Genomic DNA, 59,264 nt, shown 5'->3' with positions numbered 1-59,264 from the left:
GAAACACATAACAGAAATATTTCAAAAATTTATCTCACGCTGTTACTTGTTATAAATTTCTGTTTTTTTAACTACTAACGAGACCAAATTTATAACACAATATGTTACAAAAATTGTGTTATGTTATAATCTTGTTATTTCATTCTGATCGGGTTAGGGCTTTATTTCCTCCATCTGTCATATATAAAACTGTCAACCAATTTGAACATTTGAATTAGCTCTCCCAAAGTATTTATAAAGGTGTTATAAATTATAATATTATTAAAGGTGTTCGCGATGATACACGCGATCGCGAAGTCTCCACGCCCGCACATATCTGAACCGTAAAATAAATATCACATTCAGAATCATGGCCCGCTGCAATTGGCCTTGTGTTTTACTGGGCGACTTTGCCTGTCTCGTCTGCAATTTTGGTGTGTGATTCTGACGGGGAGCCCTTCCGAGAACCTAACTTTACAGCTCAAGCAGGACAACTCTCGAAAAAAAGACTAAGCCTTTGTCTTTTATCTTAACTATGCTTCCATGGCTTGTTATTTTTCTAATATAAATTATGCAATCTCAATTCCCAAAAGCGAAAAATCGATTCAACCAATTTGCGCATTAAGGGCACAAAACCTAACTTAAATTATCTATTGATTTCTTGTGCTTCGAATTCATCTCGTCAGTAACTAGATGGTGCTAGTTGGTGTCTAGTTAGACGATGTATCTAATCTAAACTTCTAATCACAATTCGGAAGAATATTTAATTTCGCGGCTATTGACATTTGGATCACCAAAATCAGTCAAATAAAGTCGGAGTTATTCAATTTTTCCCAAATTAGGAATTCTTTTTCAAGGCTCTTAAGGGGTTTAGGTGGCATTGCTACTATGGGGGGGAAGGGGAGGAGTTGCTTCTCTAATCTTCCGGTCATCACATCGCATGCTTTGGTATTGTTAGTATGAATAACAAACATGAAGATGTGACACAAGGCGCCAACAGCGCACTAAAATCCTGTCAATCCTATTTTTCATTGGATTGTCTGCTCTAAATATATCACCAGGGGACCATTCATAAATGATGTTGGATATTGACAATAGAGAAGAGCGTCACGTAACGAGATAAAAACTAAAAATTAATTTTAGACGTATCAGAGGATTAGGGATAAAAAAAACGAACAACATTGCTTATGAATGGCCCCACACAAAGAATATTCCATAACGAATATCACGTAACATCGCTGACAGAGCATTGGGATCAAGGCCAAGTCCCCCCTGGGTCGTGCAAAACTGAGAAGCAACATCAATTTAGGCACAGATAGCAGACGTCCATTTATTTTCATTTTGTTTTGTTTTGTCTTTTCATTTGTTTCTCCTGCTATAATGTCTAAATCGATCGAGCGTGACGGCCAAGGAAACGGAAAGCCAGTGGCCCAAACAGACCAGGAACAGGAGGGAGGACTACGAACAAGGGAAACCGACAACAGAGGAGAAATCGTTTATTTATTTATTATAGCTACGATACTAATCACAATTGTTTTGCTTTTCTTGTTTCGTTTCAGCAAACCAAAATCTATACGGATTAGCACATACGAACAGTTAGGCTTTGTAGGTTCTCATCTTGAGAAATGACAATGACACTGTACGAGATGGCGCTGGGCCTGTGGCCTTCGACTGGCATGGTTCATTCTCATTGATTCGGAAGTCTTCTTGGCTGGTTGGTAGATATGTGCTCCTACTTGCAAGTTGATCAATTCACTTGGGTGGGGGACATGTGGATCCTACTAGTTGTCGACTCTTTTGATCGTGAGTATGAGGCTAGTTCAGGAAAGGAGTGCAGGACTGGCACCTAGGAGATAGTTAATTATTCAGGACTTGTTCTTATGATTACTAAACTCGACCAAGCACACCGGCTCTCAGAAATGATAAGCAACCCTTTCGGGTCGGTGTGGTCTATTCGAGTCGAACCAGGCGGACATTCGGTTCGAGCAAACTTTATGGTCAATAGTGGATAAATATTTCTTACGCCTTTATTGGCAGAGATTCTTTTTGCGAAATCCTAAAATACCTACACTGGTATAGCTACTCAGGATAATAATAATAGAAAATTAAGGGTTTGCCTGGTCCATAATGTAATGAATATGTATATTGACTAGGACAGGGATAATCGAGTTATGTTATAAGATAGAGAAGAAACAGCACAGTTGAAGGAAAAGTATTCGCGAGTAAGGACAAATACTGCTAGTATGTTTACCGTTTCAATTAATAGTCGATTGATCTGCTTCGGACCTAGGAGACAAAAAGGAGATTAGGAAGAGACAGAAGCGAATTCAATGCAAAATTTGCCAATATGACGTTGACCCCAAGGCGATGGTAGGATTATTTTCCATAGGGTGACAGACTAGATGACACGACGTTACACGCTCTGAACTTGCGCCAAATAGTTTGTATGTATGTATGAAATTCGCGGACATCACGGCTGACTGCGATCTCTAATTTACTTAACAGTCGATTGATCCGCTTCTGACCTAGGGGACCCATGAGGAGATCAGGAAGAAAATAGAAGCGGAATCAATGCGAAGTTTTAATTGCATCACTGACGACTTAGCACGCGTTGTTAGGAGCAGAATACATTGGACCAGACAAAACAGAGAACTTGACGTTACGTTAAGCTGCAGTCCCATCTTCCCGATAAAAAAAAACTGATCACAATTATTTTGCTTTTCTTGTCTCGTTTCAGCAAACCAAAATCTCTTTACTATCTCTTCATTTTCTGTCTCCAACTATCCTCTATGTAATGTATCTGAAACTTGTGGGACTGGTTATTAGCCGGCGCCTGCTTGTGGAAGAAACTGGTGTGCTATACGGACTAGCACATACGAACAGTTAGGCTTTGTAGGTCCTCATCTTGACAGAGTCTAGATGGGCGGATGAACGTCTGCCAGGGTGTGGGCTGAGAAATGACAAATGACAATTAGGAATTCTTTTTCAAGGCTCTTAAGGGGTTTAGGTGGCATTGCTACTATGATCAGTATTGAACCACAGTGGTTATTTCGAAAGTGCATTTTTCGCCTTAAGAGGGCATGCGTGAGAATGGCTTATTGGGGAAAATTTAATAACTCCTGCTTTTTAGACCGAATTTGGCGATTAAAAAGTCATTAGAAAAATGTTGAGCCATTTGCATATATTTCGTGAAAAAATAACATTGATCACTTTTCGAAGTAATCATTACATATTTTTAGACGCAACACATTTTTTTCAAGTCTCTGACGGCGCCGGTGGTTGAGTGGTAAGCGTGACCGCCACTCATTCCAGTTGGCCTGGGTTCAATTCCAGCCGAGGTCGCTGAGATTTTTCTGAGGTGAAAAAATCTGTGGTTACGTCTCCCTTCGGAAGGGAACTAAAGCCGTTGGTCCCCGGTCCATGAAATTGGGGGATCGATATCTAGTTCAGGTAGTGGAATCACCTTTCTGGCGTCGGTAAAGAAGAAGTATATCCAACTTCTATACTCTACTAACAAAAATATCCTCCTCCCGTGATACTAGTGGAGTGTGCAGTAGTATATACGGCCTCTAGCAAAAGCAAGTATCGGACTAACCATTCCTTCCCTTTCCTTCCGCGATCTACGTTCGGGCCTGGCCGTCGCCGGTATTGATCAGAAATACTTTAGGATTACCAGGAGTTGCACATTGAAAGATGTTTCGCTAATCCCAAGCATAATTATCTACTGATTCCCTGTGCAACTTCAGCTAGTCCCGATCGATAACGGAGTAGCAGCCAGGGGTGGTCGCACAAGCTCAAGCAACACATTTTTTTCAAGTTTCATATTTTTAAACCATGTACTGATGTATGGAGAACAAGATTGGATGGTTTTACCTAAAATTGTCCGCTTACAGCTATATTTTCAAAAATAATTTCAAGTTGAAGCCCGTGTTCGTATTCCGGGGTGACTTTGATAACCTGCATGTTCACCCACATTAAGTTGTTGATGGCAATGTTTTTCATTCAAATGTTTGTTTAAACTAATTCTGGAAACATACTCATTATTAAATAGATATTAATTGGTATTATAAAAAGTATTTCAATGTACTGTACAATTCGAATAACCAAAATTCTTATAAATTGTGTCGAACTAGAATAAAATATTCTGAAAGCCTTTAAAACTGCTAAAAAAATTTTATTTCAGTGCTTTATGAATGTAAAAAAAGTTTCATCTATTTTAACACGTTGGAATATTGAACAATAAAAAATATGCGAATTTTAGCTTAAACTAATTTTAAATAATTGCCAACTAGTTTCACAAAAAAATTATTTAAAATAAACAAACTCTTGAAACTAAATTGGCCACATCCCAATCTAAAGGAAAATAAAAACTCGCTTGTAATTTATTACTCTTGCTCAAATCTGAGATTTATTTGTTTTATAAAAAATAGACACTTTACGAAGCTTCGTAAAAATAAGTGAGAGTCAAATTTCGGTGTTTCGTAGTTTTTGGACCCAAAAACCGAACAATATGCTCAAAAAGTATATCAAATCAGTATTTTATAAGTTTAGAGTAAAAATCATTTCAAATTAAAATGATTCGGTAGACTATTCTGGTTTAATAAGCGATCTACGAAAAAAGTTTCAAGTGATCAAAGTCACCCCGATGATTAAAGTCACCCCGGTTTACGGTATACAAGGTATTGCTTGAACAGATTGAAATGATGCATGGGAGTTGTATCATTTTCAATTTGAATTTGTGCTTATAAATAGTACATGAAAAGACGAAATAATCGTTATTGATAGATGCTGAACATGTTGAGAATATGGTTTGTGTTTTGTTTCGATGGTTTTGTTAGAGGGAACATTACTGAAAAAAGTCTCATTTGATCAAACTTACCCCGGTGATCAAAGATACCCCGTTTTATGGTAATGTTTTTTATGCTGAAAACCGACGGTAGATTTTTGCTGGAAATGGAGATTTTGGGGGGTAAGTTTAACTGTTTAAACCTAGTTTTGTATTGTATTTGATTAAACTTACAACTCATCCTGGGTCACTTGAAAAGATCATTATCTTTTGTGGTACCGTGCTATATTTCTTTACAGCAGTGGTTTTCAACCCTTTTTCGCTACATGTACCCGTTCCAAATATTTATTCCCATCATGTTCCTGACCGACGAGAATGTTAGGACGCTTAACAAATTCAAATTCATCCAGTATATTCCACAATTGTCTAATTCACCCTCGGTTGAAAACCACTACTAAAGGGTTGGACCGCTGTGCAAAACTTGGTTTTTATAGGTTTGAAAAATATTTTGAATTCTGTAGACATGCCTGAAGGATGGATTAGTAGTTTGAAGATTTTTTTTTCGATGAAAGAACTAGTATCCAGAGTTTCAACGTGTTTCCCTCAAAATAATATTTTTCTAAACGGTGTACATGAGTTCTTGAGCGTAATCAACTAATCTACTTGAATACACCGATTCTAAATACAAGTGTGACGTGGACTTTTTTAAACTTAATTTTTCTTTTAAATTTATCCTATCGTCCCGTGACACGAATTTCATGCCATTATTATTAATAAAAATTAAACGAAACATAATATTGTAAAAATATTATGTCACACGTAAGGCACTCTTTCTTAGAGTAGGTATACCAAATTTCAAGTGGATCTGTTGATAAGATCTCGATGAATCGTGTAGGAACTTTTGTCCTTATTCCAAAAGGTGTAAAGGATTTTTAAAACCAATAAATATAGCATAGAAATATAAAACGATTTTTTATTTCGCCTTTATCCAACCACATTATACTAATGAAATAAAAATCTTTTTGTAACCGTTCTGTTGAGCTTGAATTTGGATTATGTCTTTGAGAACAAGAAGTCTTTTTTCGTATCAACTACGAGCACCACCCTAGTTGTGATATACTTTCTGCACCAAAAGCAAGGTACAAGAATTGCCGCATGTCAAACGTAAATCGTCCTCCCTTTGCAGGCTTGAAGACAGAAATGAACAATCGATCCTTGAATTGTAGTTTGTTATTGTCATATTTGCGTTTTTCATGTTGCACATTTGCGAGTGTTTCGTAATGTAAGAAACAGGATGTGGATTGACGTTAGTCATAGTTATTCCATGAAGAATGTTGACGCACTTGTAAAAAATTCTTCGATGTAATGCTTCGATCTGCGTTGAATATGCAACCCATAAACCCCATACTTTGGAACTAGGAAAAATCAATTTTAAGAATTACCACTAAGCTTAGTGTTCACATATTTATTATGTAGGTACTACCTACCTGTTGGGTCGAGCAAAGACCGAATGAATAGCCTAGTGGTATAGATGTTAAGGTGCTGGTATCAAAGATCTGTCGTCGCATATTCGAGTCCTAACCTGCAAGTACTCGATTGTCCTGTATGCTAAGAATCGGTTGCATAGTCAGTACCGAGTCTGTCTCGAAATAGAAAATCTCTTTGTTGTTCTCTGTTGATCGTTTACTTTGCTGGTCTATTTTAAGAATTCGCACTGTATACCAAGTCAGTACGCAGTTTTGAAAAATCATGTTTTGAGATAAATGCGATTAAACTTTTTTGGACTCTTTTGATTATTCGTGGTTTTTCGAAATTCAAAATGGCCGATCCAATATGGCGGTCCCCCACTAAAAATAAGGGGTATTCAGCCAAAATTAAAAAAAGATGTTGTGATGTATTAACACGAATTTGAGGTAATATGTATCAAAATCAAAATATGGCGGATTAAAATGTGACTTTAATAACGTGGACCAAAATTTGTTGTTTTTCATCTTTTTCTGTGGTTGTTAGATAAATCTCGATTAGTCGGCATTGTCAGGTCCGTATAACAGCCCTTCCTCCACCTAGGATTGTTCCTGGAGGAAAGCTGAAGATAGTGACGATGTTGCAGATCACATAACTGATGTCCTGGTCCAATTCAATGTGCTCGTAACTTACAGTTTTCAACTTCTTCGTGGACGCGCTCACATATTCGGTATCAGTTTCCGCGGTAAACTGGTTTCCCTTAAATCCCTTCGATAAAGATCGACTACTGCGCATTTTACTGCCTCTTTTTCAACAAATTCGGTATGTTTACGAAAAACAAAACACGCACACACGTGGTATTTTTATTTTTTTTATTTCGATTATAGAGGTTTTAACCTTAAGGTCATTCGCCTCTTCGGGTTAGAAAAATCTCTTATGGTTATGGTTTCCCTTAAATCCCTTCGATAAAGATCGACTACTTTCTAACCCTATGTGCGGGGTCGGGACTCGAACCCAGGTGCGCTGCGTACAAGGCAATCGATTTACCAACTACGCTACGCAAACCCCCCCCCCCCCCCCCCAACCGCACACACGTGGTAGGCTTGCATGGAAAACACTGGAATACTAACTATATTTACGTATCATCACAGGTTTATTTACGGGACATTGTCCTGCCAAGTATCATGTGGAAAAAATGGCAAAAGTCAAGATGGCATTTGTCGATTCTGTAACTAGGAGCCTGAGAGTACGGAACATTTTCTCTGCCTTTGTGCAGTACTATTTCTTCGAAGGGAGCGATACTTCGGAAGGCATCTTATAACGCTTCACGAGGTATGGCATACCTGTCCCAATCGGATCCTCAGCTACAATAATAATGTACTACCCGGTTGAGACGACACATGTGGACAAACAAATAACTCGCTTCCAACTACATTGGATTCGGGCAATTTGTAATATGTAGAGCAAACAGGATCAGCCACAAAAGATAACCTAAATAGTAGTCGCAGTGGCAAAGTTTCCCCTAAAATTCGGGTCGGTTATTTAAACAGACTATTATATTACTATGTTGAACAATAGGTAGGCGCCGAAGGTTTATCCACAGACAACATGCTATATCTTTTGAAGTATTCAAGATAAATACTTGGCGTCTTCAGCTGGCTCGTAAAAGTAAGAGCTACAAATTTACTGGAGGCAACATCCCAATATAATCACGAAAAATAAAATAATGAAAATGTTTATTTATTTATTTTTCGTCTTTGATATTTACATCGCACAGACTACTCTTAATCTTATCTCTTAATTATCTTAAAATCCTAACTCTATTCTTACAAATTGATTTCGTGGTGTTAAAGTCAAATTCATAATATATACATACTATAGAATGCTCTAACACAGGAGCTGGGTTGTTAGTTGTACCCGGAGGCCGTTCGATGGAAAGGCACGGAAAGGAAGGGGTGATTACTCAGCGTGCGACTAGGAACACTGATGTACAATCCTTGCAACAACATCAAGACATCGAAAACTAGTAGTCGTTAGGTGACGATTCATCGAAAAGCCATTGTTTGAAGGCTGATGAGTCGGCATCGGCCCTCGTAACCAGGTAGGTGGTGCAGATCTCTTCATGGGAGCTGTCTTACAGAGTAATGAGTAATGAAGCTTTTCTGGACCCTTCCAATTCGCAGCGACAATATGTTGTAATGTGGGATCCAGGCAGAAGCTGCATATTCTAATATGCTTCTTATCAGCCGGGCCCGTGCGCAAGGAGAGGGTTTTAAGGGTTATAACCCCTCGCATGAAGGTTTAAAATTAATTTTAAAAATTTCTTATCTTTTTAACCACCAAAAAAATAAATTATATAATTTCATTTGAAATCGGTCAGTCATTGTCAAGTCATTGAAGAAACCATGGAGGGGATTGGAAAGGGTACATCCCTTCCAAGTTGGTCGGTATCTCCGGATTGGTTCACCTTTCAACAAGTTTCGATATACAGCAAAGGTCAGTCATCGATTTAGCTATGGGAGCTAAGTAGGAAAAACACCAACGAGCAACGCGAAGTCAGAGGAATTCGAGATTTCTCTGGAGAAATTTCACATCCGTAAATCTCTCCATCTAAGTGACTGACAGCTAAATGGCTAACGAAAATGGGTACTGGTATGGAGAGAAATACGCTGTTACGCTTGGTGAATCCAGAAACACCTTAGCCTTAGCGGTTGTCAACGATATATCGTCCCTGTTGTGCTATCTTTTTACAAACGCTATTTTGGGGTATACTGGCATATGCAACATTACTGAATGTTCTCTACAAAATGGCGTTTTCAGAATTTTGAAATTCTAGTTAGTTACTGAGGTAAGCGAGAAAAGTGATGATAATTTGTCAGTTTTTTGCTTCAAATCACTGTATCTTGCAATTGCGAGAAAAATTCAGTTTATGTTTTAAATTGGAAATGTTGCATATTTGGCAACACTGTAACCAAAAAATACTATTTTTCTTGTTTCCTTGATCATTTTTTTTTTAAATTCATCTCACCGAGTGTTTCTAGACAAAATAAAGCCGAATATATCAATAAAAGATAATAATTGATGCTTTATTTGCGTCGAAAATTTTCCATGTACAATTATGACACGTCAGACAAATTTCGTCAATAATACACACCTGCAACACGTGTTAGTGCGACTTTTGTTTACATTTTTAGTAAAAACTTTTAATATACTCAACCGATCTTTGTGATATTAAGAGATTAATACAGAATAGATAAAAGCATCTATTGAATTCTCTGAATTGTTTCAGCTAATTATAAGTTTCAAGATATTTAATATCAAACTTTTATAATCGTTTTTCTTGAAATACGCTGAATGGTGCTTTTCATAGCATAGCCAGCATAGCACAACAGTGCCGGTATGTTCTGGGAAGCGCATTGCTCAATTCATTGGTCATTCAGAGTGTATTCGTAACTAATCGATAAGCGTCGCCGAGTGAATGAGATTGCTTTGCATTTGTATATGCTCACCTCCATTCTATTCTCTCAACAGTATCGCAATAAGGATTCATCTATAAACGACGTAGCATTTTTGGGCGATTTTGAAACCCCCTCCCTCTTCGTAGCATTTCTTCAAAGTTTTAACCTCCGCCCCTAGATAATGTCATAGCTTGATAACAATCCCCCCTTTATTTCCCAATTTTTTTATTCGAATACATGCATTGCTGCTGGCATTTAGCACATATTGTAAAATACAAGAGAAGTGAAATAATTGAAAATTCATATTCAACTTATCAGAGCTCTAACATTGAATCTTATGCTGTGAACTATTTAAAGCAGTGATTCTCAACCAGGGGTCCGCGGATCCCTAGTCTTGTTTCCTAACAACCTGAAAATAACATATTGATAGCATACAAAATCAATGTTTATACGTGGGGGTCCGCAGCAACCCAGAGTGATTTCTAAAAGGTCCGTGGTACGAAAAAGGTTGAGAACCGCTGTTTTTTACAGATTTATTTCCTTGACAGCTCGAAAGTTATTTCCTCTCTAGTGATTAAATTTATCTTCGAAACTGGCCCAGTTGGAAAGTTGACAGATAGGTAGTTAATGGTTGTTGAAATTCAACAGTAGTAGAAATTAAGGACGCTGGATCTCTAGAGACTCGCAATCTCAATCGTTTGTTTTTCATTTATCTGTCAGTGTAGTTCGAGCACGAGACCTGTCAAAAACACTCAATCCGACAAAAAACTATTCAAATGCTTCTCGAACGACGGTCATTGACAGAACTCGTGCTGGATTGAAATGACCCTGCCCGATAAATGGTAAATAAACGATTAAGATAGTGATTCTTTGTAACGGAGATGCAGCGTCTTTAGTAAACAATAGTCGTAGTTTTACGCTTTTAAAATAAAGGGTCACAGTCTGATCTTATCACCTTATTCTTTATTCTTCCCCGTGAACGATGGAGATGGAGGCGGCCGGCAATGATGGTTATCATGTTGTTAAGGTTTTAATATTGGTCGGAATGGTATTAATTTCTACTTACCATTTCCTAAGCAACTCCTTTAGATAATCAGCAGTCAAACATGATGAAGTCAGTGTGCAATCCGCCAAAATCATCGTCTCAACGCAACGCAATAAAGGGTACAGTCTTGTGGAATGCCTAGTACAGAGCAATCGATTCAACTCTGCACAACAAGGCTTGAAGATTAATAATCAAGAGTCGATGCAATATTTTTTGCGTGACAGAATAATTACAAAAACTAGCTATATATAAACAAATTTAAATAAATGCGTGGTTTTCTATTATTCTCTACCTATTATTAACTAGGTACACAACTCAATTTACATTTTTCTAATTCAAAGAAAGCTACGTATCTTTTCTTGAGATCGTACCTCCTCATCGTCACATTCACATATCATCACAAAATACCAAATCTCCCCTACCCCCTTCAATGCTACGTCATTTATGGATGAAGCCTAACAGGCCTATGTCCAATTGTAGATCAGTACAATCCAGTAGAGTAAATTGTTTTGAATATTTTCAGGTCATCAGCGTATAATACTTTGTCGCAGTTCAAATGAACACAAAGATCATTCACAATTAGTATGAATATGAGCGGCCCTAGTGTACTGACTTGAGGGACACCATAAGTTAGTTGAAATAAATTAGAGTTTGAAGTGTTCAGCTCAACAGAACCGTAGCGGCCCGACAGGTGTGAATGTAGTGATCCAGTAATCCAGGTAGGGAATCCATTGACAAAATCGTGCTGAAATTCAGAGCAGATTGGTTGCGACGCACTATAAAGAATGTCGTGTACTTCGTCCAAGTGGTTCGAATACTATAACAATGCAATTTAGGATGGAAAATTCATGGTAATTTTCTGCGCTATGAGTATCTCTTGTTTTGTGAATGGGAATGATAAAAACAGTTTTCCAGGCCAATAGTTTTCCAGGCCATAAAGGAAGATCCAGGTCATAATTTTAAATGCGGGTCAACTTCCTTTACATCGTAGTGTCAACTTCCTTTACATCGTAGTGAACGTTGGATGGAGTTTTTTAAGAAATAAGAAATGTAATCCGACACTGTCCTTGTCCCGATATTGTCAGTCAATCACCATTTAGTTCTTGTTTCTGGCAAAGGCGCAATTCATCCAAAAAGATGGTGAATGTACCATTTGAGCCGAATAACTGCTATGGATCGTAACGGCGGCCAGAGGTATGACGATGCTTCAAATCTTCAGGTTTCGTTCTGTACATCAAATCGAGTTTTTGGACGAAAATTTCTAACGACGCCGGTGGTTGAGTGGTAGGCATGACCGTTACTTATTCCATTTGGTCTGGGTTCAATCCTAACCGAGGTCGTTGAGATTTTTCTAGATAGTGGAGTCACCTCTCTGGCGTCGGTAAAGAAGATGTAAAATCCAACTACTATACTTACTACTAGCAAACATCTCCTGCTCCGTGATTTTTGTGGAGTGTGCAGTAGTATATACGGCCTCTAGCAAAAGCAAGTATCGGACTAACATTCCTTCCCTTTCCTTCCGCGATCTACGTCCGGGCCTGGCCGGCACCGGTATTGATCAGTAAGACACTTTAGGATTATCAGGAGTTGCACATTGAAGGATATTTCGCTATTCCCAAGCATAATTATCTACTGATTCCCTTGTGCAACTTCAGTTAGTCCAGATCGATAACGGAGTAGCAGCCAGGAGTGGTCGCAAAAGCTCAAACTCAACTACCACTTGGACGAAGATCCCATCTATAATGCAGTGATATAACCATGTAATAATTGACCTTACATTATAAATTTTATTTTTAGAGTTGAATCAACAAATGTTTTTCTTCACACAATAACTGTTTATTTTCGTGTAATCTATGTCTTTTAAACGTTTTTTTATTCCACATCTAACCTGGTAATTATAATCTCCCAAATTCTTTTGGCACTTTATAAATTATATGTATTTTTAGCTATCCAAAAAACAATTGTACAGTCAGAGATATGTTCGATGTACGATTTTGTAAAATGTTGTAATCCATCAGAATTTCAAAAAAACAATAAAACTCTTGTATTCAATGCTAAATTAAAAAAAACACTATGTGTCTACGACACAAACTTTGGCATGTTCACACTTGATTGTGATTAATGATTATCACATTGAAGGCACTTCATATGATGGTATAGTTTTCGACAACCACGCCTTGTTGTTGAAATTCGAGATCAAGCGATTTCCGGTTCGGGTGCAACTTCGACCAAGTCTCACCGCAACAGCTCTTCATACGGCACCTGTTCGCTCCATTTTCTGATAGTTACGAACGCGAAAATACCACCCAGTAAGACTCCAACAGCGCCAAAGAATATGGCAATGTAAATTCCTAGTTCGGGTAGAACGAGAGCCATCTGAAATGATTGCCGTGACGATATCATTGTACAAATTGATGTCAAACGCAGTTACCTTAGCTTGATTGGCCAGTTCTTGTGTCAGAGTTGCTCGTTGCGTGAACCACAACATTGGTACCATTATCTTCGGCACTTTTTCGTACATTCTGGTTGAAAGAGTAAAGTAGTTATGTTATGGTTTGAAAATAAAATTGTTGATCTTACTTGAATCCTTTTACAGGTTGTAGAAGCATATTGATCTGTAATTGAGCGCGCACGTCTAGTGGGATTCCAGTGTGCGGTTCGATCGCAATGAAGAACTCATGCTTGGTCTTGTTGGGTGACATTCCATCGATTGAGTCTCGATAGCTCTGATCGGCAAGATAAAAGTGTGGATAGGAAACAAAAGTTGGCGAGCCGTATTTACAAGCAGATGCATTGAAAACCCCCGGTTTGACATCGGGACATTGATCTAATCGAGAATTGCACCAACAGGCAGCTTCTGGGTACTTGACCCCATTATCAAAAACCTTTTCGTCGCCAACATACTTGGCTCCTTCGACGTCATGGATGATTACTTCCTCTCCGTACTGAAGAGTCAAAGAACGGCACACATCGGAAGCGAAGATAGTTACGTTTGTTTTGTTACTGTGCATGACTGGCCAAAGCTCTCCGGTGGTCCCCTTAACTTCGCCGCATTTTCCACGATACATTCCTGTGTGATCCGCACCGTTCCAAAGGGTAAGAATGCCTGTGTTTTCTAGTGAATCAGCCCCGGTTTTCATGGTGAAGGTTCCATCGTACGTATCACTCAAATTCCGATCCACGAACCAACCGAATTTATCAAATGGAATCTTTACCGTTTGATTTAGTGTTTTCAACACATCGAGCAACGTATCGTCAAACCCGTCAAACAATAGTTCGCGAATAGTCTTGCTGTGCCACAATAGTGAACCATCCAGTTCCAAAATCACATCAGTTCCAAATTTAGTAACAGCTCCTGCATCACGCATAAAATAAGCTACATTCTGTAAAAGAAGATTCATTAGTGGGCTACTACCTGTATAGTAGGACAAGTTACTGACCAAAGAAATAACATTTAGGTTGGTCACCGTGTCGTTGAGGAAACCCTTGGAAAGATCCTGGTCAAAGTGCCAAGTGCGTCGTTGGTTAAACGTGACAGTATTGTTATTGTTCCACACTAATCCGACCCGTTCGTGAACCTCGTGGAACACATACGGTCCCATCTCTTCAAAGTGAGGTTTCACCTCAGGATAACGGTGTAGTTCATCGGGATTCGTCCAGTTGAACATGTAGATTTCCAGGAACATCGGAATGGGTGTCCTGATCCAGTTCTGGTAGTTCACTGAGCCGTTTTTGATGACTAATTTCTACAATGATGTGATTCTAATAAGATAACGATTATTGTAAAAATAGCTGAACTTACATCACGCAACATTCTGGAAGACAGCGTTGGCCACAGCGTTCCTAGGATAATGGCAAGTAGTATAAGGAAGGCCGAACAGCCGAAGGACACCATTTTCCTTTGAAAGTCTGAGCAAGATGAACACATTTTGGATTTTGGTGTTTATTCAAATGGTTTGTTGTTTTTTTCGGTTTTTCGATTATTTTTCTTTTCTGAGTGTCGATTGCGAAGCAAAATCCAGTTCAAAATACAGCAGGGTATATCAACGAAGACTGAACTGTGTTTGTGTTTAAAACCGGGTCAAGCGATATCACATTTCTGATTGTTGGTGTTCAGTGCATCAGCATCCGCCGGCATAATATTCTGCAATGAAAAGAAAAGGCGTGATTGTATATAAGGTAATGAGCCTGTTTTCGCCATGTTTCTGTTATCACTTTACCCATTTGTAGCCGTTAGAACAACGTCTGCCATCTTTGTTAAACGCATAAAATGGTAGGGCAACAATAGGGTCACTCGATTCGAGTTTTCGTTGCGCTCAAACACGAGCACTTCTCCGTTTTCAGGGCATTTGTGTTATCTTGGTTTTTAACAACGAAGCAAAGCTGTTGGAACTAATATGTATGCATTCCATCGATTGTAGGCCGAGTAATTAATGAATTAGTGAGGTACCCTCCATAATAGGGTGAAAATAGGCACTTTACCCTATGTCTATCATCAAAGCATAGGGCGCCGCAATGAATGAAGATCGGTACTAGGTTGGTTCGGAAATTTTATACTTTGTAGAAATTGAAAAAAACATTACTATATGCACTTCATATCAGCTGATGATTCGAACCAATGTCTTTTACCTCACACTACGCTGTAATGCGGATATGTATGAATTTCGAATTATTAAAACTTATTTTGTGAAAGAGCAGTATACTGTAGTCATAATTTGTCTATATCTAAAGGTTTGTCATTCCCGAACGATTTTCGAAGATGATAAAATAAATTTTGTATATGATGAATGGAAGTTTATTGAATTCATTGCCTGAAATACAATAACATCGATTCTGTTGAGATAAATAATGTGTACAGCTGACACGCAACTCCATTATGTTATCGAAGAGTAGATCCGTGGCGGATTATTTTGTCCATGTTAGCAAAACAGATGGTTTGCTAGCACGCGAACAGGCGTTCGATAAATGTACAATACTTGTTCAGAATAGTATGGGAATAACCACACTCTTAGAAAAAATGAAAATTACATTTGACTTAAACAATGTAGCGACGTATTTTTCTGTCTGATACTAGGATTTTACATGTTCTGATATGTAAAATTAAATTTTGTGACTCTTTTGATGTAAAATTTAGACTGAATGACCCAGGGAAAGCCGAACAACTCACATTTTTACATGTAATTAAATGTAAATTTATGTGAATTGGGACGCTCCTTTTATGTGTATCTGGCAAGACGTAAAGTTACATGATTTTTTTTTGCTGTACAGTTTCAAATGAAACACTGTTAAAAATAACTAGTAGGTATACGTTTTACTATAAAATCGTATTCAAATAGAATCCGACTGCGGGTTTAAAGATGATCTAGATGTGTAAAACACCACTATGGTAGAAAGCAGTACCATCCTTACGCATGGGCACACTGGGCCTGTGGCAGGGACCCTGGGGTTTTGGGGGCCCCGCGCTAAGGATGGATACAAATCCGTACTCTTCAGTGAGTCGCTAAAATTACAGAAATTTGAATTGAAGGTGGTTTATAGTTTAATGTTTTTACTGGTATTGTTTTTCAATATCCCAATGCATCGTACCAATGAATTGGTAGCAAAGCAGTTCGGAATCGCACATTGATTCGTATTCCATGTGATCAAACCATCAAAAATTATAAGACAACCAAGCAGAATGATCCTAGCAGCAGGAAACACATCACAGCAAGGTCAGGATAACATTGAACCAATTAAACTGATGCACAAATATTTCGGTTCAAATTTCAATCAATTTTGAACTAAACCAAGGAAGTTGCTGTGATATGTTTCCTGCCGCTAGGATCATTCTGCTTGGTTGTCCGATAATTTTTGATGGTTTGATCACATGGAATACGAATCAATGTGCGATTCCGAACTGCTTTGCTACCGATTCATTGGTACGATGCATTGGGATATTGAAAAAGCAATACCAGTATAAACATTAAACTATAAACCACTTTCAATTCAAATTTCTGTAATTTTTAGCGACTCACTGAAGGTTTTTTCACATTTGGAACCGTCAACGGACAAATCTACGAAAGTAGACCCCTTTAAATTCTACTCTTCCATTGTTCCTGGACCCTGTTAAACTGGTACCGAACCAATAATCTTGTTTCTTGGCCTAAAAGGTCAATTTTCAAACATTCTAGAACTTCGCCTTATCGTGCTAAAAAGGAGTAACACCATTATTTTGACAATAAAAATAATATTTTTTCCTGATGATAAGAAACCTTGTGATTCTGAAATAAAATAATTTAAATTCTTCAATGTTCTCAGTTTACGGTCAAACGAGGAACGCTATCAAAATATGTGCCACTTCCCTTACGAAGGATGGCTTGAATTAAATTTAGACACGCTGGGCTAAACAGCAGACAGGTCCATTAGTTAACCACCGGCACTGTCTATAAAATGTGAGGTGGTAGTTTGTTTTTATTGAAAATGTATCATTTAGTTAACTTTCTACATACGTCTTCCCAAGCTGGCAATTATAAAGACGTTTCCTGAATTATTTAACACAAAAAAATACTTCGATAAAAAAAATCGTGCCCAAAGGAAAAATATTGTCGTTATTTCTATTCCTACAGCAAGGATGGAACATGAACGAAGGCGATATGCGCACTTAGAATCAACACCATATCGATTGTTTTCAAAGGTGGCAATACTCGGCAAAGTAGAAAATTAATTGGAAGAGAATATGTGGCTTTTTCGAAAGTGGATGTCTATTGCTCACAATCAAGCAGTTTTAAACAAATCTAAACAGGACAATGTTACTGCGTACTATTTTAACTCTCGTAGCTTGGAAACTAAAAACTAGATACCTTAACATTCAAATTTATTGTTTGCATGCTTGGACCTAACGTCTATATCGCGCAATACGCTAATCAGAAGAATTCGAAACGTCAAACCCAATTCTTCATGTACGGTCCAATGATGTACTTGACTACTATGTCTTGGCAAATGTATTTTCAATTTCAGTTAACATAATACAACAAACAATATACGGCAATACAAACAAACAACGGTCAAAATGAACAACAAATATGTCTTTCTATTTTGTCAGCAATGTGGGAAATAGAATGTGTGATGTTTTAATTTACTTAATGCCCTAAAATGTCAGCCTTCGCCCACATATTAACGACGTTTGTCAACTGTAGTCTCGACGTTAAAATGTTAAGAACATGGGAAAACAATACTATTAAAAATAATCAGTAGGAAATTTCGCGCTCGCGCTTTTAAGACAACGTTACATGGTGGACGGTGGTGGTGGTGGTATCATTTCGAACGCTATTAACTCTACCTTAGGGTGTCCGGAATTTTGCTTTTTTTTGAAATTCTGCACATGATAGAGTCACTTACTAATAAATTTTCTGATCAGCTCAGACCATCTTGCGTGTATAATGACGTATCTTCTACACCAAAAAAAATTAGTGTTGTGATGTATTAGCTGCCAATGTAGCTCGGCGGGTGGGAATGTGGTAATCCGAATTCCAAAACAACGGAACACTATTTTAGTGTTGAGCGGATCAGCTAACAACCAAACTATGTAAATAAGACACACATGTACACATCCCTAAAATTCTTTGCTATCCGGAAGACGAACCTTAACTGTTTTGACTCCTTATCCCATATAGTTGAAGTAAGGTAATGTTCCGATTATATCACTACAGGTTTATATCAACACTCGTTTATACCATTCGCGACCATATCCTGGCTTTGTCTCGATTTTAGAGTGAAGACCCAATTTTATCAGCGCCGGATTTTGTCTATCAGTATAGCTTCACTAAATACGGATTGGAAATGTAATAATAAGCTCGAATTTCAAATTTTATCTCAGTACGATAAAGTTTGGAATTGAAGTTGCTTATTTTTATAAGAAAACATTTGTATAGGTAAAACCCTCCATGTTGTTCCATCCATGTTAAACACCATGAGCATGGAGGTACATATAGAAAATTGCATGAACATGTTTAACGCATAGTGATCTATGTATTCATATACTATCAAACATCAAACCCGCGGTTAAAAGAATGCTGTAGTTTGAAATATAGTGCTCAGCTGTAGTTTGAAATCTAGTGCTACGATTTGAATAAAATTTCGCACAAATATTTTTGAAAGTTTGTGGTTTCAGAATATGCAAAAAAAATTATTCGATTATTCGAGTCTCAACTTTGTATACAACCCCTTAATTGGATATTTGGGCGAAAAAGAATCAGTCTGAATAGTTAGTACATGTAATATGAAAGCGACCGAGGTATTGTCTAAGTAATTCGTCACTATAATCACTGAAAGGCGTAAAAATGAACCACTATTTCACAAGACCTCAAAAATGAAGAGGAAATTTCTAGTTTTTAAAAGAAAATTGTAGCTTATTTTATGTACGTTTTATTTATAACGACGCTTGTAAACCGGTAACCTCCCCCAAAGGATATATGAATATCTCACAGCTCATAGCTTTCGTAGAAATGAGTCACTTTTATATCATTGTTTGACGTCAAAATTGATAACCGAAGCCTGCATAGAAAATGATATGACATGATTGTGTGAAGCAAGTATGTCATTTAAAAATTATTTATTATTATGTTCGATTGAAAATGTTGTCAGAATTCATACGAGTCAATGCACCTCTATATTGATGCCTAAAAAATAATAAGCAATAAACAAATATTTTTGGCTCAAAGCCTGTGATCGACACAAACATTACATAAAAAGAAATGAGCGAAATGTCGCTAACCGTAACTGAGTCCGTGCATTTCGTAATGAAATCGCTTTATGTACTTTTCCAATTATAAGACCCGATGACCTTGGAAGGTTAACATACAGGTGGAGCTGACTAATTGCAGTGAAGCTTCATAAAAGCGAATAACACAAGGGGAAATCTGCGATGTTATACCGTAACACGAGGTATCTTTGATCGAAAAAGTTTCCAATGCGCTTTCGGACCTATTACAAATTTTGAAAACAATCATTTGTATTAAGATTGAACTGAGAAAGCTCGGAAAAAGAAAAAAATGCATTTGGAAAAATTTTCATGGAAATTAATCAGTAACATTCTACCAATGCTCCGAATACATTGATTTATTTTCACGAAGATTTTCCCAACGGTGTGAAACAAAACTGCTTTTTTGTTTTTTAAGATAGTCGCTTATTGAAGCGTTCTCAGTTGAATCTTAGAAATGTTACAATCACAGATAACAGACGTCCATATCGAGCGTTTAAGTTATGTAAACAAAGTTTCCACTGAGAAAGCTTCAAAAGAGGATATCTTTGAAAACATAAAACCTGTGTTATCCACCTCTGATTCCATGCGTATTTAATTGGCAATAGGACAATAGGTAAGAAGATTCAGTACGCTGAATGACGATATAGTTTATGAACGAAATCACAGCATAGTCCGGAACATGTTTGAATCTTTATTGTCAGCATACCACGTGCTTCATAAAATGGAAGAGTGAATGCTGCTCATTTTAACTTTTTTGGAAGGGAACTAGAACCTTTGGTCCCGGTTCATGTGTTGAAGGGCCGATATTTAAGGCCCAGATGGTCGAGTTACCTTTCTGGCGTAGAGGGTGCAACACCCAACTGCGTATTGTACCTTGGTTTGTGAATAGTGATTCACCATTTGAGACTTGGTTTGTGAATAGCGATCACCAGAGAACCGATGTGACTTTAATTCTGAAATATGTCAGAGCCTCGGAATTGTCGATAGTGGACTATATATATACAAAGAATATTTGATTGACTACAAGTGGTCTAGACTTGCAAATCGAAGTAATTTGTTGCTCATTTAAATAGATTTTCAAACTTTCGCTGAAAAATAAGTGACATTAACTTAGGAACTTCGTAAGCTCCCGGATGTCGGCCAATTTAATTTAATATAATTTGCATCATTTCTACATCATGCTAGTACCAGTTAATATGGAAATTTGTTATGTGACCGCACGAATCAACCCGTAACTCCGGAAGTGGAAATTCGATCAACAAAAAATCAACAGTGAACTCATGGGAGCGTTATATCGTTCATTTGAAGTTTGTGGAAATCGGTTTAGCCATTTCTGAGAAAACTCATTTGAAAATATTTGACACATAAACAAACAATAAACCAATTCCATAAAATCGGTACACCATTACTTCAATACAATTTGAAATCAAATAGAGGAAAACAAAGATGAAAAGAAATTTATGGATAACTAAAATGTGAAATTACTTATTAAATTGACAGCATAAGGATAAATAAAAATTACTACTACTACACAGACATTTGGCGATCTCGATGGACTGAATCGAATGGTATACGACACTGGGTCCTTCGGGCCTCGATTAGAAAATCGATTTTTGGAGTGATTATAGCCTTTATATGAGAAACGCAAAAACAATTTTTTCGCAACCGTTCACACAAACTTCATGATAATTAATCAATGTATTCGAGACATTGTTGAAATACTAACTGTTTAACTTTAACGGTCTATTCAAAGGTAATTGGGATATTACCACTAGGTGCGCTACTGAGTTTGATTGAATTGACAGTTACAGAGATTTCAAAATTGCCGGTATAGTTATACCTCTAGTTGGGGTATGGTAGAGTAAAGTGGGGCAAAAGTGCGCACCTAACAGTTTTCGTAAAATAACTATTGGTAGAAAAACACTAGAAAATCGGCATGATTACAAATTAATACTCTCATCACACATCTTCCAAACGTAATACTAGATATCTCTTGGTTTTGCTTGTAATCCGAGAAATAATTATTTTCTTATGAATACTCAAATGCGTACTTTTGCCCATGGTCGGGGGAAGAGTGCGCATAGCACGGGGCAAAAGTGCGTACTGATTAAATAGCTGATTTATTACCGCCCATCAATTAAACTAATCAATTTTAGGATATCCATCCCCTCTTACTCTTCCTTCATAAATAAAAAGTACCCCTCCCTCTGCCTCGCTTGATGTTGTTCAGTTTTCCATTATGTTGAAAAAACTTGGATGTTTTATCTTTTAGACAATGTCGTTCATGACCAAACTGTCACCCCTCGTGAAATCATTATTTGTCATAGTTGGGTGGATCACTACAAGAATTCTTGCGAATATGCTATTTATATTGGAAATACATCTTTATTTACATATTCATAGTTTTTTGTTGCTTTTTTAATTACTCTGAGCTTTCGAAACTCTATATTTTCCCTTGGACCCCTTGCTGATGTTTTTGTCATGTCATGTCAGTCGTAATTTGACCGGTGAGCTCGCAGTTATTAAATATGCTATTCTTAAAATCATGGAAGAATTTGTGCAATTTTTATATAAAAAGCTTCATTCCCGTCTTTTTATTGGGGCGGATATGCTATGCGCACTTTTACCCCACCGTCAGTTCTTTAACTTATTAAATTGTTACGAAAATTACTGAATTTGTTTCATCAAATCAAATATATCTCGCAACGAACCATATGTTGAAAATTTTTAGGGTACTGTAGTTTTATAGATCCTGATTTATTCAAACAGCCAATTTATGATTCCCAAAATTCAAAAAATTACGCCAAAGCAGCGAAAAATGGTCCTTCCCCTTGATTTCAAGCCACCTATTCAAACCTTTCATGCTTATATGTGCGATTAGTTGACTTAATGATATACTAAATCCATATAGAGTTGCCAGGTTCTAGCGCTTGTGTGCTTCTAAAAGTCCTATGCGCACTTTTGCCCCATGCGCACTTTTACCCCACCTTACTCTAGTATGACAGCACAAGTGTTTCGCTCGGTATTCGTTCAAATTCAATATTGACTTTGATGTTGGTATGTATCGTTATATAGTTTACTATATTGAGTTGTTTTAATTTTATGACCTTGATCACCAATCAATGTAACAAATTTTATTGGGCTGAACGCGATTGTCTAACTTTCAATTATCGAATCGATCTGAATAGATGCCGATGGTAAATAGGTTAGTTTAGGTTAAGGTTATCAGCAAACAACAATTGTTACGAAGGAACAACTTGACTATTAGAAAACCTTAAGCTCCACGAAACAAAGATGATTTTAGTAAAAAGTGCGTCAGTTAAAATGTAAATCAGAAATGTAAAGTACAAAAGAAACAATAAATTATTGGAGGTAAAAAAAATGAAACAAGAAAGATACATTATGCGGTAAAATCCGGCAAAATTGCTGAAGCAGTATTGCAAAACAAGATGACAGCTATCCGAATAACATTCAAACACATATGGTCCACAAATTTCAAACGATTTGAAAATATGATTTTTACTCATTTTAAGCATATCGAAATGCTGTATGGCCAAATACTTATGGAAAAATGTATCTCAATGAATAGGTGCACACGCGTCTCTTATTTTCTCCCTTTTCCTGTGCCACAAACAAATATATTCATACATATCACCTTAGTTTTAATTGTATTCGAAAGGATATAGAAAATGGATCTCTCCAGTGTTAGGTCGATAGATGCCAAAATGGTAAAAAAACTATTTACTGTCTTTTTTAATTCATATTATGGCACAATAACAGCATTAAATAATATTGGCCAGATTTGATCTCAGCTAGTCCTCTGTGCAACATGTTGAACAAAAATGGCAGACTGCTATAACCAACGGTTTCAAATGGGCACATTAACCTATATGGTTTGTAACTGAATAAAAAAAGTATTAAATAGAATGCTTATTTTTAATATCATCTTAGCAAATGGTTCTTTTATTCTCCTCGAATAACATGGTAAACTTTACTGTTTGATAATTAAAATGCACTAATTTTGCAAATAAAAGTGAACTTCTAGCTTAAGTTTGGTTAAGTTGCTTTACAAGAAATAATTTTCGCCGCATCATAACGCACATTAATCCGTCATAGAATAATGTAAAACGATATATCTCAATTCTCAGTTCAAAAGTTAGATATTATGGGAGATTTAAAAAATGGAGTAAAAAAACTTTCATTGGGAGCACATAAGTTATTTCTATGTGCAGCATGTAGCTTGCAAAGTTTATTTTTGAATGGATTGGAACCAGTAAGGCTTAATAAATAAAACAATCTAATCAAATTTAGTAGTATGAAATTATAGATGAAGGTAGTGTAGGGTAAATGATAAGTGTGATAATAATGCCAAACATTTTAACTTAAATGGGAAGGACTCAAAATTGTTTTAGTTTTGTTTTTTTCACATTAAAAAATGACATTTACGAATCAACTAATAAGCATGGGTAATACCTCTTAACGGCCTAATAAGCATTTGAATAGTTTTAAGTGCTATTTAAAAGTCGTTTTTGGCAAAATATACGAGTACTGCAATGCCATAATACTTTCTTACTGCTGTTGTGCCTTCAAAATGCTGGTTACTGACAAGAAGTTTTGAAATAGATTTTTGAATGCTGATTAACAAAAGTTATGTATACAAAATGCTAAGATACTGCAAGCAGCATCTGAAATGAAAAAAATAAGCGACTTTTGTTACCTGAGAATTTTGAATTCAATAAATTCCAAAAAGATTCTCCAAACGTGCTCAATGCTCCCCCGTTTTACGGTACTCGTCATAAAGAGCTTGTTTCGACTGCTTCGAAACCGGCACAGTCTCCCTCACTTACCCAATCTTTCTCAACACTTCATGAGTAGACAGTTTGATGAGAAAGGCACCGTCGGCTCTTTTTGATTATCAACTGCATGTGGCGAATGCGTTGCACCAACAACCAGCCGCAAATCAGTAGAGCTGTTCTTACCTGGCCAATATGTTGAATCCCGATCAGAAACACATAACAGAAATATTTCAAAACTATATCTCGGATTGTTACTTGTTATAAATTTCTGTTATTTTAACTACTAACGAGACCTAATTTATAACACAATATGTTACAAAAATTGTGTTCTGTTATAATCTTGTTATTTCATTCTGATCGGGATGGTGCACAAATTCCGTTCCATTGCCTTTATATGAAATCACAATCATGAATGCAATATAGCGCAATCAACGGATTTACAAAATGTATTAACTACTGCAACCTTGTTCCAACTGATATGTCTCGTTTATTTACACGGCTCACATGAAGTGGCACTGAGGTCTTGCTCACTGAACATCAAAGTGATTATTATTGATCAGGAAAAATCGCTTGTTTCTAACCGCGACGTTGTTCTGGTTGTAGTGAAGATATAATGTTATGACAGTTTAGGTTTGTAGATTCAATGAACCTTGCAGTTCGGGTGGATTTTAATACATGGCTTAATAATGCTAATTAATATAGTAAATTTGCAATCAATAATGCCCAAAGTTGATGTTGAATAGAATAGAAAATGAGAATTTCTATTAGGGTATGAATACGCCAGAAACGTCGATTGCATTTCTATCTTATCTAATGGGGTTTTTAACTTTGCAGATAACAGAACAATGATATAATTATTTTCATATTAGCAGCACAGGCGATGTGTTTTCGACAGAAATCACTTGAAATATTCATACAATTCGAAAGCAAAACAAATCAAGTTCAATATTTTGGTCAAGGTTCAGTCACTGTTCCTACCAATACATATTGTGCTGACCTTTGTTTCTAATGAAGGCTACCTCTGTAACTTCCTTTTTGCACTGATATTAATCTTCTGAACGATCTGATGCTTCGCTGCACAATTAAATTAAAATGGTTCTACTCGATTGTGTTTGTTTTTTCAACAGATACTTAGTGCTGAATTGCAAAAAAAATCAAAGCATTGCAATTAATGCTATTCCCACTTTATGTTCATGAATCTTTTCTCAACGATCAAAAACATTTGCGATAAAAATCACTGTTTACCTTTTCAATCCTTAAAATCTTGCATTTGGCAAATTTCACATTCGTACACAAGACTACCGAGCTTGATTTAGTCTGATGTATTGCACTCAACTCACTGATGTTCAATGGAAGCAAACATAAGACTGTTCTGATATCTGTCTACCCAGGATGAACATCAGCGATGAATGAATGCCATCACTATCGTGAATCGGCCTAATCTAGTACCTCATTCATGGCCCGCCAAACTGACATTGGACAGTGGCGGATTTCCGTGAAAACCTGGTCAAAAGTTAAATTGTTTTGATTAGCTTACAAATGTATATACCATTGTTTTAGGGGCCGGAGATAACGATTTTGATATCAGTTTTTTTCAAAATTTAAAATGGCGGTTACGATATGTTTCTCTAAATGTGAGTGTACAAAGATATAATTGTACAAGTAGACACTAGTGACGATTATAAGAATGTGATGTATAATGTTTTATTCGAAACTGTGCACAGTTTCGAATAAAACCAACAAATTTACATTTACTTGAGTGTAACAAATGTGCTACATAATCTGTAACTTAACTTTACATGTGATTTGAAATTGACGCGATTTTCATTTGAATAAAACATAATTTTACATACACTATTAAATGATATGCCATTGAAAAAATTATTTAGTAGTGGAAATGTCTCTGTCGCTTGGATAAGATTTAATCTTCTGCAGAAATATTGACTGGCATATGCTGTAGCTTTTCGTCATGAGTGATGTAACTATTATTTATGGTTATTCGAATGAAAAATTGTGTTAGATTAAGCTTTACGTCACTATTTATTGAATTAATTTACAAATTAGGTAATAATTAATATTCAATATGAATATGAATTTTTGCTGTGTGGTGTATAATATCATCATAGAAGCTGTAGACTTGCATGTATGTGTTAGAATTGTAGCTTTTAAGGGCCGTACACAAATGACGTAGCTTTTTTTCGACGATTTTCAACCGCTCCCTCCCCCTTGTAGCCTCGTAGCATTTTCTCACAAAATTCCAACCCCCCTTGTAAATAACGTAGCATTTACCAACCCCTCCACTGTCAATTTTATATGTCATGGAGCATAAACAGAAGTTCTTTCAGTTCACGATCCTGTAGCTGCCAATGATTCTAAGAAGCATACGTTCAACTAAATTACTATTTTTTTGGATGAATCCGAAAAAAAAAATTGAGTGTACTAGTTAGCAAGATTAGCTAACCAACAAATTAAATCCGCATACAAAATAATTTCTTTTTTTTTTTGCTAGCTCGGCATTCCACGAATTTAAAAACTTACCACATGAAAAGTAACTTGTGTGATTTTAAATTTATTTATCTTAGGAATGGAGAAACATTAAATCGTTTTATCTAATCAATGGGTTTTGATTAGATTTTAGGATTTTGATTAAACCTAATGCTACGTCGCCTAACTTCTGACCCTACCCTCGCCCTCGTCACACTTCGACACAAATTTGGTACGCCCCCCCCCCCCCCCCCCCCAGTACCCCTCAAAATACTACGTCATTTATGCATGGCCCTTACGAGAATAGATGTTTTGGGTCAGTTAAATTTATATGTTTGTAAGCGTTGTACAAAATGGTTTCAAACTCTACAAATCTCTCATCACATGCAAGTTTATTGTTCAAGTGCTGTCCGATGCATATCTTTCTCAAAGAGCGAAAAGTATTTTACTTCTAAATTGTAGAAAATAAGCCGACGAATCACATGGATTGAAATTTGTCGACAAGCTCGCTCGTAAATCTCTGTATAAAACTTATTGGTACTATAATACGACCGTAGCCATTGTGCAGAAAATAAGTGAAATTCACTAAGATCCGTATCCGGGCTTCAACGTGAAAAATAAACACTTTTTTGTGATTTTTTTTAGAAATTTGGGTTAATTTATTATAATTATAAATTAATATAATTTTTTTCATTTCGATAACATTCCGTAATTTTTCTATGTAAAAATATCGACAGGCGACTCGGTGACGAAGCTTTTTGTAGAACGTCTCTGGAAAACCACGATTTGCGGTGTTAGCTGCCATTCAAAAACTACTTACCCGATTTATTGCAAACTTTGCATACACATAATATGTGAAAAAATTCCTAACTCCTACGTTCAGTTTTCGAGATAATTTTTTGATGTTATTTTTTATAGTCACACAGTTTAGGATTTGTTGACAGGAAGATTACTTGAGCATTTAATTATTATACCCACGACATACAAATATCAACGCGATCAAACTTGTTAGCATACAAACGCTCGCAAACAAAAAATGATCTGGGTATTAACTCAACGTGTCTCAAACTCCCCAATATAAACGTACGTTCCCGTGGAATCAGTAGATCTCCACACCCCACACTCAATATTCTTCAATATCACAATCAGAATCACAAACTGCTGTGATTGGAGTTTGTGAACCTTTTGAACTAAAATCTGTATGAATCTGAAAATTCTTCTAAAGCTGTGTGTTGTATAATCTGTATTTTTTTTAGAGTTGTCCTACTGGAGCTGTAGAGCTAGGTTCTCGGAAGGGCTCCCCGTCAGAATCACACTACAATTGCAGACGAGACAGGCAATGGCGCCCACTAAAACACTGCTTTAGGCCAATTGCAGCGGGCCGTGATTCTGAATGTGACATTCGTTGTACGGTTCAGGGACTTCGCGATCGCGTGTATCATCGCGAAGGGCTCAAGCATTTGTACGTTAACGTGTTCGATCGCGTGTGTGTTTGTATGTCGCGTGTGCTAACATGTATTAACTTCGCGTGTATAAATTCTATTTTATAACCGTGTGCCTTTCGCATATTCGCGCGTGTTCTAGAATGATCGCGCGCGGACCATGATCTGATACCTAATTTTTCTTGTACTGTTCAGATTCTAGAAGAAAGTGGGTTCTTTCACTAGAGTTCCCAGTCATGTCGCCATGGAACGCGTTGTCTTTCGGATATGAGCTTTATTTTTTTATTAGTATAACTGAATGTATGGACCTAAGTTGCTAGAATGGAGGGTAAAGATTTCCGAATATGGCCGATTCATGATCGCGAGCGTTTGTGGGTTCGCGTCTGAGATCGAGTTTGTAACTTCGTAAGTACTAAAACGTTCACATATTCGTGTGTGTTCTTGGATGGCCACGTGGACCGTCATTCTGATATTTAGTTTTCTGTGCACGGATCACAGTCTGGCAGGGAGTGAGTTACCCCATATCACTAGAGTTCCCGGTCATGTCGCCATGGAACGTGTTGTCTAGTGGATATGGGAGTTATTTTTTCTAAATTTTTCAATTATTTTTTTTTTTTGTTTCTTTTTTTATTAATTGGTATGGACCTAGACTGTTGGTACCAAGGATAGAGACTTCCGGACCTGATTCATGATCGCGCGAGCACGGGAGTTTCTAGGTTGACGCTTGAGATCGCGTTTGTAAGTTTCTAAGTGATGTCTAATAGGTATGAGCCTATTTTCTTAATTGGTCTAGCTGAAGGCATGGACCTAGGCTTCCAGGATCGAGGATAAACTTTCGGACGTGACCGATTCGTGATCGCGATTTGTAGGCTCCCGCGTGAGACCGCGTTACAGCTGAAGTTATGATCATCGCATGACAAATATACATTACTACTTCAAACACTACTAATACTTGAACAGCCAACCACCACACGTAGCATATACTTTCTCAATTATCTATTTCTTTCTTGATTGATTGTTAGTTGTGAGCTGGTAAAGAGAGGAAAAGTATAGAACAGAAAAAAGGCTCACATCAGCCCTCCTGGCCTCCTCAATACACCACTATCGAGGCGTATTGTAATCAACATCTTGAAGCAGGCTTCTTATATAAATCAAATCCTGAGTAGTCATAATGATTGATGGATTATTAACATGAGAACTAGTTAACCTCTAACAGTAGAAGTTGATGCAAATAGAAACTAAAAGGAGCAAAGGACTTATATTTAGATAACTATTGAAACTTTTGTGGCTTGATGATATTTACAATACCGCCAATCTTATCAACCTGGGAGAAGGGTGTTGTAGAAGATCTGTATTTGCGTTTGAAATAATCACCATAGTCAAAACAGCATCGCTCGTCATTAACTTTAGAAAACATATGTGTAGTTTTACAGTTACGTGTGAAACTATATAATGACCATGATTATTTCTTTTTCACTTTGATATCTACATGAACTGGAAAGATTTAAACCTCTGTAGAGCCCGAAAAAAGTAGGCGTGTTTCGGGAAATTTTCTTGAGGCAATAAAGAGGTGAATCGAGATCTTGTTAAATGTGATTTATAACTTTTTTTTACATTTTAACGACATTCAATTAGCTATAGATTACTGGGTAGTGAAAGTTATGAAAATTAGAGCCATAGTACTTAAGTGAGAGCAAGGATGTGAAGTATACAGATCGGAAAACTAGAAGAGGCAAGGTCATTAGAACAGGCTTAATATCATAACTACGAATGTAAGTCTGTCTATGCCAAGACACATGCTGGTGAACTCGGGTGATTCGTAGTTATGTTGCCTAAGCTCGACCCTCATGAGCAGAAGACAAAAGTTAAGCCCATATGATTTATAACATAAGTAATGAATCACATAAAATATTTTTTGAGCTATTTCGTCATAAGATGGCGGCTGTGCAGCATTTGCCCCCATGCGCGTTTTTTGGAAGGGGTCATAGGCCAAAAACTATAGTTTTTCTGATTCCTTATGTCAATAGCAAGCGAAGTATGTAGGATTTTTTCGATGTCTTAATTTTACGAGAATTGGTGCACTTTTGAGTGAAAGAACGCTAAAAATGTCATAAACATCAAGACAAAATTGTTTAAAAAAAGTTAAGCAATAAAAATATTAATTCCTACGTACATCGCTGAAGAAATCAATTTATGAATATGTTTTGAAAATTTCAAAGCGATCAAAAATCATTTGGAGAATTGGAAATTTTAACATTTATGTATTGTTTTCATCTTCCATGTTTTGGGATATCATTTTTAACATCCAAAGACACATTTTAGACTAATAAATAAAAAATCGATTTTTTTTTATTTTACGGTGGTGTAAGTGCATTGATTTGAATTCGGTTATTATATGAAGAATAAAATTCATTTTTATTACAATAACCGATAAAATTCAGTTGAATGAGAGAGAATTACAATGCCTGAGCATATGGCCTAATGATCCAAATATATTCATTTTCCTTTGTACGGCGCATAAGGCACTTTTCCACTCTCTTGATACTTTCCCAAGCTATGATACGGCCTACGTTGTCACATTCGTTGGTGATCAGCGTTGGCCGGAGTGAAGTCATGCTAAATTTAAGCCTAATTCTACGTTCACACTACGAGTTAAAACCTGTTTTAAGGCTATCTTGATGACATTTTTTATTGCTAATTATTATAACGTGTTTTAACTCTGTAGTGTGAACATAATATTATACTATGTTTACACTACAGAGTTAAAACATTATAATAATTAGCAACAAAAAATGTCATCAAGATAGCCTTAAAACACGTTATAACTCGTTGTGTGAACGTCGCATATATACATTTATTTTTGTTAACCAATGTAAATGATGTTACAGGGAATTTATACCATTTACTTTGATAAACATTATTATGAAATGGTGTTATAAATGCTTAAAAGGACGGCACACTATGTATGGAGGAGTATAGCTATAAATTCCCAAACAAACAATTGTTTCGGCACTTGCGATAATCTTCAAGCATTACAAACAACAAGTTGCGAGTTGATTAGATAGTACGCAATTAGGGAAATTAACTCCTAATGACCAAATGTACCAGCGATACAAAATACGGGTTTTATTGTTGTTCTTGTTTTTATGGCAGTGATGCTGGCTATACAAAGATGTAATTCAGTACAGAGAGCTACAAATTGTTGTTTGAGTCCTCCTTTCCAATGGATACTCATAGAAAACGTAGAAGCATTTCTTCATCGTGTTATGTCTGTTAATCTGTGTTAAAAACACGTATGCGCTATACTTATAATATTTTCTGCATTGTAGTCACGATAAATTTTGTTAAAAGCATTTCAATTAACAATTCTACTTAATGTACTTATTAGTGCCAGCCCCTACGTAATATGCGCGTATCTGCTAATAAGAAAAAAATATAGTGAATTCTAGACCGTGTCGGATTCAGGTGTCGATTTCATCTCTTCTGTTACCTTCTTGCACTGTAACTAGTAAAACGATATATCACAAATTCATTATACTATTCAATAAAAGGTTTATTTTTGCTATTACTTTAATCTTTTGGTCTTAACTTTATAAAAACAGTCAGTCTTTCCACACGAAGATAGCGAAGTAAAGAGCCACTCCAAATGCCAGTAGGCCAACGCCGAATAGCACCCAGCCTAAGTAAATTCCGACATCACGTAACGTGTAAATGAGCTATTAAAACGATAAAATAGAATCAGGTTATATACTTGAATGACGTTTTTAGTTTTTGTTACTATTATTTATAGAAACTCAATTTGAAGAAATAAATGAGAAATCTAAATAATCTCTTATTTCTACACGTCTCTATTAATAATTAAAAGGATAATTACATGAATAGAAGCAGATAGTATTTTTACCATTTTTTTGTTAACCATTTTGTTAACGACCTATTGAGTCAATTTGTCAACAGTTTTTTCGGCATTTAATTAGCAAGGGACTGGAAGGTGAAGTATATTTTTCAATATTTAGAGCCATAGTACTCAAGGGAGAGCAAGGTGTTGAAAGGAGAAAGTTTAGAAAAGCGTGGAAGGATCATATATGCAAGCTTAGAGCTCACCGGCGACTTAACCTTTTTGTCTGCTACCGTAGGGGTCAGGGTCTTTTGGCATTAGAAATGCGAATCACCTGAGTCGACGAACGGCATGCCGTAGACTCAGGTGATTCGCATTTCTAGTGCCAAAAGACCCTGACCCCTACGGTAGCAGACAAAAAGGTTAAGTCGCCGGTGAGCTCTAAGCTTGCATATATGATCCTTCCACGCTTTTCTAAACTTTCTCCTTTCAACACCTTGCTCTCCCTTGAGTACTATGGCTCTAAATATTGAAAAATATACTTCACCTTCCAGTCCCTTGCTAATTAAATGCCGAAAAAACTGTTGACAAGAAGCAGATAGATCAATTTAATCTATCAACTTACCTTGATATCATCGATTTGGGCTTGTGGTAGAACTACTCGTTGCTCGGCCCAAAATGCTGGCATAATAACATCAGGTACACCTTTAGTAAGCCTAGAATAAAATCTTGGTATTTTTTAAAGTGAACCTTATATATTATTAACACTTACTGTAATCCATAGTCCTTCACGTGGACATTATACTGTACTCTACCATTTACTGTTAACGGAATCCCCGAGAATTGATGAAATGCGTAGCGGAACTCATGCAATTGACGCATAGGACTTAGACCAGTCACGGCGTTCAAATAGCTTGGATCAGCCAGATAAAAGTGCGGGAAGCTAACACGCAATGGTGCACCGAAATTACACCCAGATACATCAAACATACCCGGTTTGAGAACCGGACACTCTTCTTTCGGTGCCGTACATTGGCATTCTGTTTCCGGGAAGTTGTGACCATTATCGAAAACACGATTATCGCCAACCCACACACCACCCCGCACGCCACCGTGCTCAAATTCCCCGTCGTACTTCAAACTGATGGCACTGCACAGGTCAGTGATAAACAAAAGGAAATTTTCTGGATTGTCAATTTGCTCTCGTGTCATTGGAGGATTCACTTGGCCTGTTGAACCATGAACACGGCCACATTCTCCGCGATAGTACGGAACTGTTGGTTCTCCATTCCACTCAACCATTAGACCGGTTTTGGTCCATATGTCTGTACCAGTACCCATTCGGAAGACGCCGTCATACTCAACACTGTTGTTTCGCTCTGCCAAATATGCGAAACCATCCCAATCAGGTACATCTACCCCCTCTATTAGATCTGGAAACTCGCCGATAAGTATTTGCAACGCATTTAACAGTTTATCTTCAGCCCCATTGAATAGAATATCTTGCACCAGCACATCTTTGTATGTAATGCCATCTAGCAAGTTATTAGCACTAATTAATCCATTTACAATGGCTGCCATAAATGGGTCGTCTTTAACCACCTCGCCAACAGTCTGAAAAGATCTTTTTTGGTTTGACATAACTATGCTAATCGTTATTCATAACGTACCATTAGAATAGTGTGGGGTGTTGTTACTCTATCGGTGTAAAAGTCTCCATTAGATTGCTCCGGGATATAAGTCCAAGTTCGTTTCTGCTGGAATGTGATGGTGTGATCAGAGTTGAATTCGATATTATGTCTTTGGTGAACTTCCTCGAAGACATACGGTCCACGTTGAACGAAATTCGGCTTAATGTTTGGATTGGTAATTTCCTCTGGATTCGTCCAGTCCCAGAAATAAATGTCAAAGTACATGGGTACTTGAGAATTTAACCAGTTCTCGTACACTTCAGTACCTGGCTTCATTATGAATTCCTGTAAACATACAACTTATGTATACTCTATAAACTTCACTATCCAGCTAAATACGTACGCTTCGAGCCACAGAGTCTACTATAGCAGGTAAACCGAACCCGAAGAAAGCTGCTAGTCCGAAAACAATCACCACTCCCACGAAGGACCATACCTTCTTGGCAAGGTTAGAGCAGTTACAACAGCAGCACATGGTTGTGAGTTTCCTTAGCGATACTACTGCATACGCGTCTACACCTTACTCTGGACGATTGCTAACTAATTTGTCCGTTAATCCCCGGCTCAATCTGAGCATTCGATCCTAGCTACCCCCAGCCGATTTTTTTGCCACCCCGTCAGTTAATTGCTGTAAAGATATCGTGATAATAAAACGTCAGTTAAGCGATTGGTAAGCCGGGCACAGCTTATCTACGGGTCGACTGTTCGTCCTCTCGAGGCTCAATAAAACACCGCTGATAACCCGAAAGTGAATATAATTGTGGTTGTTTATAGAAATTGGAGATGTAGATTAATGTTTAAATGCGCGTGTATTTTGACTATTATTCAACAATTATCGATATCAGCATTGATTTAAACTGCAGATCAATGACGCAAGCTTGCGAATCTGCTATTGTGGTACTTTGTACTGAACATCTGAAAAAAATATTTGGTGCAACTGGACTTGAAATCGCTATATGCTAGAAATCAAATTAGTCGACAATTTGTCGAAAATGTCCCGTAGTGGTTTGGTATCAACCTTTTATAAGGCTATTTAGAAAAATTATATTCTTGGTAACATGGATCATTCACTTAGTTTCGAATATTTGTATATAATTTAAAAATAAAAAATAATTGGAAGAAGGTAGCACTATAATTGCCACTGCCTGGTAAATACAATCAATAATTCTGCACTGAACGATTCTGCATTGAATTATTATTATTGATGGTTTTAATCAAAGCATTGGATTATGATTTATTGACTAGCATATAAACTGTTCGATTACCGATAAGCCCCATTATTGCGCATCAGCGCTTCATCAGCCTAATGCTTTCGAAATTATCATCATCCGAACTCTCGGAGATGTTACAACTCATCGATATTACAATATTACAATGGAACATCTAGCAGTAACATAATTTACTTTCTTACATTATAGGGGAATTGGGGTAAGACGGACATATCAAGGAAATCTAGAGAAAATTTTCAATAGGACGTAAGTAACAATGAGAGGATCTCTTTGGGGTCTTTCTCTTCTGTTCATTACTCGGCCATTTCAACATTTACAACTCTATTCTTTGCATAATATTCTAGTGAAAACCGTCGGCTTTCGATATGTATTGGAAAATTAGTGCAAAGTGTTGTAATGACGTCGTAATAAACGAAAGAGAATGTAAACAAAGAGAGGCTCTCAATGTTACTTACGTCCTGTTGAAAATTTTCTCTAGAAATGCTGAAATAGAACATAGTAAGAGCATGTTTTTGTTAACATGTAATACTCTATGTTGTAGCTCCATATGTTGGCTTTCGAGTGCCCAGATGGATTATTTTACAAAAATCAATAAGTATCACTTTTAACGAATTAGAAAACGACGAAATATCTGCACTTTTTCCAGACTGCGGGTGACACGGACATATGGTGGGGGTAAGACGGACATGTTTCAGAACCACAACACAAAATATTAAAATTTACTATTTCTAACGGATGTTTTGAATAGATTATGGTTCTTCTTAATATGTTCAATTCGAGGTGAAAAATAACGTTTTGGTGTACGATTTAGAGTTGAAGGAAATGATGTATTTTCTAATATCGTTTTTGCCGTTGTTACAAAGAGATCTATACAATCAGTTCCAATGATCAGTCACAATCACTTATACAAAACTGGAAAGCTATATATATTAAATGCGTTATTGGTAACATCAGCTGCTGGATTACACATAGCCAGAGTATGGGACTTGCACAAAGTCGTCAACCTTTTCCATGTTCTAGGAATTCCGTATTTAGCCTCGATTACATTAACGTACACCCTGCAGTATACTGCATGTGAGACTCCAGCTAACTGGATGGTTCTCCACATTTGACTGCTAGAATTTCGTTTCTCCATGCGATACATTCATATAAGGATGAATCAACAGAATTAATCAAGACCATTCGTCTTGCACCACCAGTAAACATATTTTTTAAACGTTTGTACTTATTCACGCACCTGTTTTTTTGCACGAAGATGTCACTTAAGAGTTACTTTATCAAAACAAAGGAAAAAATCCACAAAAAATTGATTTTTTTATCGATAAACCTTTTTTTTTTTCAATTTGTTTATTTGATAAGGCACGTATGCGTTAGCTTAAAGGTGCCATTTTTCATTGTTTTACATTTTGAATTTCTTAAAACTAGGGGGATACACATTTCAATATTATTTTGTTTTATATAATAAAACTAAAAAAAAACTACAGCTAACTTATACATATAAAAGAGGGTATAGTATAATATTCGTAAGATTTCGGGGACGGGGCATTTGTGTGTTCTTTGTATAGTAATTCACTTTATGATTTTTAGAAGGGAGATTGTAGAAAAAATAATTATTAACTAAGCGGAACATTTTACAAGCTTATTAACTAGAGATAACTAGAAAGAGTGGTTCAAGATTAAGGGGAATTAATTAGGACTATTTTAAAGTAGTGGTACTGTTGCGCATTTCTTAACGAGATTAAATATTGTTCAACTAAAACTAGAAGATAGGGGGGCACATAAATTTTGGGAAGATATTCAAGGGGAGAAGGGGGTGAAGTCATACATCTGTGTATCAGAGACATGGGAGGGTGGGTGGACAAGGCTGAAGGGGGGGGGGGGGTGAGATATAAACTTTCAGTTTCCGGCATCAGGAATTAACGGCCAGGATTACAGATTCGAATGGATTGATCAACTAACACTAGAAGATAGGGGGGCACATAAGTTTTGGGAAGATATTCAAGGGAAGAAGGGGGTGAAGACATACATCTGTGTATCAGAGACATGGGAGAGAGGGTGGACAAGACTGAACGGGGGGGGGGGATATAAACTTCAGTTTCCGGCATCAGGAATCAACGGCCAGGATTACAGATTCGAACGGATGTATCAAGTATTGGGACGCCGGGCGGTTTTCCTCGAGCCGGCAGGGGTTCCTCCAGACGATTTCGTAGTACGGCTCAGATACGGATCGGGAACACACCGCGCTGCGCGTGTGATGTTGTACTGTAGATCTCGTGTTGTTGGTTCATTCGACAGATGTTTTGTCTCGTCTTGGAGTCGTATCAAACCATCGTTGGGGTACGGTAGGCGGAAGAGGGCACTTCTGGGAATGATAAGAGAAAAGATAGGGGCATTTAAATTTGGATATTGATGGTTTTGAGAAACGTGTATATAAGGGACATGTAGAGAATATCGCGGCTTGCTAGTACATCTCGAACCGGGACATTGGGTGATCTTCCTCGGGCCCGAAGGGAATCGAATAGTTGAGATCTGGCAGAACAGTACTCGGCACATGCCCAGACAACATGTTCGATTTCGTGATAACCGTTGCCACAAGCGCAGATACCGCTATCCACGAGCCCAATACGCCGGAGATGTGCGTCCAGCGTGTAGTGATTGGACATGAGCCGAGACATCACGCGAATGAAATCCCGACCCACATCCATCCCTCTGAACCAAGGTTTCGTCGATACCTTAGGGATTATCGAATGTAGCCACCTTCCCAGTTCACCATTGCTCCATGATGTTTTCCAACTTTCGAGGGTTCTCTGATGAGTAATACTGAAAAATTCGCTGAAGCTAATTGGTCTTTCATATATGTCACCTTGTAAAGCGCCCGCCTTAGCTAAAGAATCCGCTTCTTCATTACCTGGAATGGAGCAATGCGAGGGAACCCAAACTAAGGTAATCTTGTACGATCTTACAGACAAAGCACGCAGGCGCTCCCAGATTTTCCCCAGAAAATATGGAATGTGCTTTCTAGGTTTCATTGAACGGAGAGCCTCGATTGAGCTGAGGCTATCCGAGACAATAAAGTAATGATCGGTGGGCAAAGTATCAATGATCCCAAGGGTATACTGAATAGCAGCAAGTTCTGCGACGTAAACTGAAGCAGGATCATTGAGTTTGAATGAGGCGGTGAGGTTTTGATTGAATATACCGAAGCCAGTGGAGCCGTCGAGGCTTGACCCGTCGGTGTAAAACATCTTGTTGCAGTCGACTTCTCGAAATTTACTATGAAAGATGCTTGGGATCACTTGCGGACGTATGTGATCCGGGATTCCACGAATCTCGTCTTTCATGGATGTGTCAAAGAAAACAGTTGAATCAGAAGCATGAAAGAGATTGACACGGTTGGGATAGTATGAAGAAGGATTGATATTTTGTGCCATGTAATCGAAGTACAAGGACATAAATCGGGTTTGAGAATTGAGCTCGATAAGCCTTTCGAAATTTGCAATTACTAACGGGTTCAAGATATCGCATCGGATGAGCAATCGATAGGAGAGTTCCCAAAATCGATTTTTCAGCGGAAGGACGCCCGCCAGCACTTCTAAACTCATCGTATGTGTCGAGTGCATACAACCCAAAGCAATACGCAAACAACAATATTGGATTCGCTCTAGTTTGATGAAATGTATGTTCGCAGCGGAGCGGAAACAGAAACTCCCGTACTCCATCACCGACAATATTGTTGTTTGGTACAGCCTGATCAGGTCTCCTGGGTGGGCACCCCACCATGTTCCGGTTATTGTACGGAGAAAGTTGATCCTTTGCTGGCACTTCTGTTTCAGATACCTAATGTGACATCCCCAGGTTCCTTTAGAGTCGAACCAGACCCCGAGATATTTGAAAGTTGAAACCTGAGCAATAGTTTGACCCATTAATTGAAGCTGTAGTTGCGCTGGTTCACGCTTCCTTGAAAATACGACTAGCTCAGTTTTCTCCGTGGAGAACTCGATACCTAGCTGGAGGGCCCAAGCAGACAAATTGTCCAAGGTATCTTGCAATGGTCCTTGCAGATCGACGGCTTTGGGACCTGTAATAGAGACCACACCGTCATCTGCAAGCTGCCTTAGCGTGCAGGAATTGACAAGACATTCGTCAATGTCATTCACGTAAAAGTTATAGAGAAGGGGGCTTAGACATGAGCCCTGGGGAAGACCCATGTAGCTAATTCGTGATGTCGATAAATCACCATGCGAAAAATGCATATGTTTTTCAGACAGCAAGTTTAGCAAAAAGTTGTTTAGAGTCGGTGAAAGACCATGCTGGTGCAGCTTCTCAGAAAGAATTTTGATAGAAACTGAGTCAAAAGCCCCCTTTATATCTAGGAAAACTGATGCCATCTGCTCTTTGCTAGCATAAGCCATTTGAATTTCTGTTGAGAGCAACGCAAGACAATCGTTCGTCCCTTTGCCTTTGCGGAAACCAAATTGTGTATCTGACAGTAAGCCATTTGCTTCAACCCAATTATCGAGGCGAAACAAGATCATTTTCTCGAACAACTTTCGGATACAGGACAGCATCGCAATCGGTCGATACGAGTTGTGGTCGGAGGCTGGTTTTCCTGGTTTTTGAATGGCAATGACCTTCACTTGCCTCCAGTCATGAGGGACAATATTACCCTCAAGAAACTTATTAAATAAATTCAACAAGCGTCTCTTGGCAGAGTCTGGCAGATTCTTTAACAAGTTAAATTTGATTCTGTCTGGCCCTGGGGCTTTATTGTTACATGATAAGAGAGCAAGTGAGAACTCCACCATCGAAAACGGTGTTTCGTTCGCGTTATTGTGAGGGGACTCGGCGCGGTAGATCTTCTGTGCCGGGGCGGAATCCGGACAAACCTTCTTGGCAAAATCGAATATCCAACGGTTTGAATATTCCACGCTCTCATTGGTACTGTTTCGGTTTCGTAAGCGCCGGGCCGTACTCCAAAGAGTGCTCATCGATGTTTCTCTCGTTAGTCCGTCGACGAACCGACGCCAGTAGCTACGTTTTTTGGCTTTTATCAAACTCTTCATGCGCGTTTCCGCCATCGCGTACTGTCGGTAGCTAGCTGGCAGCCCGTCGTCCCGGAAGGTCTTATACGCAGCGGCCTTCTCCGCGTACACGTCTGAGCACTCTTTGTCCCACCATGGATTGGGAGGACGCCCGCGTGAATTCGCGTCTGGTACGCGTTTAGTCTGAGCTTGAATCGCGGTATCGAGAATCAAGCCAGCCAGGAACCCGTACTCTTCCTCCGGAGGAAGCTCTTGTGTCGATTCTACTTTTTCGGATATCGCGGACGCGTAGCTCTTCCAATCAATATTTCGTGTGAGGTCATACGAAACATTGATTGTATTCGGTGGCCCTGAACCGTTAGCAATATTAATTACGATTGGCAGATGGTCGCTGCCGTGGGGATCAGAGACTACCTTCCACATGCAATCTAACCGCAGCGATGTCGAGCAGAGGGACAGATCTAAGGCGCTCGGTCGCGCTGGAGGGACAGGAATCCGTGTCATTTCACCCGTATTCAAAATAGTCATATTGAAGTTGTCGCAAAGCTCATGGAGTAGGGTAGATCGATTATCGTCATGAAGGCAACCCCATGCCGTGCCGTGGGAGTTGAAGTCACCTAAAACTAGCCTCGGTGCGGGGAGGAGTTCCGCAATATCGCAAAGCCGTCGGTGGCTAACTGAGGCTCTAGGGGGGATGTAGGTGGAAGCAAGGCAAAGTTCTTTGCCTTTAATTCTGGTTTGGCAAGCGACAACTTCAATGCCTGGTGTCGAGGGGAGGTCGATCCGATTGAAAGAATAGCACTTTTTGATCCCCAAAAGTACTCCTCCGTAAGAGTCTTCTCGATCCAAGCGAATAATATTAAAATCGTGGAAGTGTAGGGTTATTTCTGAAGTGAGCCATGTCTCGCATAGGGCAAATGCATCGCATTTCAAATTATTTAGTAAGATTTTAAACGGATCGATTTTCGGGATAATGCTTCTGCAATTCCACTGTAGAACAGTGATTAAATCCTTGACCTCGTTCGATGAATTAGCCATCGAAGGATACAATCGCTGAAAGGAGGGGCCATTTCGCAGTGAACTGCATCAAGAATGTTTTTACTGCGGGGAGAAAGCTTATCAAGATACTTTTAAGGGGGTCAGAAATGTTTAACGCTGTAAGAATACGGTCCACAATGTCAGAGAAATTTATTAAGCCAGCACTGTTTTCTTTCTCTGGCTGAGATATGGGAACACTTGGGGTTTTTGATGTTCCTGGAAGTGCTGGGAACTCCTTTTCTGAGCTCAGGTTACTGAGACCGGGAGCGACTTGCTTCGGTTTTGCACCAGTACTTCCTTGAGTAGTTATTTTAGGGGGACCATGAAGAGACACCTTCTGGCCTTTACGACGAAGCTTGGAAGAGGAAATGTTCTTCCTTTTTCTACTACTTCTAGGCACAGCAGAAGATGTTCCCTCCTGGGGTTCATCACAGTCGCCTTCGTCAGTAGACAAGTTGGTAAAGATGTTCGTAGAGACAGGTGGCGTAGCTATCTTAAGCATTTCTGCAAAAGATCGCTTAGAGCGTCCCTGAAGGGAACGCTTAAGATTTTCCTCGCGCTGTTTGTACGCGGGACATGAAGGGAGATCATGTGGGTTTCCCCCACAGTAGAGGCACTTTTCGACATCTCTACCACAGGAATCATCCGCATGATTCCCACCGCATTTCCCACAGCGGGCTTTATTGCTACAATGGGAGGCTGTGTGTCCCAATTGTTTGCAATTAGTACAGTTCATGACCCGCGGCACAAAGAGGCGAACAGGTAGACGAACCTTGTCAAAAAGGAGGTAATTAGGCAGGGCCGAGCCGGCGAAGGTCACCCGATAAGAGTCTGAGTTGACGTATGTTTTCTTCCCGTCAGCTGCGACTGATGCTGAATGCAAACGCTTGCATTCCAGTATCTTCACTGGCTTAAGCATGTCTTAAGTCTTTGAAACAGCCAGTCCCATATTTTAGCAGGTCCTCGCAATTCAGACTCGAATCGGAAACGACCCCACTGACTTCAACCCTGCTAGCTGGAATATACACCCTGTACTCCCTCGTAAAGGGCTCGTATCCAGCAATATCGTTTGCCTGAGTTGAACTGTTAACCACCACCCGAAGCTTATCAGGCCGAATTTTCGATATTTCTGTCACGGCCGAATACCGATCCGTCAGAACTCGAGAAATCTGCAACAGATTCAAACACTTTTTTTCTTTGGTCCGAAAGAAGATCACAAATGGCCCGGTGGCCGAGCTCGGATATACCTTGAGCCGGGGAACCGATTTTATTTCGACGTCCATCTCACCTTGAGATGAACCGCCATCAGGGGAAGTCATTTTTGCACGGGCCTATTGCCCAGTGCACGTTATTAAGACAACCAAGAAGGGGAAACGAAAACTAATACTTAGCTTGTGTATGTAACGGTATCCAGACGGCTTACTAGAAGAACACTGTTTCACTTCACTGACCGGCTAACGGTACTCAGAAACAGAAACACACAAGAAGGGAAAAAATACTGAAACCTCAACTAGGCGCAGAGTGTGTAAATAACCTTGAACGCGGATTAACACTATTTGTCGCTATAGAGTGTACAAAAGACTTCTATCTCGACTGAGTGCTCGATAACGAATGATCGATAAACCTTAAAATCGGAAACTTGAAAATTACATCCGTAAGAAGCTGCACTACTGATTATCAATATTTGCTTAAATTGTACACGTTTTACAGTATTCAAAGCCTACCAAGTGTTTCATAATTCATGTTTACGCATAATGATAAGGTACACATACAATACAATTGAAGTTTTAATGTTATATCCCTAAAATAATCATGTGTCCCTCTTACCCCACCTGTCCGTCTTACCAACAAAAAAAACCTGCGAAAGCTTGAGACCCTTCGGACATTCGGCATGCTTTTCAGGAGCTCCTGACACGTCGTTTGGATTCCAGGGCACGCTGGCATTCGCGGCAATTTAGGAACAGATCTCATTTGTGGAACATTGCCTAAGGACAAGCCATGAGGCAATGTTCCACTAGAAATACTGGTTCCAGGAACAGACGCTGTTAACCAAATCAAACAAAATGTCCGAAACCAAATGGTACAAGCGGTGGTCAGCAGGGCATTTCAAAAAAAAAATTGTGTTCTCGAAGGCCCCCCTCTCATATTGTGACAATTGTCAAAGTAAGCTCAGATGCCAAATTTCACATCATTTGGACAATTCTAGACTCCCGCCCACTTCGCTTGTAATTTTTGAAATTGGTACTATGGGAAAATATGGAGGAAAAATATATGAAATGCTATAACTTTCGAAGTATCAATTAGAAAATTACAATTTATGCCTCTTTTTAAAGGAAATAACCTTAATTTTTAAATGGAGGTATTCTTGTTTCTTGGGTCATTTTGGCCCCAAAATCTCCTATTTTTAATAATTTTTCTGCTCCGTGATGCAAATCATACATATTTTGTAGCTTTTCTAATATGAAAAACACTCAGAAATCGAACTGAACCTTTTTGACCTTTGTCCGAATACGAGAAGTTGAGGTTATATGGCCTTTTTTAATTCATATTAAATTTTATAATTTTCTTTATTATTTTTCAATCAATTTTCATAAAATGTACCTTATTGAACGTGGAAAATTGTTAGGAATGCAAAAAAAAATAGATTCGTTAGCGGTAAAATTCAGAAACATAAAAATTTTTGACATTAACTCTACAAATCACATTTTTTTCATTAAATGTTCTAATACCTCAACTTTCCCTATTTTTCCTTCCACTTGTTCGGGGCCTAGTAAAGTCAATACTTTCACAATGCTCGTTATATACAGCCATCATCTGGTTTAGTGGTCCGAATTTATCGAACCTATCGCAAACAAATTTCTTTTGTGTAATTGACGAGTATCAGCATATAAATTTAATTTTGACAGTAGATAACATGAGTCAGTACGCTGCATGACGATATCGTTTAGGAACGAGATGATAGCATAGTCCCAACGTTCTTTCAATGTTTGAATATCTATCAACATACAACGTGCTTCATACGATGGAAGAGCGAATCTTAACTTGCGTAGTGCATAAAATAGAAACTGCTTTTAAATTGACTCAATTCTCACTTCGTGTTTTTTATGAATAATGACCAAACAATACTACAATTATTTCTAATTCCTAAAAATAGCTTCATATCATCCGCACAATATCGACCAAATGAGTTGCACCCTCCTAGTGTAATGTGTCATTTCGGTAGGAGGAGAGTTTTAATTTTTTATTTTATTATCTGACCTTGCTAGGGTCTTAATGAAATATTAAGTATTAAGTATTAGGATGGGGAAAAGCCAGTTTGAGCGAAGCCTCATGTAAACTCTTCTAAAATTGGCATGAAAACCCCATATCTTTTCGGTCCAATAATCAGTACAGTACAATGCCATACACTACAATAAATACAAATTCTAAAAAATAAATGATTAAAAATTAAAAATTACAATGCAATCCAAAAAAAAAAACGATTTAATCCACCTATCAGTGACATGAGACATATCTTACACACATCACTTTTGCATCATTCATTAGTTTGCCGAACTCACGCAAAGTTACAAGCAACTAAATGTGAGATAAGCACAGTCCTGCACGAATAGTACTTCGAATAAACTGAATAAATCATAGTAAAATAATAAAACAAATAAAATTAATATAATTACAGCAAAATAATCAAAAAAAGTTATTCATAAAATGGGTAGAATGATTAATATAAATCAAATAAATAAAATAAATAAATCAACTGAGCTCAAATGAAAATTAGACAATATTAAAAAAAAAGTTATAAAATTAAGAGAGTGAATTAAACTGTTTCAAGCTAACAAATGTCAGAAGCCGATAGCGACAGAAATTCGGGAACGAAAGTGGAGGTGGGTAGGCCACACTCTGCGCAGGGGCGGAAACGAAATCTGCAAGCAAGCGTTAGACTAGAACCCAGCAGTACATCGCAGCAGAGGCAGACCCAGTGGCTCATGGCGGCGCAGCCTCAACAAGGAAATAAAAGAAGTCGACGAAAGTTTGACCTGGCAGCAGGTCAAGGCGATGGCGGGCAATTGCCCAGGATGGCGATCTTTCACAACGGCCCTTCAGTGGTGCGCAGGAATTATAGTAGTAAGTAGTAACAAATTGTCATCCAATAATAAAAAGAACTAACTAAACCGAATTAATAAAATGAAGAAACTGAATAATATATATAAAAAAATTAACAATTAAATAAAATGATTTAAATAAATGAAACAAATCATACGAATAAAGCCAAAATAAAAATTATTCGATTTAAACAGACAAATAATATGAATAATATGGATAAAATTAACCCTTTTATACCCATATTTTTAGAGCATTTATGGGTTTCCAAACCCGTTTTTCTTAAAAGTGTTGGAGTAAAGAAACATGAAAACCTGTTTTGATCAAGGTAGGTGCTTCTCTAGCGGCATTAGAAGCTGCTCAATTTTTTATATCGATCCATAATACACATCTCCTGCCAAGTTTTCAATTGTTCAATCGGGCAAAAAAGGTAACCGAAAGCAGTTGTAATTGATAAGATTTATCAGTTTTCAAAAATATTTGAAGACAACGAAGATATATCAAAATTTAATTTTTAGCAATACCTGTAAATAGTATTCATTTGCATTGAAGTATATAGAAAAGAGTGCCAAGTGTCTAGGCTATGTTGGCAAATATATGATTGTCGATGGCACAAAAGTCGTACATTCAGTCGATTACAATGCAGTCTCTTTCCACTTATCTTTATCACTTGCGAATTGTTTCGTTCGGAATTCTCGTTCTGGAGATATGGGTTAATGAGTCCTATACAAAACAATACCACGACAAAGAAGGATTTTTATGAACGTGTCCACTGGAAAACAGACAGAGAAAGAATGACCGGAACGGTGAGAATGAAGAAACGGTGAATATTCACCTTTATTGGAAACACTGAGAAAATATATGTCCTCAAGCAGGAATCGAACCTGCGATCTCCCAGTCTCTAGTTGGGTGCGTTAACCACTCCGTCATCGAGGAACTGTGATGATGCCATCACATGTTCCCAACAGTTTTTGTGATCACCGCCGCAGCCTCCAATACTTCCTAATTGACCCATCGACCCCCAATGTCTCCTATAAGCAGATCGTCACCTCTCCCTCTCACCGATCGGACCAAATCTCTCTCGTTATCTATTTTTAGTTCCAGTGGACTAGGCTCAAGGCTTGAGATATTTATCACCACTGTTTGCCCCCTTTTCCCAAATCAATCGCCACCAGACAGTTGGCAGTGAAAGAGCTATGGAGGGGCATGTTGATGTCTGCCCTCAAAGCCTATCGGCAGAAGCTAACGACAAATTCAGCCGTTGATGGAATTTTATATATTCCTTGTTTGGATGTGAGTCTTTGTTTTTTTCCTTTCTTAAGGATTTTTATGAACGTGTCCACTGGAAAACAGACAGAGAAAGAATGACCGGAACGATGAGAATGAAGCAACGGTGAAAATAGATAACGAGAGAGATTTGGCCCGATCGGTGAGAGGGAGAGGTGACGATCTGCTTATAGGAGATATTGGGGGTCGATGGGTCAATTAGGAGGTATTGTAGGATGCGGCGGTGATCACAACAACTGTTGGGAACATGTGATGGCATCATCACAGTTCCTCGATGGCGGAGTGGTTAACGCACCCAACTAGAGACTAGGAGATCGCAGGTTCGATTCCTGCTTGAGGACATATCTTTTCTCAGTGTTTCCAATAAAGGTGGATTTTCACCGTTTCTTCATTCTCACCGTTCCGGTCATTCTTTCTCTGTCTGTTTTCCAGTGGACACGTTCATAAAGATCTTTAAGAAAGGAAAAAAAACAAAGACTCACGTCCAAACAAGGAATATACCAGAATAAGCATTTAAATTCGAAAAGCAAGTGGTCATTGAAAGCGTCCCTGGACTGCCTTTAAGACACGAACGTTCTTGAAATTACAAGTCGTATTTCGCAAATACATATGTTTTAGTCACATTGATCATGAAAAATGTATATTGGGGTTTTCAGTACAACTCAGTGTCAATTGTAGTTACTTAGTAATATGTATGCCACTAATGTCCAATGCATAAACTCCGATTGTAATCCTCGCTAATTTACGTGTAGAACACGGAGCACTCAAACGAAACGTCTATTGAATTGTCCAATGCCTGTACTAATTCTGTCATTGAAGCTTCAATTGAAGCGTTCTCAGCATAAGGCAAATTTGGGCAATTGAAACCATCGCTATAAGTTAAAAGCATCCTCAATTTTCAAATGACACATTTGAGCATATGTTTTATTCAAAATTCAGTAGAGATACGAAAAGTTTAAAAAAGTACACGTACAGATGTCTCTTTTCAACATTTTTGTCTACAAACAATTATATTGCCCAATTTGAAATGCCCAAGGATTTCCGTAATTATAGTATATACAAACGTCAATATAGGATTGAATTAAATTGAAGTTTATGTAGTTTCCGGTTTTTGGTCATATAACTCTCCTTAGTGCAACGTTTAGAAAGAATATCCAGTCATCTTCAGAGCAAAGCGGGGTTCGAGCATAAATTAGTTATAGTTTTTTCATTCAAATACTTTGCCAGGACCATTTTCTTTTTCAAGTAGAATGTAATATTTAGTTTGTGGCTCTGTTCCACACTAAAATGGAAAACTATTTATAGGGAAACAGAGGACATCAATAGGTTTGTTTTCTTTAGCCTGAACAAATATGTCGCAAGATGACATTGTCAAGCTTGGATACTAATAAATATTTCAGATCAGTTGAAATTCATATGACACATCTTAGAAATTGATTTGGAAATATCAGGATAGATCTGAGTCGTGACAGTTACCACAAACCTGATTGGGTAGAGATCGGTGGTGGGGGGGTGCGACAAATGAGGAATGGTAAGTGCTAACCATCACTGTGACATTATTTTGTATATAGGGCGAAATTTTGATTCCTTACATCTTTATTATACACACCTAGAAAAAATATTGTAAATTTACGTCTCCTAACCATGACATATACGAGCATCAAAAATGACTTAGTTTTACGTTTGATTTTAATTTTACATGACGTTTAATTTCGTAAATCATGTAATTTTACTCCACATACAGCGTTTGTTCTGAATGGTAGAAAGTGTAATTTTAAGTCATTGCGCATGTAAACTATATGTTTCATGTAAAATTAAATGGAACACGGTAATGTTCTGTCATTTCGTAAATTACGGTTTGTTGAATTGTGTCATGTTTGCAATTACGTCAACGATAAAATTCAGATTTTTTTGGTGTGTACGTAATGCAACTGATAGTTTTTACGCCATAATTAGTATAACATAAATCTTGCAAAAGAAGATAAACTTTCACTAGAATTTTGTTATTCTAAAGTACAGTTGCTCTCGGTGATGCTACGAGTATAATATTAATTATGTTGGAAATCTATTTTCTCACTACTACTTTGTGATCTGTGCATTCATATACCATCCAACGTCTATCTTACGATTTAACGCAATTAGACAATCCATTAGACGTTTGTTTGACAATTCAGCGGTGGGTTGTGTCAACAAGTCTACTCCTGCGAACAGAAAAACTCGTCCGACAAGCATCTTTCGTTGGTCCGATTCGTTTGATGTTGGACCGAATCAAAGATATTGTCGGACGTCGCACCCCTCGGAGTAACGTCAAAAGAAGTAAACAAGAAATAATCAGCTGATCAGAAACGTCTCATGGATTGCCTAATGCTTAATCCAACGGATAAATACATCAACTCTGGACAAATTTTCTTTTCGAAGTTAATTTGCGTATTAATTTTTGAGAAATAGTTAATCAATTATTAAGTGAATTCACAAAATGTTTTCGGAATCGAATTCCTTGAATCACGCAGATGTGCTTTCATACCCTGATATTCAAAATCCGTTTAGTTTTGCGCCTAAAACACCCGTAAAGCAATATTCTGTTTGTAACGATCTCATTTTTAGTTAGTGGAAATAAACAGAAACTGTTTAATATCTTCGCCGCTCGTGAACGGAATTTGACAATCTATAGTTTGTTCGAATTTTTACTAGCTTTCTAATTATATGCACATGACAACATTTCTTTGTTCGAAAGTTATTTGCTTAAAACTCTTTGTGCTTTGACATAATCATTCATATCTCAGAAAGTAAACAACATATCGAAAAATAAAAATAATAGTGTCAAATGACAACGTTAGGCCTTTAATTTGAAACTAAATTCGCTAAGATCGCTTCAGCGGTTGCTGAGATAATTACATGACATTAGTGTACATTAGAGTGGCTCGAAATGCCTGTGAACAGTTTGGGAGCGGTCGGTTGCTTCCCGGGTTTGCGCATTGCGTTTAAAGTTTGTATGGGATTTTATATGGGGAAATCAATTATTTTGCATTTACGTTAATAAAGATTGCTATTTCACTCAATATGAAAAACCAGGTTTATAAAACGATAATTCAAACCTTGGTTAACAACTTTGTCGAAACCGGTAACTAGCTACGAGTTTTCAAAAAATAGTTATAACGATTTTAAAACTTATGGTTCAATCCAAATGCAGAAATTAATTATTTCTTCCAACACTGTCAGTACACCACGACACCGATACTTTAAACTTGAACAAATGAGAATATTTTCATCGCAGAGACTTGGTACCTTTGAACGAAATGTTCAGAATGAATTGCTGAATAACACAGACGTAGTCAGAAAATGAAAAGAAGAGGGAGGGGGAGGCTTGTGTACTCCCCAGTCCCCTTTTTAGATAGTTTAGTATAACATAAGGAGCACATATTCAACGCAGGTTTGTACCGTCGAATTACTCGGAATTGTTTTTTTAAGTTTTTGTTTGAGAATCTAGGAACGAAACCAGGATAGTCTAAGAACGAAACCAGGATAGGAAACCAGATATAACATAAATTTGTAGGTGTAAATCCTAAATATTGTAAATGTTTTTTCCCACAACAAAGATTGTAGTATGATTCATATTTGGGTCTCTCAAAATATTAAGAAAGTTCAGTCGTTGACTTTTACAAGGACGTAATGATTCTTTGTCTTATACAAAACAATCTAAAAAGGGACTGGGGAGTACACAAGATCCCCCTCCCCCACCCCCGCTTCTTTTCATTTTCTGACTACGTCTATTTTATTCAGCAATTCATTCTGAACATTTCATTCAAAGATACCAAGTCTCTGCGATGAATATATTCTCATTTAATGTCGATGTCGGTGGTGCACCGGCAATGTTGGAAAAACTAATCAATTTCTGCATTTGGATTTTACCATAAGTTTTAATCGTTAGTTACGCTCTTCGATAAAGTTGTTAACCAAGGTTTGAACTATAGTTTTAGGTAGCTGGTTTTTCATTATCAGTGAAATAGAGATCTTTATTAATTAAAATGCAAATTAATTGATTTCCCCATATAAAATCCCATGCAAACTTTGAACGCAATGCGCAAACCCGGGAAGCAATCAACCGCTACCAAATTTTGCACAGGCATTTGGGACCACAAAAGGAACTCAAAAAGTGCTGTGCCCGCTAGTTTAAATAATTTTGAAATTTTCCCATACAACCGCGAGCCACTCTAGTGCACATACATACATACCCACACACACACATACAGACATTGTCCCAATTTGTCAAGCTGAGTCGATTGGTATATGAGACTCGGCCCTCCGGCCTCGGAAAAGTTTTCAAAGTTTGAGCGAATCCTATACATTTCTTTTGTAAGAAACATAAAAATAATAAGGATTATAATAATAGATCAAAATTTCAGGCATATCAAAAACTCCTTAAGAGCCGATTCTTGAAGGTAGTAGATGACACGTTGAATTCAAAATCCGCAAACACTTCGTTGAACCACCATACAAAGAGTTCCTATGTTCCAAAAGCAAAAAGTTTCGTTGACGAAGCACACGTTTGGGTGCATACATGTGTAGTTGGCTCAATAGCTCCGGAGAATCTGCCTCACCAAGAAGTATTTTAGCGACGAAAACAGCTACTCTTCTCCTCTTTTCCAGCGAATGTAAACCCAATAACCTACAGCGGTCTTCGTATGGCGGAAGATAACGTCATGCCACGGAAGGCATCCCAGTGCATAACGAACGAATTTCCTTTGCATTGCTTCAATCCTGGCTACCCATGTTGATTGATACGGACACCATACCATGGAGTTAGATTCTAGGATCGACAGTATACGGAGGGTCATTAAATTCATTGGAGATTTTGAACATGAATAACATCTGGCGGATTGCTTTGTTACTGATATATGTTCGTAATGAGGTCGGAACGTGAGTGCCGAGTCCAAGGTGACTCCAAGGTCACACACTTGTAGAACACGCTCAAGGTTCTAATCTCCAATACAGTAGTCATAAGAAATTGGCTTATACTAGCGGTGATACGATATTACAGTGCATTTGTGAATACTGATTGTTATTAGTTGTTGGAACACCAGTCATCGAATCTGTCCAAGAGCTGTTGTAAAACTAAGCAATAAAATATGCAACACCCAGGTGGTAATATTGCAGCTAGATCGTTAATAAATAGTGTAAACAAGAGTGGGCCCAAATAACTTCCCTAAGGAACACCCGATTTGTTTAAAAACGGGGCGGAAGATGCGCATTCAATTTTCACTATAAGTTGACGATCACTCAGATACGATTCGAGCCAACGAATCAAATCAATAAAAACGCCTATTAGCTTCAATCTTTCCAAAAGTATTCCGTGGTCAACTCTGTCAAACACTGACTTCAAGTCAGTATATACCGTATCGATCTGAGCACCAGCGTCCATATTTCGTAAGCAGGGTGAGACGAATTGAACGAGATTCGTAGAGGTTGATCTTTTTGGGATGAATCCATGTTGGTCAGGGGAAATGTAGCTTTGACTGGATGCAAAGAGTACAATGTTCACTACGATCTCAAACACTTTGAAACTAGCGCACAACGATGTAATTCCTCGATAATTTTCAACATTTCGCCGATCTCAAAAACAAAAAGTACTATGTTACTAAATGTATAACTGCTTTGTTAAACCCAATTAGATAAAATTATTATACGTGTCGATTCCTTGAACACGCATGCATGTCAAGGAATCGAAAGTTTGATTATAATGCTGGTATAATTGTAGAACACGTATTGTAACTGAGCGGGGCTTGTCGACGGAAAAATGGCCTCGGAATGTATTGCTAGGTCTCTGTCACTCTGAAATGGATCATTGGAAAATCGGTAGAGCTAACAGCTACTACATCCCGAGATTAAATTGTTTACAAGGGGTGGTAGGACCATATGCAGAAAACTTTTCATAATAATACTGCCGTCCAGTGCAATTTAAAACGTTAGCACCACACACACACAATTGTTCAAACTCAGTTGATTCGACTTAAACAGTCTATTATTATTATTATCATCTTGTACCCTCTATTGTTCACCTGATGCACAAATGACAATTCAAACATTCTAGAGACATGTAAAAGCTTTAATCTATGCCGACGGCATGAAGTTCTTTTTTGAAATTAATAACAATCAAAACATCAAGGCGTTCCAATAATCCAAATTAGTTCTATTCAGACTCCTCTGAAAACCCATATTTGTATCAAACCACCATCATACCTACCTGGAACCTGACTATGGGCTTTGATATTCTAATATTGATAATGGTTCCTATAGAAACATTCGCGGGCAACGACCTATCGTCAATATTGTCTGGAACACAAGCTCATTCAACACTGATTTAGCTCTCATTCTTTTATTCCGAGTTCTACGGTATTCCCATTCATTACTGCTATTGTAAATACTCTTCAGCAAACCTGCACTTATGTATCATGGAGACTTCCCACGCGCTGAATTACTTTTGCCAATCAGAACGTACCTATTCTTTGAATAACGTCCATATGCGTTGGCGCGAAAAGTTCACAAACTATCCAGTAACACTTTCACTATCAGCTATCAAAATGCCCTGTAGCAACGTGGGAGTCATTCATGTACTGAAGCCGGTCAAACATTGTCTGGTCACTTGACCACCGATGCCTCCGAACGCCATGTTGATGCTGATGGACGGTAGTCTTAAACAATAAAGATATTCTGATCTTATCATTCGATATCAGTGGACAAAATGTTTCGATAAATCACTATGCGATAGCTTATCTTCGATTTACGCTGGCATTCCGTTTTTTTTTATTACGAATAAATAAGTAGGGTTTGCAGTGAGTTTACTTTTTGTGACCTCGGTAGTAATACCGTGAATTGTTGCTTGTTCTAAATTACAAATGTCCCTGGTGTAGTGGAACTGTGTTCAGATGTTGTAATGCAGTGCCGTTTTTGATTGAGACGAAACTGAGTCAGGCTCTAACCCGAACTATGAATTAATGGCAGGTTATGTTCAATAGACTGTCCAGAAAAATAACGAATTTTTGAAAACTTATTCGGCCCACCCCTGAGTCGATTCGTAGTCCCACCAGAAATACTTGCACCAAATTTGAAGCAAATCGAACAAGTCTAGCTACCGGATCAACGTGTCTGAAGTTTGTATGGGATTTTTCGACAATTTACACTAGCTCGCATTTTCACCGCTAGATGGCACTCTATGCATCGTCTTATCACTGTAAGTAAAAATAAGGAAGATAATTGAATTGTCCACAACTATGTCGAAAACTGGTAGTCAATTCGGCTTTTTTAAAAGAAGTTTTTAGGCTTATAACGAAGTGATGTCTGAGTTAGTTTTGCATGGGGCCTAACAGTGCATGGTTGTGTATTAGTACTCGATTCCCACGAACTATACATTTTTTGTGAATTAACGGTTCGATTTAGATGAATGGTATGTTTGGAAGAATTATAGCACATAATATAAATAATGTTTGGCTAGAAAATTTTAGTTCCACCTGTGGCCGCATAGATGGCGCCAACACTAACTTTTCATAGAAGAGAGATAGAATATCGAAATGTTCGGAATAATTACTGCAAATTGGCTGTTCTATCAACTTTGTAGAAGACACCTAATTTCTATCTCTCTTCTATGAAAAGTTTGTGTTGATGCCCTCTATGCGGTCACAGGTAGAACTAACCAAACATAACTTGTATTATGTACTACAATTCTTCTGATCATACTATTCAGCTAAATCTAACAATTATTTCACAAAAATGCATAGTTCATTGGAATCACGTACGGATACACAACCAAGCGCTGCTGGACCCCGTGGAAAACTGAATTAAACATCACTTCGTTAAAAGTTCAATAACTTCTTTTAACAAAGTCGAATTGTCTAGCAGTCTTCGACACAGTTATAGAAATTTTAACTATCTTTCTTATTTTCATTACAGTCATATGACGATGCATACAGTGCCGAAAATGTGAACTAGTGGGTTTTCTCCTCGTGAATTGTCGAAAAATCCCATACAAACTTCAGACACGTTGGTCAGATAGCTAGACTTGTCCGATTTGCTTCAAATTTGGAGCAAGTACTCCTGGGACTGGTGGTGGGACTAGGAATCGACTGGGGTCTTTTTTTCTTATCACTCTAATGTTCAATAAAATCGTGAAACAGCCATGAACCTGGTAAGCTATGTGTCAACGCTGTAACACGTGAAATTGAAAAACATATTTTTTAAATTTGCTTAACTGTCATGTGCCCAACAAAAAAAACACCTTTAACAGGCCAACGTGGATACCCACAATTTGAAATGCTTATAACAATGGCTTCCTTTAACCGATTTGGACACTTTTAGTTGTTTTGGATTCAGGAACTCGTCCACTTTTTGATTCTGTAAAGTTGAACCGGATGAATGAATCTGATTCTTGGTAATTCGGATTTTCCGGAGTAATGTTCCAGAACTAGGGCATGATTTGTAAATTTTAATAACGTCCTAGCAATATGTGTATCAAAACTCTTCAAATTGTCTCGGAAGTCTGTTATTTGATGTTACGGGACCCTATGGCAGTTTAAAAAATAGAATTGGAATGGAATGGCCACTCACGGCCCCACGGAATCCTGCTCCAGAATGTCCGTTCCGGTGTCAAACCACCAAATGGTTAAAAAAAACCGCGAGATATAGCCCACTGATGCTATTCCAAGAATTTTGATACCCATATTGCTAGTATTCCATTGAAATTCACAAATAGTATCCCAGCATTGGAACATGTTTCCGGAAATCCGGATTTCCGGGAACCGAATGAAGTAACCCGATTCACTTTTACCAAGTCTAAAAGTGGATGATTTCCCGAATCCAAAATACCAAAAAGTATCAGAATCGGTTGGAAATTACCGTAGTTATTGGTATTTCACTTTTGTGGGTACGTCGGCCTGTTACGTAGTCAAAAAAATTCAGGAGCTCTCCTCATTCCCCCTCCTTACTATATCAGCAATATTATTAGCCCAAAAGCTTTACTTAGTGAAGTTCTAAGATCTCACAAAGTTTCGATTTCCAGCTATGGATAAAACATGGGAATTTCATTAATTGAAACCTAAAAAGGTACCCGGGTACCGCGTCCGATACATAACGGTTAAGGGAGGCATCTGTTGTAGTGGGAAAAAATTGACTACAAGTCTAAGCTTTACAGTACTTATTGATTTTCCCGTATCAGACAATTTTATCGAGCGTTATCGTGTTCGCCGCAGCGCTCCTTGGCTTGGAAATGGTTGGACGTCTACTCTTGGAACGCTCGTGCTCTGTGCGACTGAAAATATTTTTTTTTTGCGCACAATGAATGTATAAAGCGATCCTAACATAACACAGAAAATCTGTTGTTGCTTTGCTTTCAAAATCTTAAAACAAAATAACTTTCGTTTTGAGCACTTTACACCAGACACCCCTCAGAAGCGCTAAGCGAAAGCGAAGAGATTGGCCCCAAGTCCCCATTAAAGTCCCGACGTGTAATGCAATTTAAATGTTTGGCGTACGGCGTAGATACGAATTAGAATTTAAAAATACACATACAAAATACACATATATACATACACAGACATTTGCCGTACTTGACGAACTGAATCGAATGGTGTATGACACTCGACCCTCCGGGCCTCAGTTAAAAAGTTCATTTTCAGTGCAATTGCTATACCTTTCTATTAAGAAAGGCAAATAGGAAATAAAACGTAGTCTATGCAAAAATTGGATGAGCTCACGTAGAGTCATAGAAATTGTCAACGCTTGTGCACAAATCGTAAGGATGATCTGTTAAAATTAAAACATGTATTAACACCGAATAAATCCCTGTTTTCGTAGTAAAATGAATTTGCTTAAAACAAATGAAACCTGAAATTTCGTGGTTCACAAATGAACTGCCAAATATGGAAATGGTACATATCACACGTAACGTGGTAACTGCAGTCGCCCTATTTGACCTACATCTACAAGGTTTAAAAAATGCGGCCTATTTAATTGCTTGAAGTTTCACAATTCTTAAAATGTTTGTATTGAACTAACCCATTTTAAGGCTAGTTTACAGTTCGGAAAACGTGTCACGGGATTTGGGTCCCTGTGTATTTTAAATGGAGCTCGGGATTTCAAATCCCGTGACGGGAAATAAGTCTACACAAAAATGACAGTTTTCATGAAGTGTAAACCCAACCGCGGGAAACATCACGGGATTTTAAAACTCTCCACACAGAAATCCGTCCGGGAACAATTCAACACAAATTGTTTCCGACGGGGAAAATAGTATTTTTATAAAGTTTACAATTCGCTGCAAGTTTGATACTGTTTGTATTTTTAAGAAGCAGCAGAGTTTTTGGTTTGACAGTTTGGAGAGATCTCGGCGGGAAATTTTCCCTGATCAAATCCCGACGCAAATCCCGTGTGAAATCCCGCGATCCATTTCCCGAACTGTAAACTAGCCTTTACGGTGCATATGTTTACTTTTGTACGCAGTCTTTTCTCCACGTTGACGCAAACAATCTTCTCTTCGTTGTCAACATTTTGTGTAGAGATTTTTACAGAGAAAGTCTAGCATTCTAAGCAACATGAAAGGAAATGGATTAACTGTGGATTACTTCATTGTCTTACACACTCTTGTCTGTTCTCCAAATTATCAATGAGAAGTACAGAGCTAATCCTAAACAAATCGCTCCCACAACTCCCAGACCAATACCGATGTACATTCCAATATCCGGAAGAATAAGAAGCAGCTGAAAATGAGAAAAAAAAATATAGATGCGTTGAAACTAACATTACATACATTCATTAGTGAACCTTGATATCGTTAGCAAGTTCTTCGGAAAGGTCCGCTCTTTGTCTGAACCATAAAATTGGAAGCATCACATCCGGGATACCTTCAAGTAAGCTGAAAATTTGATAATTTTTATTTTCAGTTTACTTACACACTTGCTTTAAAACTCACGTTAATCCATATTGTTTGACCATCAAGTTTACTTGTAATTGGGCCTTCACTGTGAGAGGCACTCCTGTATGTGGTTCTAGCGCAAGCACAAATTCATGTTGCTCCTTGTCAGGGTTCATTCCATCTACGGCATCCCGATATGTTTGATCGGCCAGATAAAAGTGTGGATACGATACAGTCGCCGGAGCACCCCATTTGCAACGTGACACATCTAGTACACCAGGTGCCAACACGGGACATTCTTCTTTCGGTGCAGTGCATTGACATTCGGTTTCGATATACCGGTGTCCGTTGTCAAAGGGTCGCTCGTTACCCTTCCATTTGAATCCATCGACACCATGCAAACTGAAGTCTCCATCAAATTCCAGACTCATGGAGCTGCAGATATCCGGTGAAAACACAGTGACATTTGTGTTATAGTATTCTTGGAAAGGTGGCCATATTTCGCCCGTAGAACCATGAACCAATCCACATTCACCCCGATAGAATACAGTTTGCCTAACATTGTTCCATAGATGCATCATTCCCATCGTTTCAAATGCATCTACCCCGGTTCCGACCGTAAATTTTCCATCATATGTTTTACTCTCGTTCCGCTCATAGAACCAACCAAATTTATCGAATGGCGGCAACTCAACGTCGCCTATAATTTCTGGTGCTTGCTCTACTATATACAGCAATGATTCGAGGAAATAGTCGTCATGCCCTTCAAACAGTATCTCCTTCGCTCGGACCACGTAAAATGGTGAATCGATAACGTGAGGACTGGCGTTAATCATGAGATCCAACCAGGATTGCAAAGGATTATCCTTTGTGGCAAAACCAACTGTCTGGAAGTAATGAGAGAAGCTTATTCTAATCATCCCGTCATACATGTTTGGCTTTCTCTTTCACTATTTTCATCAAAGAATGAGTTTCCAGAAAAAAATTTGTAGCACATACAAGATGATAAACAGAATGGTGAAAAATAGTTACAAGGGCTTACCAATAAAATAGGGTTAATCGATATGACTATGTCATTCTCCAAATCTCCAGTAGACAACTGCGGTTCATAATGCCAAATGCGCTTCTGGTAGAAGGATAACGTGAAATCATCATTCCATTGAAGATCAACGCGTTCGTGTATCTCCCGGAAGGTATATGGTCCAAGCTGCTCAAGACGAGGCTTATATCCGTCACTACGATAATCCTCTGTATTGGTCCAGTTCCATAAGTATATCTCCAAATACATAGGAACCGGCGGTTCCTTCCAGTTTTCGAAAACTTGCGAGCCGGGCTGCAATAGAAGCAGCTTTTCCGTTTCGCTACGCACAATTAGAGGCCACGCAACTCCGAAAACGAGAGCAAGGACACATATTAGAGCCGAAATACCGATAGACCACCATTGTTTAGCTTTATTCGAGCACCTGGAACACATTTTGGCTGTAGTTGTATAGTTAGATGCACTGGTCGGTTTACTTGAAGTCTGCAGCTAGACAGTTGCCGTTTCTGTAAAATATGGAGCCCCGAACAGAAATTTGAGGTGAAAAAAAATAAAGATAAGATTGCAATTGAATAGACCATAAACGGCATTTCATTATCGCTGGATTGGCCAATAACTTACACTGAATTTATCATCAATTCGGCTAAAATATATTAAAAATGATGTAAAGGCTTAAACAGAATGCTTCATGACCGGCGGAGCGTCAAAGTCCCGATAGAAAAGTTTGCCAACGCACGGATTATTTTCTAATTACTTTTACAGCGCGATGTACAGGGTGCGTAACGAATTTTTGCAGTAAGTTTCAAATAGCAATTTCTCATGCTTGCGGAACTTGATTCAGTCATATTTTGCAGCACTAGATAACTCATTCTGTTAGGTTTCAGATATAAACAAACAGTATTGAGTGAACG

General features: G+C 38.0%; 3 protein-coding genes across 4 annotated transcripts; all 3 read right to left on the bottom strand.

Moving 5' to 3' along the window:
- Positions 1-12,505: 12,505 nt before the first annotated feature.
- LOC131682435 (protein croquemort-like) lies at positions 12,506-25,650 on the bottom strand. The gene is made up of 6 exons (XM_058963892.1): positions 25,514-25,650; positions 14,535-14,876; positions 14,173-14,478; positions 13,313-14,115; positions 13,164-13,254; positions 12,506-13,108 (listed from the first exon to the last, which is right to left on the bottom strand). The coding sequence occupies exons 2-6, from the start codon at positions 14,658-14,660 to the stop codon at positions 12,968-12,970; spliced, it is 1,467 nt and encodes a 488-aa protein (XP_058819875.1). The 5' UTR covers positions 14,661-14,876; positions 25,514-25,650; the 3' UTR covers positions 12,506-12,967.
- A 5,661-nt stretch (positions 25,651-31,311) lies between these two features.
- LOC131682434 (protein croquemort-like) lies at positions 31,312-53,068 on the bottom strand. Of its 2 annotated transcripts, none has more exons than XM_058963889.1 (6): positions 52,656-53,068; positions 34,064-34,348; positions 33,700-34,005; positions 32,802-33,643; positions 32,655-32,745; positions 31,312-31,910 (listed from the first exon to the last, which is right to left on the bottom strand). In XM_058963889.1, exons 2-6 carry the CDS (start codon positions 34,193-34,195, stop codon positions 31,797-31,799), a joined length of 1,485 nt encoding a protein of 494 aa, XP_058819872.1. In that variant the 5' UTR covers positions 34,196-34,348; positions 52,656-53,068; the 3' UTR covers positions 31,312-31,796. The 2 variants fall into 2 exon arrangements, with proteins under 2 accessions (XP_058819872.1, XP_058819873.1); XM_058963890.1 differs by having other exon boundaries at positions 52,911-53,065.
- Positions 53,069-56,590: 3,522 nt separating this feature from the next.
- Positions 56,591-58,836, bottom strand: LOC131682433 (protein croquemort-like). The gene is made up of 4 exons (XM_058963888.1): positions 58,357-58,836; positions 57,372-58,201; positions 57,224-57,314; positions 56,591-57,159 (listed from the first exon to the last, which is right to left on the bottom strand). The coding sequence occupies exons 1-4, from the start codon at positions 58,786-58,788 to the stop codon at positions 57,034-57,036; spliced, it is 1,479 nt and encodes a 492-aa protein (XP_058819871.1). The 5' UTR covers positions 58,789-58,836; the 3' UTR covers positions 56,591-57,033.
- Positions 58,837-59,264: the final 428 nt, after the last annotated feature.

The sequence above is a fragment of the Topomyia yanbarensis genome, chromosome 2 (assembly GCF_030247195.1).
Source record: "Topomyia yanbarensis strain Yona2022 chromosome 2, ASM3024719v1, whole genome shotgun sequence".
NCBI lineage: Eukaryota > Metazoa > Arthropoda > Insecta > Diptera > Culicidae > Topomyia > Topomyia yanbarensis.
The sequence above is the reverse complement of the archived record's forward strand: the minus strand, read 5'-3'. Positions and strand labels throughout refer to the sequence as shown.

What these genes read in the sequence shown, in the direction of transcription:
- LOC131682435 (XM_058963892.1), bottom strand. Translation starts at nt 14,660, where the DNA reads ATGTGTTCATCTTGCTCAGACTTTCAAAGGAAAATGGTGTCCTTCGGC. An exon ending in CTTCCAGAATGTTGCGTGAT is followed by an intron (nt 14,479 to 14,534) that starts GTAAGTTCAGCT and finishes ACATCATTGTAG; the next exon opens with AAATTAGTCATCAAAAACGG. An exon ending in CAACCTGTAAAAGGATTCAA is followed by an intron (nt 13,255 to 13,312) that starts GTAAGATCAACA and finishes TCTTTCAACCAG; the next exon opens with AATGTACGAAAAAGTGCCGA.
- LOC131682433 (XM_058963888.1), bottom strand. Translation starts at nt 58,788, where the DNA reads ATGTGTTCCAGGTGCTCGAATAAAGCTAAACAATGGTGGTCTATCGGT. An exon ending in CGATTAACCCTATTTTATTG is followed by an intron (nt 58,202 to 58,356) that starts GTAAGCCCTTGT and finishes CATTACTTCCAG; the next exon opens with ACAGTTGGTTTTGCCACAAA. An exon ending in AACTTGCTAACGATATCAAG is followed by an intron (nt 57,160 to 57,223) that starts GTTCACTAATGA and finishes TCTCATTTTCAG; the next exon opens with CTGCTTCTTATTCTTCCGGA.
- LOC131682434 (XM_058963889.1), bottom strand. Translation starts at nt 34,195, where the DNA reads ATGTGCTGCTGTTGTAACTGCTCTAACCTTGCCAAGAAGGTATGGTCC. An exon ending in CACCCCACACTATTCTAATG is followed by an intron (nt 33,644 to 33,699) that starts GTACGTTATGAA and finishes AGATCTTTTCAG; the next exon opens with ACTGTTGGCGAGGTGGTTAA. An exon ending in GTGAAGGACTATGGATTACA is followed by an intron (nt 32,746 to 32,801) that starts GTAAGTGTTAAT and finishes ATTTTATTCTAG; the next exon opens with GCTTACTAAAGGTGTACCTG.